This window comes from Labeo rohita, chromosome 7 (assembly GCF_022985175.1).
Source record: "Labeo rohita strain BAU-BD-2019 chromosome 7, IGBB_LRoh.1.0, whole genome shotgun sequence".
In the NCBI taxonomy this organism is placed as follows: Eukaryota; Metazoa; Chordata; class Actinopteri; order Cypriniformes; family Cyprinidae; genus Labeo; species Labeo rohita.
The window spans coordinates 50,114,076-50,182,418 of NC_066875.1; the positions used below are offsets into that span (position 1 = coordinate 50,114,076).

Consider the following 68,343-nt stretch of genomic DNA (forward strand, 5'->3'; position numbering starts at 1 on the left):
GTGTTGTAAGTTCGATGTGGAGTTTTTTTTTTTTTTTGTGTTTTTTTTTTTTTTTTTTTTTTGTTGTTGTACATGAAAAGTTTTCTCCCTAATTGACAACGGACATGTTCTTGCCCTTGACAGAAATAAACTCAAAATAACGATTGTATTTCCAGGTACAGAATGCATGCTTTTCTATCTCCACGCTGAGTTTGTTTTCATTGGTAGTATCCACCTTGCAGGCACTTACCAGTCAAAATAAATTCTCATGTAGAAGAAGTCTTGTGCGCTGCACCCTTTTTACAATCTAGATGATAAAACATTGTATTCTGTAAGTAATATGTAAAGCAGCAGTAACATATAGAGACCTCGACTTGTAACTATAATCTAATTACTATTTTGAAAATTGTAAGGTGTTAAATTACTCTGTTTCTAAAAAAAAAAAAAAAAGAATAAAGTTACAGTAACTGCCCAACACTGGTTGGATTAACTTAATTTACTTTAAGTAAACTGAATAAGCATCCAATGTTATTTTTGGCCTACTTAATTGAAACATGTTCTTTCAAAAGGAAAATTTTGAGTTGAACCAGAACACAACTGTTTCAAGTCAGTTTTTTTTTGAGTGTATTTAGGGATAAAAATGAACTGAGTGGTAAAGACTGTTGAAGACAATGATGCAAATCTATTGGTGGTTGGGGAAACATAAAAAAATATTGTTATCCCATATGAAAAAGTGCCCAAAATCATGAATAACCAGCATATTATTTACCTTACAGAGACTGACGTTATCAACAGACAGGATTATGGAACGTAAGTTATTATTGTGGTACAATGTCACTTAAATGTACACACATTAATGAAAACTCTCAGTATAATTTTGCATATTAATTAATTAATTAATTAATTCATGAATGTCGGCAGAGACAAAGATCATCCTTATTGGGAAAACAGGAGATGGCAAAAGCAGTACAGGGAATAATACAATTCTCGGGGAACAAGCATTTACCCCTAAAGCTTCAGCTAACACTGTTACAACTAAATCTGTAGTAAAGGATGGGATGGTCGATGGAAGAAAGATCAGAGTGATTGACACACCTGGATTCTTTGACACAGATCGTAATGATACGGAGATAAAATCTGAAATCGTGAAAGCTCTGATTGAATGTTCTCCAGGCATTGATGCCTTTGTTCTGGTCCTAAAGGTCGGAAGATACACAAGACATGAAAACGAGGTGTTTCATCAATTTCTCAACACAGTGAAAGAAGACGCTTTAAAACACACAGTGATCTTGTTCACATTTGGTGAGCAACTAGAAGGCCAAACCATTAAAGAATTTGTGAAGGCCAACTCACAACTACAGGAGCTAGTTGATAAATGTGGAGGTCGCTGTCATGTCATTGACAACAAATACTGGAATAACTGTGTGCAGGTTAAAAATCTGATGGAGACCATCGACAAGATGGTGAAAGACAATGGCTGTTACAGCAATGAGCTGCTTCAGATGGTGGAGAAAGAGATTAGAGAGGAGATGAAGATAAATAAGGACAACTTGCCTCAAGAACAGAAACAAGAAAAAGCAAAAAAAAACTGTTCATAAAAAAATAATGGAGCAAGTTGCAGGAGCAGCAACAGGAGTGCTGATTGGTGCTCTTCTGGGCGTAGGTGTTGCATTAGCTTCAGTTGTGACTGTATTACAACAATTGTGTCCTTTAAAGGAACTGATGAAAGCCAAGGTAGCAGTGGAAACCGGAGTAGTGGCTGGAGGTGCCGGAGCAGCAGCAGGAGCAGCGGCTGGAGGTGCCGGAGCAGCAGTGGGAGCAGCGGCTGGAGGTGCTGGAGCAGCAGGAGCAGCGGCTGGAGGTGCCGGAGCAGCAGTGGGAGCAGCAGGAGCAGTGGAAACCAGAGCAGTGGCTGGAGGTGCCGGAGCAGCAGCGGGTGTAGGTGTTAGTGCAAGTACGATCGTTGCATGTGTTCTCGGAGCTGCAGCTCTTGCAGGAGCTGTTGGAGGAGGAATCACTGGATGGAAAGCGGCAGCAGATGCTGATTCAGTGAGTGATGCCATTAGGAAGGCAGCAACCACTAACTATGAGAATGCAAAAACTGTAGTTGAGAAAACACAAGAACTTTTTGCACTTGCTTCGATTCAAAAAAAAAAATAAATACATTTTGACGAGAGTAGTTCCCTTTCGAGGAACTCGAACTGCGTCCTCTAGAGGTCACTAATGGGGAACGTCTCCTACGTGACCCGTGTCTGAAGCTATATACAAAAACTACAAGGTACTGGCCGGCGACATCCTATGACGTCACTGCCGGCACGACTCCATAGTACAAAAGGGTGCCGGTCGAACACAACGTCCTCTTCTTCGTCTTCAGCGACTGTTCTGTTTGAAGCCTGCAAAGTCTATGGGTAAGCGATTTATATTGTTTGCCTTGGCCACTACTAGCAAGACGTTTGTCTTTTCTTCCTCAAGTTAACAGAGATACTAATATGTGTGAAATTGTCTCTAATATATGTGTGAAAGTGTATATAAATATTGCTGTGTAGCAGAGGATTTTAAAAATGTTGTAAAATAATGTGCCTTAAAATGATACTCTGTATACAGTGAGCCAATTGTTTTTTCTATATTTCATATGTGCCTCAGGGCAACCATACATTTGTGTTGTGTTTTGATTTATTTTTATATATTCTTTATTCATTTGTAATCATTAGTCATTTAATCATTTTATTATTCCATTTAATCATATAATCATTTATAATAATCATTATAGTCATTTATATATTCATTTTATTGATTCATTAATTGATTAGTCATTTATATTATATTATAGTTGTTTTTTATATATTTTTTCCATTGTTGTTTAGTCTTATAACTGTGTGGTTTCAGGGGCTGTTTGTCTTCATGAATAAGAGATACAAGGTCTGAGCATTGAGACATATGCAACTGAGACTATTTAATAAACTCTGCTTCTGTTTACCATCATACTTCGTCTCCTGCTTCTGCACTTTACTTTCATTGGCTTTTTCCTCAGCCAACTTCTTGGCTGATAGAAGACTCTTAATAGTGTTCTGGGTATTTTGGGTACCAGACAAGACCCCCTGTTAACAGGGTTTGGGTATTAGACTACTCTGCTGATGAGTTGTTCTGATACTGGACAAACTGATATTTTCTGACAGGATCTGGCGTCCGGGGCTGGATCTTAATTGTCTAGGCATGAAGACAGTGATCCAACACCATGCATCATTTTCATGAAAATGTGTTATCAGTTCAAAATCTGAAAAGAAATTCTACCATTTTTGTGATTGCCACTAACATTTCAGAATGACAGAATTAATTGTCTTTACATTTTATTTGACAAATATTTTCCAATACTACAAAAAAGATATATAGGATATTATTTTATTTGTTAGATATTATATTATTTGGCTTTTATTTATTTTGTTAATGTATATGTATGTGATAGTATAAAGTAGTATAAACCTGGTAGTACAAAGGCTTGTTGATTAAGTTTTAACTGTCTGAGGAAGAGCCTGCATGATGCTTGAAAAGTCACATGTATCATGAGCTTTGGTGTGCCATTTTTTCTGTTCTGTTTTCTTTACTTTGCATGTTTAATCTTGTGTTTTGTGCTGCATCGTAAGTATAGGTAAAGAAATGACTCATTTCAAGGTCTTCAGTGTCACAGAATGATGTTGTGAAGGAGGAATTTTCAATTATTTTCACTTAAATACAACCATTCTTGATTTTATGCTGATCAGACAAAATGTGACTAAATGAGAATGTTGTAATAAACTGCTATATTTTCTTACTTCACTTCGTCTTCTGCTTCGTGCTTTTGCCCTGACAAGATTTTCGCTGTTTGTACATAAGAATTAAGAGTCAAAATCAATTTTCTGAGAGAGAGGTCAAACAAGACATATTGCAATGTGACATGTTATGAGACTTTTTAAGTACTTATTGGTCAATCATATAACAGCCCTGATGTCACTATACTGCTTTCACAGCTTTATGACTTTCAAAGTCACCATTTGCAGATAGAAGAAACAGAAAAGCATACAAAATCAGTATTTAATGGCCAACATGCAGATTAGTGGAAAGGCAGTCAGTTTATTATATGATGATGATGATGATGATGATGAAAATATGCATACTAACACATCTCCTTCACTGACTTTATTTAATTATTTACACATTTTCAGTTTATGTTGGTGACTGTATGTTGGGTGTGTTTATAGTTTAGAAAATTATTAACTTGATACTAAAAGTTCCTGTCCAATAGGCCTATATAAGAAGAAAATGAAACTACTGTAGATCTTGGTTTGGCCATCCATCAGCATCTCCACTTTCTGTTTTTGATTCTTTTGGCGGAATAAAGAAAAGAAGGTAAAACTTTTACTTTGCATTTACAGATTTTAGGGCACTTACAGTTTTATCAGGGCAGATTACATTGTCCAGACATTTAGACATTTACATATTTACACAGAGCTAGTAACTGATTACATGTAATCTGGATTATGTAATCAGATTCCATCAGATTAAGTACTTGTAATAAGAGTAAATTACATTTTTAAAATACTTATACCCTTATGAAAAAAGTTTATTCAAGTGTGCTATTATAATACTTCTTTTAAACTAAAAAACAGGTACTTTCAGTCTACTTTTTAAGTACTTCTCAGAAATGTGCTTATCAAATGTACTTATCAAAAATATACTTAAAATGACATTTAAGTATACTTGACTTATACTTAGAAAAAGTCTAAAGATATTTAAGATACTTGTGCTTTGAGAATTCATGTTTTCATTATTATACAGTAGGGGGTGCTATTACACATTTTCTGTACATAATTTCCGAAGTGAAGAAAATAGTCTACTGCTTATATACACTCAGAAAGACCAGATTTGTGAACATTCATACATAAACTAGTCATTAGTCAAGTGGCTTTTGACCAATGGATTTACAAAAATCATTTCAGGTTTAAGAAGTGTTTCAACATTGCATCAACTATTGATGAACACATTCATTTTTTATTTGAAATACCACTCAGTAGTTTATTTAACCATGTGTTATTATGTATTATTGAAAGGCTTTTGTGTTTTGTGTGATTTAATTACTTGTTAGCCCTAACTCACAAACCCCCTGCAGTTCCTTTACGAGCCCCAGTTTGTGAAACCTTGATGTAATATAATGTTTAATGCACTTTACGTTGTTAATTACAACGAAAGGAATATATTTTTTCACTCTTTGTATTTTTACATCATTATGGAACAAGATTATTATTTTTAAAGCAATGAGAAACGAGTTAGGTCAAAAGTAATCTAAAAGTAATTATATTACTTAAAATGGATTAATTACCTAATGGATTACATTACTAACTAAAATTTTTTGTCATGTAATTTGAAATCTTTAACAGTTTACTATTTGTAAGTAATCTACCCAGCTCTGTGTATACACTGGATTTAGAAAACCCTCTCAGACTACTGAAAAGAGCAAGGTTTATCTGTAAAAAGATTGATGACATTTTATGACATCTGAATAGCTGCCAAATGTAGCTCTGCTTTATTTTGTGCTGCATGTGTGTGCATACATACATTTAAATATACTCAGACATTATAATAAATTGGTGTTTGGTAAAATGTCATACATTTTATCTATGAATGTTTCTAGAAATAAAGAGGAGATTTAAGAATAACCTTCATATTTACCTTACAGACACTGACGTCATCAACAGACAAGGATCATGGGTTGTAAGCCATTTCTCTTTTCTTTCAATAACTATTCAAAAAGGCTTATATTGCACAGCCCACATTTTGTTTGTGTCTTGGTTTCCCATAGCCTGTGCATCTATGCCAAAGAGAAGAATTGTGCTTTTGGGAAGGAAAGGATATGGCAAAAGCAGCGCTGGGAACACAATTCTTGGAGAAAAAGTATTCACCCCTAGAGCTTCGGATAATTCAGTAAAAGCTCAATGTGCAAGAAGAGAGAAGAGGCGATATGGACGCAAGATCACAGTTATTGAAACACCTGGATTCTTTGACACAGATAATGATGATAAGGAGATGAAATCGGAGATAATCAAAGCTCTGGTTGAATGCGCTCCAGAAGTTGATGCCTTTGTGATTGTTCTGAAGGTCGGAGAGTACACAAGCCAAGAAATGAAGGTGCTACAGCGACATCTGAACAAAATAAACAAGGATGTGTTTGACCATACAGTGATCTTATTCACTTTTGGTAAGCAACTAAAAGGCAAGACCATTAAAGAATTTCTTAAGGCCAATTCACAGCTACAGGAGCTGGTTGATAAATGTGGAGGTCGCTGTCACGTTATTGACAACAAATCCTGGAAAAAACGTAAATGGGGGAACAAGAGCAACAGTGCTCAGGTGAAAAATCTGCTGGAGACCATTGACAAGATGAGAAATAAGAATGGCTGCTTCACCAATGAGCTTTTTCGAAAGATAGAAGAACAAATTCAAGAGCAGATTGGAAAAATGGATGGGGAAAATTTGCCTCAAGATGAGAAACGAAAAAAAGCTAAGAAAAATGTTCAGAACAAAATGCTGGAGCAAGCTGCAAAAGCGACAGCAGAAACACTGACTGGTGCTCTTCTGGGCGCAGGTGTAAGTTTAATTATGACTTACTTGCAAACAATCTTCCCTATAAGAGCATTGCTAAATGTAGCAGCAGCTGTAGGTAGACCAAGAGAAGCAGAGGCAGGAGAATCAGCGGCAGCTGAAACGGGAGAAAAAGCAATAGCAGCAGCAGTTAAAGCAGCAGGAGAAGCAGGTGCAGGTGTTGCTGCAGGTGTTCTTGGATTTGCAGGAGAAATGTGTGATGCGATGAACAATGTAAGAGCTGTGGCTGGGAACATACAACAATTTGTTGCTAATGTTTTTAATAATAACACAACACAACCAGAAGAAAATAAAAGGTAATTGTAAATATATTCAGTGACATGTTTAGAACAATCAGCTGTGTTAATGATTAGACACATTAGCAGCTGTTTTTTGGGGCAAAAAGTACTATTCTGAATAATTTAAATGTGTTTAATCTTGTGTTAAATCATGAAACATTTGTTTAATTCTTTATTCTAAGCTTGCTATTATTTTTTGTGATCACAAGTAGAAAGTTTTACATACAGTTTTGCTTGACATTATATGAGCTGTTTTCTCATTTGTTTAAAGAATTTCTAAATAATTTTTTGTAATGCACACTTGAATATGTGTTAATACATATGCAGTTATATAGTTGAATACAGTTTCTTGAAAAGGATTTCTACATTTAGCATGTAGATATGAGCTAGAAACAAAGTAGTGCAGATTCTAAACAATGTATATGATAAATAAGAATAAAATGCCTTTAAAACAATTATTTGTATATTATGGAAGTTTGCACCAATGACAACAGCATTTTATAAACAAACTCACACACTTGTTTATTTTTTTAGGACTTGGAATGTCAATTTCAACAATTTTAAACTTTAAACAGCTGCAATTTAAATGATTAAATGTGAGAACAGCATGTTTTAAAATCAATCACCAAATAGCCCACATTTATGCCAACTTGCCAAGTGATAGTTTTGATCTACTGATGATGAATGATAAATATTTTTAAATTTTGCCCTCTCACGCAACTCCTAATCACACGGATTCGTATCAAAATGGATGAAAATACAGAGCGAAGGTAAATGTACCCGTTTCGCCAAACAAAAAAACAAGTCCACAGTTATGAAATAGAAACTGATTCTATTGCAAATAAACTGAGAGAAAGAGAGAAAAAAAAATAAACAGGCTTGTTCAATCACAACAAACAGCATTATTTTGCACTTTTCAGTGTAGCTAGAGTCTACAGTTATTTATTATTATTATTTTTTTTTAGAAATGTACAAAAGCTTGAGCGAAAGGGTAACACTTATGGAAGAGGTTGAAAGTTGTGATATTTTTAGCAGATCAGATGGAGGCTGACAGCTCATTCCACCCTTGAACCAATTGCTGTCATTGTTTTACAACTTTCGTTATTGTGATTACAGGTTGTGCTTATCCGAACTCCTCCCTGAAGAATGATTGTAAAAGTTTTGTCCCAGTAGGCCCATGTATATAAAAAGAAAGTGAAAGTTAGTGTGGCTGCCCATCAATGACCTCTGCATTTTGATAAGCAAAGTACTTTGATTGCTGGAATGTGCAAAATGACTGCATCTCTCTCTCATAGTTCTCCTCTACTTATGACAGCTTCAAATTTGTCCTTCTTTGTGATCCTCATAACTGGTGATACAAACTAAATTGTAATTTTCAGGTCATCTAGAACACTTTATCTTGTTCAGGTGTTTGTGATTAGGACTGGAGATTAACAGCACTGCAGAATGTGCAACAGCCATACAACGGCTATGATTTGGGGTTTGCCACAAGAAACTTAAGTGAAGATGACTTTTCTTTCATTGAAAATTATAATGAAGTATGTTTGTGAATGATTTATGGTTTGGGTTTTTGTCTGATGTGATTGGGGCCAGTAATGCAGGTTTGACAACATAGAACCCATGAGATTGAACGTGTTTAAGAGCTCCTCATATACAGTACAGGCTCCTGTTGCTGATATATGGAAAAACTCACCCTGCTTTAGTCACACTCTTAATTCTGTCTCTTGCTTTATTTCAACTAAACCAAAAGTCATATCCACAAGTTGATTTGAGTAGTGTGTCAATGTTCATTTCATCTATCACTAAAAGTTTATATTTGGTCATAATTCTTCTTCATATTTATACTATGTAGGCTAATTTATTTTTTATGATATCCTTCTCACAAATGGCATTTTTTTTTTTTTTTTTTTTTTTTTTTTTAATCTGAAAATAATCAACAGCCAACAGAACTGGTACATCACCACAGGTAGTTTACTTTTTACACAGATTGGTAAACATACAATTTCTGGCAATACTATATGCCAGTTCTCATGTCAATAAAGTTTTCCCAGTTAAATTTTCATATATCATTTAAACTATGCGATAGTATATAACAAAGCCAAAAGAAATTACTGTATTATTTTCTGAAAAACAATTGCTTTGTACTTATACAAATTATAACACAAAGACAAACTATTCATGATCATGCTGTTTGTACATTAAAGGAAGTATACTGCAACAAACACACTGTATTAAAACACACAAAACATAGTTATTACCACTCATATAAGTTTATTTTTTAGTCATTGAAAGGTACTGTATGTGAGATTCACAGTAAGTGAGCAAAACTACAATAACTTTATAATTAATTGTTATTTACACAGAACCTGTTTCATACATGCAAAGACTTAAGGTATGTGAATTGAATTATGTACAGAGAAACCTGTATATATGGAATCATGGAATGAATAGTTGGTAAAGGTTAAATACTTTTTTTTGTGTTGTAAATTGGAAGCAAAACAAAACAAATCAATTCACGTTAGTGAAAGTTTGTTCATACTGACACTGGTGACAATGAAATTAAAATCTACTCATGTTTTCAACTTGTGTTCCACACAATCCAAATTATTCAGGGTTTGTTGTCAGAGACCCAATTTAAGTTCATTTTATGTTTGCAGGACAAAATAATGTACATATTTATCTAAAATCTTTTTAGCTTTTAACTTTGAAGCACTTTCTCCTATATATCTTTTATCAAATATATGAAATACAATATCAAACAGAGTGATTTCTCTAATGATTTAAGACTTTAATAAAATATTTTTCTTCTGTAATTTTGTGCAGTTCTGGTTTAATGCTTTTTATAACATCTTGGTATAATCTGACTGTAGACTGTTTGGCATGACAAAGTTGAGTTGTAGTATTTAGTAGGGAGATGATCGGACATGTTATGTGAACTCTCTGTCCAGCAGATGGCACCAATACAATGTGAACTAGTACAAGGAAGCAAAACATCATGTTTACTCTATTATGCAGGTTTCATGAAATTAAAATGTTAGGCATTTAGACAGATGGATATGTTTTTCCCCAGTCATCTTAATGGAAAAAGTGTCTAAATGTATCTGGAATCACCATAAGTTAATATGATTGCTGTACTAGATTGATCATTAAGCATGTCAGATCATGGGTTCTGAAGCTCTTGGAATATTACAGTCCCTCTGAGTTTATTAAACGGTCATGAAACCCCCCGTGTTTCACCACAGTTTTAAAAAAAATGCTTCAAAAGTGGGCGTGGTGCGCTGCGGTGCGGAGGGGGAAGAGGGTAGAGAGTCAACCTCGGGTTCAGACAGTTTCATTTCGCTCCTATCGAGATAAAAACACAAATAAATGCACAGCCATTTGCACTCTGTATCGAAAACATATGAACGCGCTGTTGCACCTCTTTTTAAGGCTTATTTTGCCGCGTTTATAATCCTTTTGATGGGTTGCGTCAAGGAGATGTTAAAACCGCTGTTACACTCACTTCATGAATGAATCGCGTTTGTGCTAAACTCTTACAAAGAAGACAAAAACAAACACTCTCCTTCGATCCATGAACGTTTCTCTCAGTTAATATACGCAATCTCACAGTCTGAAACATCTGTCATAGCAAATCAACACACGCTGTCGTGAATAATTAGGCGAAGCATCTTCTCATAGGATAAGAACACGCAGCCTCATGAATGATTATGAGACAGCACAATGTAGATTTTAAACCCGGAAGATGAAAATAGCGCAAAAAAGACAATTAAAATCAACGGATGCAAACGTTGTCATTTATGATGTGCAACACAGACACCTCTGCTAAAATCTCAGAAAAAGTAGTCTCGGGTTTCATGTACCTTTAAGGTGTTGGTTCCCTGTTCTGACATGCTGAATGACGTCTGTCCAGCAGATGGCACTTTTGCAAAGATGTGTGTAATACCTTGAGAAAATATATGTTGATGGATTGAGCTAATGAAGGTGAAAGTTTCCTTGCATCTGGGTTTTTTTTTAGACGTTTGATGCGTCTTAACGTGTGTGTCAGTTTACTACACTTTATTACTGGTATAGTTATTAGTCATTCTGTCACTGATAATTTATGAGAAATTATTAGTCAGTCACTGAGTAAGTGAACTAGAAACTAGTAAGTGAAGTAGAATCAAGCCATAGTAAACGGCTTTGTGTGTGTGTGCTATATGCAGCTTTTTCTTCCCATAATAATAGGCATTTGTAAATTGTATGGGTGCTACTTCCAGTCTCATCCATGTCCAGCTGTTTGATATACTGCAAATTGGTGTGTCTTACCATCTTATATTGAGTTTGAGTTTGAGTTTATTTGACACATAAAAAAAGTAACAATAACCTGTTACATCTTTCTTGTCAAGGATAACACAAAAAAATTTAATTAACTTATTTCCATTGTGGTCCTTGATTTAAAATAATAATAATAATAATAAAAATCATAATCAATAATCCATACACATCCATAAAATTACAAACCATACATTTTATACAATTCTACAATTTAAGACATCTTATCCAAAAACAGTCTCTTAACCCTTATTCTGAAACCCTCACAATCTGTTAATACCTTAATGTCCAGAGGCAGCATATTCCATTCTTTTGTGCCTGAATATTTAAATGACCTTTGCCCATATAGTGTCCTAAATTTACATAAATTAATATCTTTAATACTCTGTCTGGTAAAATGACCATGCCTTTCATTAACCTGAGAAAAATAAGATTTAAAATATACCGGAACCCTATCAGAAATAGTTTTATGTACCATTCTCAGTTTCCGAAATACTAGTCTTCTTTCAATAGGTAACCAAACAAGCTGCCGAAAGTGAGTACTATCTACATGACTAAAACAATGTAAACCTAAAACTAATCTCATCAGTTTATTCTGGGTTTTTTGTAACATTTTCATCCATGTACTGGATAAATCGGTCATTCACAAACAACATGCATAATCAAAATGGCACTGAACTAAACCCGTAGCAAGTACCATTAAACTTTCTCTATCCAAAAAAGCAGCATATTAATGTATTATTAATTTTTATTATTAAAAGCAGCATATTAATGTATTATCTTAATTATGAGCACAATAGTTTGAAGTGCAAAAAGTTTTACCATTTACCGCATGTTGTAATTAGGGGCCAATCACCGAAAGTGTGAACGCACTGCTTGTATCGGTTAGATTTCTAATTCTTCTTTTTCTTCCATTTCTTCCACTAATGAGTCTATGGCAACCCATAGAACCACTTGCTGGAAAGTTATGAAATTTGACAAACAGATAGAGAACAGACTCAACATTAACCACAGCAAGTCTGGAGTCTCTAACTCAAACTTTTCCAATTTTTTTACTTATATTTATGCTAATAACTTTTGAACAGTAAGGTCTAGATGTTTTTTTTTCCCCTCTGAATCTCATGTCGAGTCAAATTAACACCAATTTTTTTTTTTTTTTTGCTATTTTGTGTTTGTAATGCCTACTTTTTCAAACTTGTTCTAGATGGTTTATCTGATTTTCACCAAAATTAGCTCAGATCATCTTCAGACCATGCTGGCAAAAAGTTATGGAATTCAAGTTGATTTGTCAAACCATTCTCAAATAATGTGTGAACCAATTCTACAAAGATTGCACAAAAATGGATGTGAGGCTACATCTCTGCAACGTTTTGGTGAGGCTACCTGCGCATTTGAAAATGGCTATTTTTGCTTCTAGCTTCTATTTGAAAAAAACAAACAAAAAAACAAAACTGGTCTCTTTAGATTTGGAGGAGCATGCCTAGTTTAACCACACTCGTTAGACATTTTTTCCTATGTCAGCCATTTTGTGTGTCGACATTTCGAATTTTATCATAAAATGCTATATTATATGAACACATTGGCATATCGTTACAAAACTTGGTGTGTGTGTTCAGGACCAAAATTGTCCAAAATTGGCCAAACTTCCTGTCCTTCATTTTGATTAATGTTGAAAACCTACTTTTTTGAACTCCTCCTAGACCGTTGGCCTAATTTTCACCAAATTTGACCCAGATCATCTTTAGACCATGCTGGCAAAAAGTTATGGATTTTGTGTCGATATACAACATGGTTGTTGTTTAATGCATCAACAGATTTACTGGAAAGATGGCAAACTGCATCTGATGCCATATCTCTGCAAAGCTTTGACATATTTACACCAAACTTTGTATGTGCTATTGTCACCTCACACTAACCACGTCACATCAATTTGGTGATGGTGCCACCTATTGGTTAAAAATAATAAACCATCCATTGACCAATAATGCAAATAACTTTTGATTGCATTAGCTTTTTGTAATGAATATATTCCTTGGGTCATGCAGACAACATAGATACCAATTATGCCATAGTCAGCTGAACTTCCTGTCCGATATTTTGATTTATGTTGAAAACCTACTTTTTTGAACACCTCCTTGACCATCGGTCTGATTTTCACCAAAATTGTGTCAGATCATCTTCAGACTGTGCTGACAAATAATTATGGATTTCAGGTTACACAAAAAAAGTTTTTGAATAGCATTGCAACAAGTATGAGGCATGATGCCAGACTACGTCTGAGGCTTTGATATATTGACACCCAACTTTGTGTGTGTCATTGTCACCTCACACAGAACACACCACATTGATTTGATTTAACCTGTTGGTCAAAACGATAAGACATTAAATCATATTACTAGTGGTTGTATTTATGGTTTTTCACCCATTTTTGACTAAAACCATCTTAAAATGGCTTTAATTGCTCATTGCTGCAGTTGCTCTGAAGCTTTCTGCCTTGCTTGAATAGTGCTTGGCCCCTTAATTGCTGCTTGCAACTATATTTATTCTTGTTATTTTCCTAAAGCAGATAATAAATTGGAAGTCTCACCCATAGGCTTACTTGCACATTGAGGAAATACATAGAGTGCAGGAGATTTATCAAAATTATGAGAATCTTACATTAAATTGCTTTAGGAATCATCCTTCATTTAATTGCAGGATGGAGTTATCATAATGCATTAAGTACTTGTACGTATTATTAGGTTTTTTTTTTTTTTCAGTAATCTGTAAGTAATTTTCAACAACACTTTTTCCAAATGACAGAATGGCAGAATTCCAGTAAGTACAAGGATACACTGGATAAATTTCCTTGGAAAGTGAATAATGAAATACCATTTCCCCAAGCAGCTACACGCAACCCGCGCTGAGTCAGAAACGTTTCACATTGATCCTGTTTAATGTAAAAGATTTTTTTAAATACCGGATCCATTAAAACTGCACTCAGACTAACTCATATTCCACCACAACTCACAACATAACCCCGCCAAGACCCTCATAAAGCAGAAGTGCACCGATGTAAACAAAACCTGACAGACAGTAACCTGGTCATGATGTTACAGCTGACTGGAAGGAATTAAAAATGTCATAAAATACTTGCATACACAAGGGCAACCGTGGCCTAATGGTTAGGGAGTCGGGCTTATAACCGAAAGGTTGCGGGTTTGGTTTGAGGGATTGAAGGTGGTGGGAGTGAATAACCAGTGCTCTCTCCACCCCCAATACCATGACTGAGGTGAGTCCCTTGAGCAAGGCACCAATCCCCCAACTTCTCCCCGGGCGCCGCAGCGATAGCGATATGGCTGCCCACTGCTCCGGGTGGGTGTGTGTGCATGTGTGTGTTTGATCATTTCTCACTACTGTGTGTATGCACTTGGATGGGTTAAATGCAGAGCACAAATTCCGAGTATGGGTCACCATACTTGGCCACACGTCACGTCCTTTCCTTGCCAGAAAAGGAAGACCAACTTTCTAGTGAAATCTCATTGAGATTATGTATGAAAAAAGGGACATTTCTAGTACCAATCCATCTTTTAAACACAGTAGTCTGTGCAATACTTTCTGTGAAACTATTATAAAAATAGTCCCAAACCATTGTATCTGTTCATAAACCAACCATGACTGACATCAACTCACTGATTGTCCAGTCCCTAGTGTTTGAAGGAATTGGTTCGGTTGAGTGAATGATTCAAAGACTTCAAAATTCTTGTGGCCAGTTGTCAAGTGTGAACGAAAACAACATAGCAGAAAAGGTATTTGGAATGCGTAAACAAAGCAGTTCAAGCAGTGTAAACACCTCTCAGCCAATCGACTTCCTGTGAAAGTAGTTTTATAGATATAAATATATAAATATACACAACAGAATTCAGTGGCATGATATTGTGTACTTAAATACACATGTGAATTTGTGTGTGCTAACACACGTTTGTACAAGCACCTGTATGAAAGCAGGATGCTGATTCAGAAATTACTACCAGGAGCGGTGGCTTGACCAAACTGCTCCAAGGCGTGTGCGCGTACCATGTCTTTAAGGGAGGTGTGTCACTGACGGCTGTATATTTCGAAATCCATTAGGACAGATGATCAAATGATAAGATACGACGAAGTTAAAGACAGAAAAGGGAAACTCCACCTCTAAAGCAGTCTGAGAGAGAGAGGAAGAGAGAGAGAGCAAGACTGATAACACGCCGAGACATGAGGCTGCACAGAATGTAGAAAGAGCCACAGAAATATGTGGAACATAGAAAGGAACGAAAGACGACCGCAGTGAGCACCAGGGAACTGAATTACCCGTGAAGGAACTAAAAAAGAAAGAAAGAGAAGGAAACGTATAAACTTTGCTTTCACTTGTAGGGTAAGGTAAGAATCATTTCTTACTTTCTGATCTTAACTGAGACTTCAGTCAGTAGATCACAGTTAATTATTATCACTGTGTGATTACTGTGAAAGGGAAATGAAGACATGCTTGTAACATGAATAAGCTACCATATCTGTGTTGTTTATGTATACAATACAAAGTTTACATTTATGCATTTAACAGATGATTTATCAAAATCATTGAATGAATACAATTTACAAGTTTGTGCTCTCTGGGAATTGAAGCTATGAGTATGATGTTGCACCATCTACCATATGACTTATAGAAATGATTCATAGTAGCAGATGACTCATAGCTGTAGTGAACTTTATTAAAGTGCAACTTCATAAGGTGTTGTTTAAGAAATGTTTTATAGAAGAATGTAAGTGAGGTAATGCTGGTTGACTTTCATATGGAAACAAACACAGGGATAAAAAACTAGGATGTGCAATTTTTCCCAGCTTCCCAAGCTATTAGTGCATCTTGGACCAGCAAAAGCAAGCCAGTGACCATCTTTTAAAAGTAATTTTTTTTTTTTTTTTATTGGAATCTATGGTTCCATTTATCACCTATAGAACTATAGAAGTTTTGCTCCGTTGCACAAAACTTTATTTTAAGTGAAAAGGGTTATTCAGATTTTAAAATCTTCCTCACACTCAGAAATAATGGTTCTTTTAGAAAAGGTTGACTGAAAGGAAACTTCTTTCAAGAAGCCACAAACGGTTCTTTCTATGACACCACTGTGAAAACCCCTTTTGTAATATTTATTTTTAAGAGTGCACATGTTTTCTCAACTCTGATCCTACCTACATACATTAGCTTCAACTCTAATCAAACCCACATGAACAAGCCAATCAAGATTTTCAGGATTACTAGAAAATTACAGGCAGGTGAGCTTGTTTAGGTTTGGAGCTAAACTCAGTGAACCCAAAGGACCAGAGTTAAGAAACCTTGACCTATCGAACCAGTGAGCAGCTCAACTGCAGTTTAAGGCTTGATTATGTTTCCAATGTAAATACATTTACACTCCCCATATGCTGCAATAAAAACCCTATAAGCATGTTTAATGATGTCATTAAAAAGCAATGCTGCGTTTTAAACAAACAGTAATAATTAAGTGCAATGACATGTCAATATTAAAAAGCAATGCGGCACTTTAAACAAACAGTAATAATTAAGTGTAATGAATAATAATAATAATAACAGCATAATACAAGTAAAGTGGGTAAAAAGTCTTAGACTTAGTCTAGTCCGGAATTTTTTAGGGTGATTTCCTGAATGAAGAATAGAGATATTTCAAGACTAAATTGAGGTTTAAATTAAACCAGGACGCAGGTTTAACTTCAGATTAACTTTGTGTTTCCTGTCTTTATACATCAAAATTATTGGCACCCTGGTAAATATGAACAAAGAAGCCTGTGAAAATAAATCTGCACTGTTAACCATTGTGATACTTGTATTCATGTAAAAAAAAACAAAAAAAAAAAAAAAAAAAAAAAAAAACTTTTCATAAAAGTAAAATGGAAGGGAAATCACTTTTTTTAAGATTTATTTTTGCCTTTTATTTTGATAGGACAGTATAGCACTGACAGGAAGCGAAGTGGGAGAAAGAGAGGGAGGTGGGATCGGGAAAGGTCCATGAGCCAGGACTTGGACTCGGGACACCCAGAGCGCAACGGCGCTACATTAGACGGGAAATCTTATTTTAAAATAAATGTTTTTTCTCTAATTCTGTCACAACGTGTGAGATGAAAGGTGCAACACGGAGATGAAATGCAATGAGAAGTCTTTAATATAATCCACACGTAAATCCACACAGGTAAGTCCACAAAAGGAAGGCTGGAACACACGTATTCATTGATATCAAACTGAATACAACTTATAAAGGTGAACTAATGATAGAAAGGTGCAGGTGATTAACTCATAATGACAATAACACGGACAGGAACAGGAACACCATATATGGCCACATGAGGGAAAAAACAATACAAATAGTCCAGGGGTGTGACAAATACACATCGACAAAATTAATGGCACCCTTTTATTCAATACTTTTTGTGACCTCCATTTGCCAATTTAACAGCTCCGAGTCTCTTCTATAATGCCTGATAACTTCGAAGACCGCATGTTAGGAGATCAGAGTTCATTCCTTCATACAGATTCACTTCAGAGCTCCATGTTGGTGCTTCTTCTCTTCAGTTCACCCCACTCATTTTCTACAGGGTTCAGCCCTGTTTAAAAAAAAAACAGTATATGTTCGTTATGTTTTGAAGCATGGTTTAAGATGGTCTTTAGCCAGTCATGTGCTGGCTCTAATCAACTAGCTCCTGCTTAGGACCGGCTTAGGAAATGCACACACTCTGAAAACTAAAGGTGCTTCACGATGCCATCCAGTCCAGGAGTTAATAATCTGTACTTGATCTGTGTTTCAGAAAGCCTTTTTTAAAACCATGATTAACTATTCTAGATTAAGCCTGCTCTTGGCTTAATTTAAACCCTGTCCGGGAAACTGCCCCAATAACAATTAATTATGCATAATTGCATGCCAGTAACCCTAAACCAAACCCTAACCATATATTAACTACATAGTTAATTAGTATTCCTCAGTACTTATATGTATAATTACACTGTAACAAGGACATCTTAGTACTTGCAATCCAGATATGCAGTCTAATGTGAATTTTATGATAAAATATGCATGTATGCATAATATTACCAAATAATAATAATAATAATAATAATAATAAAATAATAAAATAAAATAAAAAAGGTACTGTTTTGGACATGTGACATAACCTACAAATACCATAGTACATGAATATGGTAATCATGATATGACTATCACTGCAGCATGCTACAGTTATATTTGTTTACCACTATGCCACATTATGCAACCCATGCTATATTTGGGCTGTAGTTGTCACTGCCGTTTATTTAGTAAGATCACTATCAGCAATCCAGGAACAGTGTGTCTGGGCATCCACTCATGTCAGTGCACATCACCTCACATATATTTTCCTTTTTTTTTTTTCTGTGCACGTCATTACAATATTGTCATCTGTGTCAAGCGTGTTAAGACTCGCTGCCTCAGTTTCAGGCCAGTGCTGTATGATACAATATCTGCTAAATGAACTGTGTGGAGATTAGATGTGGTCAGAAGGAAACAAGGAATACACTGGATTTATTCCTGTAAAAGCCGTAATAGAACACGATTTTACACAAAGCCACAAAAGCGCATGTTTGTTTGTGTATAATGTGCTGGGAAATGATTCATAATCAGGTGTGTGCAGCTGCACACATGTGTAGTCAAGTGTTCATTACTCTATTGTGTTCTCACAGAAGGTGTGTTTGTCTTTGTTAGTGGGTGTGAATGGATTCGTCTCAGACTATGTCGAGTCTCCTAGACGTACGCTAGACAAACACTGCACACAGTCCAAAGACTGGCCACATTGAAACGGGAATGTTGGAAATTCAATCCAAGCGTGCTGAACTTTACTTTAGCAAATCTCGTTATCAGCCCACCTTTCTTTCGTCTGATCCCGGTTTTGTACGAGTTGGGTTTTGGTGGAATAAGGAAAGAATTGTGAAAGATTTCTGGAGAATATTTACACCAGCAGTGTTCATGTCTGGTCTCGCTATCAGGAAGCAGGTTTTATGTGGAAAAACTTGTTCGAGAAATCTTGGCTTTTGTCCCATTTTCTCACAAAATTGTATGTATTTATGTAAATAAATGATTTGGTACCTGTGGTTTTGCAATATTGATGTTTTCTCTGAAAAGTGTTGTAACAAACAGTGTTACAATTTATCTGTAAAAATAAAAACAAAAATCTAATATACACTTACACTAATAAAAAAAACAGTTTACATTTTGTATACTAATTTATTTGTTAGTCACATTTGCTTTCTACATTTCCATTCAAATTTAGACAAATATAGTGTGTCACAACTGTCTTTTCCCATTTGTGACCCTGGACCACAAAAACAGTCATAAGGGTCCATTTTTTCAAGGGTCAATCAGCCGAAAGCTTAATAAATAAACTTTCAATAAGCACTAATGTGGGGTTTGTTAGGACAGGAAAATATTTGGCTGAAATACAATTCTTTGACAATCTGGAATCTGAGGGTGCAAAAATAAATCTAAATATTCAGAAAATCACCTTCAAAGTTGTCCAAATAAAGATCTTAGCAATGCATATTACTAATTCCAAAAAATTTATGGAGGACATATATATATATATATATATATATATATATATAATGTACAACTTATTTTGTTATATCTCGTATGATAATGATTCATTTCATTCCAGTAGCTCATTTCTGATTTGTTAAACCGGCAGCATTAGGATCTCCTGAATTGAGACAACAGGCCTACCTAACATTTAAGAAACAGCGCATTCAAAAGTTAAAAACATCTCACTCACCCTCACGTTGTTCCAAACCCATATGACTTCATGTCTTCATGTGGATCACAATGTAAATCCATTATCTTGATCAAAACTGCTGGTTCCCACACAACAAAAGCAGCTTTCAAGTTCCAGCAAAATCAAAAAACTACCATAAACGAGTGGTTTTCAATTGTGGTCAGACAGGTGTAGTTCAGGTAATGGAGCTCTTGGCTAATTAGCTGAATCTGAATCAGGTGTTTCAAATAATGAAGACCAACATAAGATCCTCAGAATTAAAACCCACTACCATAAACCATCATAAAAGTGCAAAAACAGTAGTACATATGAGTTGTGCACTATATTCTGAGTCTTGAGTCTTTTAAAAGTCATGTATGTGACTCCGGACCACAAAACCAGTCATAAAGCTGAAAGCTACATACAAAATAAAAAAAGATTTCCATTGTTGTATGGTTTGTCAGGATAGAACAATATTTGGCAGAGATACAACTATTTAAAAAAAAAAAACTGGAATTTGAGGGTGCAAAAAAAATTAAATATTAAGAATACTGCCTTTAAAGTTGTCCAAATGAAGTTCTTAGAAATGGATATTACTAATCATCAATTAAGTTTTAATATATTTAAGGTAGGAAATGTATAAAATATCTTAATGGAACATGACCTTTACTTACTATCCTAATGATTTTTGTCAAAAAAAAAAAAAAAAAATCAATACTTTTGACCCATTCAGTGTATTTTCGTCTATTACTATAAACATACACATGCTACTTAAGACTGGTTTTGTGGTCCAGGGTCACAAATTATTTTCAAGATTGAAACTATTGAAACTCAAGGTACTGTATTATTGGATCCTGCATGTGTCAAGTTTGAATAAGCAAAAACATGAGATTTGAAGGCCACAGCAGATAAACTTCTGTGTAGATGAATATTTTTTAACAAATCCCCTTTTGTGTAGCACGTTAGAAAATATTACAGGTTTAGAGCAACATGAGAGTGAGTAACTGATGACACCTTTCATTTTTGGGTGAAGTGTCACTTTGATGATTGAACTCTTTATACTCTTATCCTCGATGATCCTCCCTGACCTTTTATTGTTGTGTCTGACCACAAAAACAATTGCAACAATAATGGCTAGGCTAGACAGCTCATCACTGAATGATGATTAAATGCAAACAGCCTTGTGACAAACTACTCGGGTAAAGATCAAGAGGAAATAAAGTCTGCTTATACAAGCATTATTTCTTAAAAAAAAAAAAAAAAAAAAAACCTCTTTGGAAATACAGGCCATCAGCCCATACGCTTGTGCTCTACTTTTATGTTTGAAGTGGGTACTGATACAGCAATTGATGGAAATGCCTGATGTGGTCTGGTGAAGAGATAAACAGTTGGTTGTGTGAATGACATCCATAGATAAGTTTCACAGCTTTAAACACCTGGATCTGTTTCTCATGATCTTTAAGACCTTTAGACCTTTAGATGTGTCAGTTCAGTTTTGTAGACAAAACTTTGAAATAAACCCTATATATATCACATAAAGTCAAATAAATGTTTATTAATGGAAGATTTGAAGTGCATATTGAAAAAAACTTATTTAAAAAAACTTAATTAAAATTATGATGTGCTTTTTGCACAGGTCATCATATCATTCCCATAACTCCTTTTTTGTGTTATTGCATAACTCTGATGACTTTACTGTTACTAATAATGTTACGCAAAAAATGTGAAAATATTTCTTAGAACATTTTTTGTTCTTCTTTCTTTCTTTCTTTCTTTCTTTTCTTTTTAGTCTTTTTGAGAGCTTTATTTAGGTGCACACATGATTTAATGATCAGTAAGCCCTCTGAAACTATATCTCACAGGATATATGCTTGCCTTTGAACAATTCACAAAAACATTCCCACATATTATGTGAAACTATACAGTAACACACAGCTGAAATAATACCACTTCACCAAACCAAATGGATAACAGTGTGTTTTTGAAAGCTATATAGTCATTTTTTTATTGTGTAACATCCTTTTTAAATGTTGATTGATAACATGCAGGTTTACCTTCTAGTAAAACCTCAGTCAGCATAAATGATCACAAATCATTTCCTGCATGAACTTCCTGCAGTGATAAACATGCAAGGTTTGTGGTCAGAAGTGGGTGTTGGGTTTCACTCTATTTTGATGGTCCCTTGAACACATTCTGTTAACTATAAATAACATTGCACCTATGTATCTACTAACTCTACTCACTAGAGTGGAGTATTACTAGACTGGTAGGGTTAGGGTTAGAATAAAGTTGACGTACTTGCAAAGTTACTTATAGTCAGTAGAATGTCTGTTGGGAGACCATCACAATAAAGAGTTAGCAGATATAAAGCAGACCGTCTAATGAGAGTTAGTTGACATGTGGGTGCAGTGTTACTTATTGTCAACAGAATGTTCAAAAGGGACCGTCAAAATACAAACACTGCCACCTGCCATGTATAAAGTCTGAGTTGGCTGAGTTTTCATTGTAAATTCTTCTGATTCATTCTGCATTTTCTAGACTTTCACATTCTGTGTTCTTTCTCTTTGTGGTATTTTCTCTTTTCTTTCCTGTCCCCGAGGGCCTCTAATGGACGCAGTGTTCTGGCCATCTGTGTTCTTTCTGTGCTCTGTGCTCGGTGTACTGATTTGGTGCCTCTTGAACGGATGGTTTGCGGTCATATTGAATTGAGGGGATCTGGCACAAGGAGATAACGATCATGTTTCACAAACTCGTGTAACCACTTCGGCGAAACGTCGTGTTTGCAATGCATCAGGGAGCCTGTGAGGATCTGCCGTGTGCTAATGCATTCTCTAATGTACAGTAAGTGGCTCTGCGGACGTGATTTTTTCCGCTGGCCTTTTTGCTGGCCGCCACTGAGACGTGCTGAGGCTACGACTCTCTGACCTGTGCTGCTGTCTAAAGACCACGAACATAATTTACGGTGGCTCACACTCTCTTTATGAGTGCCTAAGGCTGAAAATATGTACATAATGCAAACAAATGTGTTTTCTCTTGATATACATTCACTGAAGTTCGGCTGCTATTTTGGTTTGTCAGAAGTGCACCTTTTATGCAAAATCCACTTTTACATTGTGTTTGGACATAAATGCGTGTTGGCAGTGTGAACACAACTACCCTACAATGATAAAAATCCACCCACTCCATATTTTTTACTCCCCGTGAAACCTAGGCATGTCTCACTAGGCATGTCATTTTGATTCTATAAGCCAGTGGTTCCCAAACATTTTCTGCCGGGGCCCCCTTTTGCAGAATAAAAAAATTCAAGCCCCACCCCCGCATTTACACATAAACATAAACACAACTTCAGAAGGATTTATTTGAAACGTAATAATTAAAATTCAGTGTGTGACAACTTACTGAAAAAAACTAAACAAGAAACTAGTCACTTTTAGAGTAGAAAGCATGAGGCTTTACTATGTACTTTTTTTTGTACTATGTAACAGCATTCATTGTTTTTTAAACAGATTTTCTCATATTTTCTTCTCTTTGTTGTAGTTGCGATCTTTGAATTAGATTCATCATCTACTTTATGTTTACCTGGCACTGACGTCTTTTCAAAAACTTGTCCATGCTTAGAGCAGAACTACTATGCGTCATTCATTCATAATTTTACTCGGCTAATGGCAATTCTCATTTCTGATATCAATTGCACCATCTAGTGGTCTGTTATTTTACGACAAAAACCGCTACAACTGACAACAGACCGCTGCAGCGGGTACTGCGAGTCGTCTTGAGGTAATAAAATATGATGAAATTCATATTTTGTGTTTAATTATTTACATATGTGGCAAGTAGCCGTATAATAAGCAAGATAATTTCACAGTGGGATCTTGTATCACCCTGAAAATGTTTCTTTTTACATAAAAATCTAGGGATGTACCGAAAATTCTTGGCTGAAACTGAAACTGCTTTGTAATAATTATTTATTATTTTATTAATTAATATAGTCATTTTGTTAAACTTTTTAATTTAACTCAATAATATTAATGATACTGAATAAAAAATATATATATTTTATTCAGTTCTATGAAACACAATCAGATATAACTTTTTTTTTTTTTTTTTTTTTTTGACTAATTATCAAAATAATGTATAGTCCTACAAAGCTATTATTATTAGAGCACGTGAGCAGAGCATACCGTCACGAGATGGTAGCGTCATTTTACCAGCGTTGTCCAATGCAGCAGTACTATAGCATGTTACAGCACAGTATGCATTGCTATTGCGAACAGGAACAAGTATACACAGAAATTTTCTGTCGGCGCGTTATTTGAGCGGTCTTTGTATTTCCGCTGAGCATAAGCGGCACACGAGTGGAGCATTCATATGGGCCGTGAGCAACTCAACGGAGCGCACATTCAAAGAGCGGAATATTAAGCGGGAGCGTCACACATTAAGTGGTGTGCGCTAAATACTGCCGGACTGAGCGGCAGATATTTTCGGCCGTTTATCTTTTAATAAGATTTCTACAAAAATCGGCTGTACACTAGCCTTGCCGCGCCCCCCTTATCATAACTCCGCCCCCCATCTTGGATGTAAGACTGAGAGTCTTCATTTTCTCCCAACATTTGAGCCACTAAAGACGCAGTATGTTTATTTTTGAACCTAATGTGCCTCAAAATCTACCTAAAAACATTGACATCTGTGCAAATCATTTCACTCCAGACTGCTTTGTGAATGTCAAGTCATTATAGTGCTTAGCTAACGTTTTATTTGTGCATGTTTGTTATCTTAGTTTTTTAGAACCACACTGAAAAGATTAGTTTGTGAGCTCTGTACTCTCTTAAAAATAAAGGCTCCAAAGGGGTGTTTTTGCAGTGATGCCATAGAAGAACCATTCTGCTTCCCCAAAGAACCTTTCAGTGAACAGTTCTTAAAAGAACCATTTTGAAGAACATTTCTTCCTTTTTCCACTAAAAATAACCTTTTTTTTTTTTTTGCATTTGAAAGGTTCAATGGACATTCAAGGTTCTTCATGGAATCATAAATGCCAATTAAGAACCTTTATTTTTAAGAGTGTAACATCACACTGTTTTGTCCCACTTTTGGTGTGTTTGGCTTGCCATACGTACGGCTGAACAACAGTTCTCTCTGTCTTAGTCATGTTGCTTCTACCGACTGTTTATTGCTGTAGGTATGCAAAGCAGAGATATATAGGTTGTGCCCTGAAGATAGGCCAGGAATATGCAGCTTATTTGCATTTAAAGTGAAACACACCAAAACAGCTCTCTTTTAGACACGCCCCAAAATTACATTTTCCTGATGTTATGATAAATTATCTGTTCGGTATTCAGAGCTGAAACTTCACAGACACATTCTGGGTACAACGAAGACCAATATTACATCTTGTTAAAAAAAAAAAAATAGCTATTTAAAATATAGGTATTTAAAATTAATGTTTTAGTATATACGTTTTATGCTCAAAGTCAATGATTACTTTTATTATTATTCATTTATGTCATGCACATTAATTACAGTTTCTTTTGCCTTTTCCTGTTCATGTTTTGATTAATATCAAAGTTTGTAATTTTGTGATTTGATCTTTGAAAAGAAGGGAATGGACAAATACTGCTGTATTACCAGTACTGCTGAAAATGTCATTGCTCATCTGTGCATTTGTCTACTGAGTTATTAAACCCCAGTTGAACAGATGCCATTATCAAATTAAGCATGTTTATTTGAAAATATCAGTTGATCAGTAAAATGATGCCCTGTCAAATCACTGTGCAATGAGAAAAACAACTCTATGTACTATTGAAATTAGTGTATTCCAGTAACTTCCTAGATATATATTAACAGAACTAACTGGAAACAAAAGTGTTACACAATCAAAAGCTGTGTTGCTCAATTTTGTCAGTCATTTCAGGAAACTGCAGTCACCATCATTAAGTGATATTTTTTTGTCAATTATATACTTTAAATATTGCATATTCACAGTTATTAAATCTGTATATTTGCAGTCACCTTCATTAAGTGATATTTTTGTCAATTATATAGTTTTATTATTGCATATTCACAGTTATTAAATCCATATTTACAGTCACTTTCATTAAGTGACATTTTTGTCAGTTATATACTTTTAATATTGCATATTCACAGTTATTAAATCCATATCTATATAAAGATACACATATAATGTTGCTGTTTACATTTCAGTACTACTTTTATTCAGCAAGGATGAATTATATTGGTCAAAAGTGACAGTAAAAAAAAACATTTTTAATATCACAATTTCTATTTCAATTAAATGCTGTTCTTTCGAGCTTTCCGTTCATCAAAAAATCCTGAAAATAATACATATCATGGTTTCCACAAAAAGTGAAGCAGTACAACTGTTCTCAACATCGATAATCATCAGAAATGTTTCTGGAGCAGCAAAATAGTATGATTTCATGTGATCGCGTGACACTGCAGACTGTGAAAACATTTTTTTTAAAACAAGCTAACTGAAGTAACTGAAGAAATGTTGTTCTTTTCCTCCTCAGATTGCCAAGATGAACCTCAATGGGATTCTGTCCTTCTCTTCTCTCCTACATGTCAGTTCGTCCTTCATCCCAAACACCCTTTCCAGCCCATCTCTGAACATGTCAACACAGCATACCACGAACATCATGACCAACCGCAACGGAGCAATTGCTGGCGTGGCAATCCTCGGCCTCGTGTTCCTCCTCGGTGTTCCCGGGAACTTCTTCATCGTTTGGAGCATCTTGGCCCGAGCACGGCGTCGCTCCATCACCACTCTGTTGATTCTAAACCTTGCCTTCGCTGACGGCTTCCTCATGCTGCTGACTCCGTTCTTCATGGTGTATTTGGCTCAGCGCAGTTGGATTTTCGGCCTGATGCTGTGCAAAGTCCTGTTCTATCTCTGCTGCGCCAACATGTACGCTTCCGTATTTCTGATCATGCTGATGAGTCTACACAGGCTGGTGGCGATAGTGTGGCCGAAGCGTGTCGGCGCACTGACGGAGCGCAGAATGCTCAGGCGGTTGCTTGCGGGACTCTGGTTGCTTGCTCTGGGACTCTCCACACCTGTTTTGGTTTTCAGGACCATCATAAGCAGCAATGATAATCAGAGTCTTGTGTGCGACTGCCAACACCCAAAACCACAATATGTAAGGCTTTATTTCAGATCAAAACATTACACGCACATCCAAGAAGAAAAAAAAAAACACAGAGTTGAATAAAGCTCTTCAAGAGACAGAAAAATACACACAACACATAAAGTTCACCCAAAAATTACATCACTCTCAGGCCATTCAAGAAGTAGATGTGTTTTTTCATAGGATTTGGAGAAATTTAGCCTTCCATTATTTGCTCACCAATGGATCCTCTGCAGTGAATGGGTGCTGTCAAAATGAGAGTCCAAACAGCTGATAAAAACTGTAATCCAATCCCCTCCAGTCCAGCAAATAACATCTTGAGAAGCAAACAAGAAACAAATCCATCATTGAAACATTTTAACTGTCGCTTCTGGCCAAAATATGGTCCTTAATTCATAATAATAAATCCTCCAGTGAAAAGTTGTTTTCTCAAAAATGCACCCACATATTTGTTTTGGACTGTTTGGCTTGTAAACATCACTTGATTTTTGCATATTTCTCTGCTGATTCAGATGAGATGACATTTTCACTGGAGGAGATGTTATGGATTCATATTTTAGCCAGAAGCAATTTTAAAGTAAAAAAAACATCATGCATCTTAATAGTTACAATCTTATATTAAAGTGAGTTGTGAGTTGATTTGCATAACATGCATAACAGTTTGAATGTGCAAAATATGGTTTAGGTTTAACATAAGAGTTAATTAAGCTTTAAGCAACATTTGCTCATTGAAAGTAAGCATCTGTTCTAAGAAAAGCATCTTCGGCTGCTTCTGTCCTGGGTATGTCGGTTTTGTACATCTAGACTCTGAAATGGAAATTCTGCTTGTCAGGTTGCAAGAAAATTATTGGTGAACGGCAGTGCTAGTGAGGTCTGGGCTGTAATTCTGAGTTGTTCCAACTAACAGATCATTTGCATATTTATTTGGGAATTTGAAACTTCCTCTCTGTAAAGAGCTTCTCTATATGATGACACTTCATGAAGTTCCTGCCACAAATAGTGTTTTTTGCCAAAAAAAAAAAAAAAAAAACAAAAAAAACCTTTTTGTAATGTGTCCAACAAGCCTTGTGGCAGACATATTTTCTATAACAAGATCAAGAACAAAATTCAAATATCTACAACAGTGTTCACGGCTTTGTTACTTCATGCCATTGTTGTTCATTTGTAGGAGGTGATGCAGTATGGCATGGAAACGTTGCTGGCCTTTTTGTTGCCATACGGCGTGATCATAGGCAGTTACATGTGCATCCTACGCAGGATCCGCAAGACGCGCTTTCGCAGACGCATCCGCAGCGAGAAACTCATCCTGGTGATCATCATCACCTTCGGACTGTTCTGGCTGCCGTACCACATCATAAATACGGTGCAGGTGCGTGTCTGTCCATTAAACACTGCATTTCTCAAATGTGAAAGCACCCTAATCATGTGTTCCTCACACAGGTGGCTGCTGCTTTACATCCAAATTCTGAAACGCAAACATGGTGAGCAACTTTAAGTAATGTTTGAGTGAACTTAACTTATTTAATAAATCTGACAAGTAACGTTATGCGTAAACAATTCTGCTGTAAAACACCTCCAACAAGACAACAGTGCAATAATCCAAAGCAAACTTGTACGTTTTTAAATGCTCTTAGCATCTCAAATATTTATAGACAAGTAAGCGTTAACACCAACCAACTATTCTGCCTCCAACAGGCTAAAAAAAATCAGGGCGAATCTACGAGCGCTCACCTCCACCGTAGCTTTCGTCAGCAGCTGCATAAACCCAGTCCTCTACACCTTCGCCGGGAAGTCGTACATCCGGCGGGAGGGTCTGGCCTTCATGGCGCGGCTTTTCGAGGGAACGGCGCTGGAAACGACGCGGAGGATCAGGCGCAGCAACCAGAACAGCCGCGATCGAGAGAAGGAGACGGATGAGGGAGATAGTCTCAAAGACAAAGACTCCGATTCCACCACTACCGCTAACTTGAATTCGGCTATTAAAGTTGTGGCGCAGAAAAACGGCAAGTGAGTGTGTGGCTGCGGCTTTGTGACGAGAAACTTAACCTACAGTGAGAGCGTTGTTCCGGTGTCGCAGGGTAGGTAAATCAGGACAGATTTTGCTTTTGTAAAAGATGGCGGTCAATCCAAGTTTATATTATAAAATAAAAAAAACTATGTGCCAGTGGCGTATCCAAAAACAAAGAGCCCAGTGCCTAACCCACATTGAGTAATGGGCTAAACAAGAAACAGGTTCTAACTCTTAAAAACATGGCAAAGAAAGTCCACAAAACCGGCCTGGAAAACTTGAAGAACTGTATTAATTCCATCTCATTCAAGAACCGCTTCATGTGTTTGTCCAGTAGAGGGCGTCAGACAGCTGAGAGACAGATGAACCTTTCAGAACGTCAGAAAAACCACCTGCATGGATGGGTCCAATAATACAAGTAATGAGATTGTGTAGGGAACCCAATGTCCAATTCCTGTTTTCTTTCCAAATAAATTTCCATGACTTTTATATATCATTTCATTGTAAGTTCATGATAAATGTTTAAATTCAAACACGGTTTACTATGTAAATACTTTACAACTGCATTATTAGAAAATGTATAGATTTCCATGACATTCTCATTTCCTGATAGCTCCTGATTGTCCAGTGAAGCCGAAGAAAGTAAAAGACGGTGAATCAGGGTTTATTTGAGACTTTTTTTTTTTCTTTTTTTTTTCTACAACATCAGTCATTTCAGTGTGATGATTTATACCAGTGCATGTCTGCATGTGTGCTCGCGTTGTGGAATTTTAGTGAGCTTGAGAGATAAAATTATACACTGAAGCACTTCAATCCGCATCCGCTGTAAATGTGTAAATATCAGTCATGTGGCTGTAATATATTTCATGTAGCCTTCAGTGTGCGTGTGAACTGATCAATGGTGTAATTATGTTCAGATTGCAACATAAAGAGTAATGGTGATTAACAATATTAAGAAATGTAATGTGAAAATGAGGAAATTAAACAATGACTCCCAATAAATGAATTCTTTCATGTCGCAGTTGTGTAGAAAATTACCAATTTCTGTTGAGTATTATCAGTTGTGACCCTGGACCACAAAACTAGACTTGAGTAGCACTGGTATATATAGCAGTAGTCAAAAATATAAATTCTATGTGTCAAAATGATCATTTTTTCTTTTATGCCAAAAATCATAGGATTGTAAGTAAAGATCATGACGACATTTTGTTCATTTCCTACCGCAAATATATCAAAACCTATTTTTTGATTAGTAATATGGATTGAACTTCATTTGGACAACCTTAAAGGTGATTTTCTCAATTTATTTATTTACTTATTTATTTTGCACCCTCAGATTCCAGATTTTCAAAAACTTGCATGTCGGCCAAATATTATCCTAACAACCCATACTGGGAAGCTTATTTATTCAGATTTCAAGATTTCATATATCAGTATAAGATATCAATATACATTTTTCAGATGTCAATAGAAGTAAAAATAAATAAATAAATAAATAAAATAATAATAATAATAATATACATACATATATATATATATATATATATATATATATATATGTGTATATATATATTAATATATGCTTCTTTTCTCTGTTTAAACTTATGTAAATGGTCATATGCTGACCTTAAAAGTTGACTGGGTTGACATTTTGTCCACTTTACATGTGGACATTGTTAAGGCCTTTCTTTTTTTCGTCCTTTCTTTCTTTCTTTCTTTCTTTCTTAAATAAAGGCAACTAAAGAAAGTAGAAGTGTGAAGTGATTAATCACATGACGCAACATGTCACTGTGGAGCAGCATGAGTTTTGCGCAAGCAGCGTCGTAGGTCTCTGAGGCCACTGGAATACAGATATGTGAAGTTGGAGCCATTTGTGCTTGCAGCGCACAACTGCTTAAAAGCCAGGTTTGTTTCATTCAGATTAAAAGAATTTCTTCAGCGCTGAAAGATAAGACAAAAATGACCCAGCGCTGCGCAGAATCACTATGGCTGATGTTGCGTGCCTTGTTACGACAGTCTAAGAACTGGAAACGGTCACTTCCCTGTTATGAAAACAGCATGGGTCATTTGGAAATCTAAGTATTACACACACACACTCACAGAAAGATACATACGCACTGCAATTATTAGTATGATTAATAATTCACTTCGTTGTGCAAATCAACTCAGATAAAAGATAAAGTGGGTTCGAGCAAGAGGGAGATAAGAAGGACAAAATGCAACTAAAAGAAAATATATCTAAACAATACATGAACCAAGTCATACAAATGTCTTTTTTTGTGCATATTATGTGTTCTTTGCTCTTTCCTGTCTGGGGCAACTCGTTGTTTCTCAAGTGCAATATGTGAAGAGGAAGCTATGACGTTAGATAGCGCAACTATTTAAAAGATGGCAATGATAAGGACACTTCAGAGACATTGTTTAGGACTGATACTACAGTACACTGCCACGCTAATGTGCTCGGCTGTGGAAAGGTTTCCAACTAATTGAGGTAAGGCTGTTTGAAGTGTATTCATAATCGGGTTTGTGTGTGTGTGTGTGTGTATTTCTTGCTACATTGTGGGGACCAAATGTGCCCACAAGGATAGTAAAACCTGATTTTTTTTTACATGACCGCCCTGCTGTCAAAATAAATAAATAAATAAAGGATTAAAAATAGTAAATGATGTTTATCTGAAAATGTAACAATGCAAGTAGGTTTTCTGTAAGGGGTAGGTTTAGGGTTAGGGTTGGGTTAGGGGATAGACAATCTTTTGGTCAGTATAAATACTGTAGAAGTCTACGGGAAGTCCCCACAATTCACAAAAACAAACGTGTGTGTGTGTATAAAGTCTTCTGAATAATTGAACTTGATTACTGTTTTTCTAAACATCTTATCTATAATAATCAATTTTCACAAGCTAGTGATTTAAATGTTCTTTAGGTACTTTACAACACCGCTAAGGGAGCGAAGCATCTTATCAGTCATAAATGTGTAAAAACATGGTCAACACCTTTATCAGCAGGAAGCGCTTCATAAAATATAGATGACTACCATCATACATCAAACACAGGTCATGACCCAAATCTATAACAGTAACTTTAACCAAAATCAAAGTCAGAATTCAAAAAAAAAAAAAAAAAAAGAAAAAGACAAGAACTGCAACCATAAGCATATTTTAATTGTGCAACGATGGCAGTGTCAAAGTTTGTGGTGTGCTTGAAAAACAACACATCTTGGTGTTTCCTCAGCATCTCGTGCCACGGGTGTTATATTAAGATGCCGTGTTAAATTAGAGAAGTTACGCTTTGAAAACAGTCTCCAGACTTCTGCAGGGTGTCGTTGTGTTGCATCTAGATTTTCAAGGACAAGCAAGAACAAGGTCATCTCTGCCACCTCGATGAGTTTTATGGCACGTAAATATAAAAATCCCAGTCATAGTGTGTAATTTGATGCTTTTGTGGATTTACTTAAACCAAAAGAGGAAATGCTCTTTGTGTTGTGCAATATCACTACTTGCCAACACAGCAGAAAAAATACTAGATACACATTAATGCATTTTCTTTCTGTATTGGATTGTGTAACAACATACACTGTAAAATCTAATTAGTTGGGCTTACTTAAAAAAAGCATGCAAACCGATTGCCTTAAAAAAACTAAGTAAAGTGAAATAGGAATAGTATATTGTACTGACAAATGCTTAGTTAGTATAGTTTACTTACACGAGAGTTCTAGTAACTAAAAAAGAACTGTAGGGGGTACCTTTACTTTAGACTTAATATAGCTACTCACTGACTCCTAGAGTGCATTGCGGCATGAATAAATTGTGCAATTGCTTTGTTTTATTGTTGTTGTTTTTATTTGCTAATTTTATTTACTGTTTTGTGTCAGTAGTAGCACAACAAAAAAAGAAAAGAAAATAATAAAATAGTTATTGTCACAATTAATAAAAATAAAATTGAGTTGTTACCATTGTTGTGATTCATGTGCTGAATGTTAAAGTCTCACTTTGACTAGAGCACATTACCATAAATATCAAAGGATTGTCTTACTCTAATTAAGTTTCTCAAGGTGTTTATGATGAGCATTGAAATTGTTAAAGATCATTTATAAATATATTTAAAAAAATTAGCTAATTAATTAAGTTATTAATTAACAAAAATGAGTGGATTACCTTCTGAAAGTAATCTACTTATTATTTTTTCTTCCCTTGAAATCAAAAATTATGATTTCATGCTACATCAAGAGAAAAAAAAAAAAAATAACAAGATAAACAAAGTTCCAAGTGCCCAACCAAAGGGAACATTAATCACTATAATGGTAAGTGAAAAACAAAGACAAAAAAAACCCCACATTTTACGAAAATCAACATCAATTTATGAAGTCAGCTTATATGATGTTCTACACAATATTTCAGTTGTATTGAAACAACATTCAAGATGACTTTGGGAAATGAGTGAATATAACTAGTGAAAAATAATTGCAGATTAAAAATTGCCCCACCTCAAAAACTTTTCTTTTCTTCTTCTTCTGTTTTTATTTTGCAAATTAGCAACATATTAGTGCACTGCTGCCTCTCACTGGTTTATTAATGTCATTGGTTCCTTTGTGGCTACTTGAATATTTTAAGTAAACATCACTCAAAGTAGTAAGTAAATTGTTTTACTTGCCTTGAAAGTAGATGTAACTTGCTAAAACCTAGTAAGTATAGCATCTAAGTAAAGATAACTAATTATATCTAAGTAAGGTAAACTATTGGATTTTACAGTGTATACTATTTTTCACCTTAAATTCCTCCCAAAGGTGATCTTGTTTTCGCCTCTTTGTTTTCTTTCTCTCCACAGCAAATACGAGAAGCAACATCGTTAACTTTGAACCAAATGGCCACTCCTGTTCCTACGAATACCTCAGTCCTATCCGGACCGTCTCAGTCTTCCCCACCATCCATGCCCCTGTCTCAACAGATCGGGATTGCTATCTTAGTCATCGCCTTCGTGTTTGGTTTTCCCGGGAACCTGTTCGTGGTGTGGTCGGTTCTGTGTCGAGTGCGTCGCCGCTCCGTCACATGTCTGCTGATCCTGAACCTGGCCGTGGCGGATGCGCTGGTTCTCCTGAGCGCTCCGCTGTTCCTCCGGTACCTGGCGGGAGGGAGAGGTTGGGAGTTTGGATCCGCCATGTGTAAGACGGTCCATTACCTGTGCTGCGTCAACATGTACGCCTCCATCTACCTGATCTGCCTGATGAGCATGGACCGCTGGCTGGCTGTCACAAAGCCGTTTGTGTCGCAGAGGTTGAGGACTAAGAAAAGGCTCCTGTCCATCATGTTTGGAATCTGGGTGATGGCTTTTCTTATGGCTTTGCCCATGCCATTCTATCGGTACGTCTAAGTATTTATTTATTTATTGATTTGAAGACATTTAAAATACAAATCACACTTTTTTCAAGCAGTTACATCAGTCAAGCACAATATTTAGAACAGCAGATTAATAATATAGCGACCTCGACCATGGATCCGATTGCCCCAATGTATAATTCAACATAGGATCAGGCGCGAATTAACGCACAGGCTTACCTAGGCTGCAGCCTATGGGCCTCGGATTCCAAAGTAAAACGCCCCCGCGCATTCAAAAGCGTTGTGTTTTGAGAGCGACTCCCTGATGCGCGCAAATTAGGCTACATACAATATCTAGACTGTTATAAGTATGCAGGCTATAATAGGTTGTGTAGTTGTCTACAGCTCTGTATCATGCTTGAAAATTTGGTCTCTATGCACTTAAAATATTGAAAGAGTAGCCTAATTTGATTATGGCTGCACTTATTGTTTGCACTTATTGTTTGCACTTAATAAGACTAAGAAAGAACTGTGTTAAATAACGTGTAAAAATCTCACCTCGTCTCGTTCTCGTGAACCCAATCTCGTGTCTCATCTCCTCTCGTGAGTTAAGTGTCGGCGTTAAGGATAATCAAATAACAAAAGACAAGGAGGAAAAAATCACTCTGCTCTTGACAGAATAGCATTTGTAGCTTTATATGACTGTAAGTAGTTACAATTGTGCCCCGCCACATCACATTCACCTCTATGCAACCAATAAATTACTCCTAGAGCACAAAATTGTTTGCAAGAGCATATTTTTCTTAATTTGATCTAGTCACTTGATTCTGCTTTTAAAATGCACCAGATGTATGCATTTAAATTTAAAATGAACTAAATTTTGTTATGGCAGGCATACCCTCTAAACCCCCTGGAGCAGAGATCTTGAACTCAATTCCTGGAGGACCGCAGCTCTGCAGAGTTTAGCTCCAACCAGCTCCAACTCACACCTGCTTGGAGTTTTTAGTAATCCCGAAGACTTTGCTGGATCAGGTGTGTTTGATTTATGGTTTGGTTGGAGTGAAGATGTGCAGAGCTGTGGCCCTCCAGAAACTGAGTTTCAGACAACTGCCCTAGAAATAAGTTTAGCCAACTTGAAATATTAAGTTGTACTAAGTAACAACTTAGATATTTTTGTTTGTTAAACTTAAAATTTAATTTAAGTTGAATCAACTCAAATATCTAAGTTGTCACTCAAATATCAAATATACTAAGTTGTCACTTAGTATACCTTAGTATACCTTAACATTTCAAGTTGGAAACCTTTTTTTGAGTTGACTGAACTTAAAATTTTAAGGCAGCCGAGTAACAAATTATTTTAAGTTAACTCAACAAATTGTTTTATGGGAATGTAGAGGAATCACTGTATTATTAATATTACTTTAACCTTTGTAATGCCATTTATTTTATTTTATATTTTATATTTTATTTTATATTTTATATTTTATATTTTATTTTATTTTATGTACGTCATATTTGTGAAGAAAAAAATATATAAACATTTATCAAAAAAATTTAAATAATAAGACATAATCAGGAAGAATGTGTTACCAGTAAAATGAAGTCAGCATCAACAATTAATCTTTGCACAGAAGAGCACAAATGTGGGATATTTACAGACTTTTTAAAAAGACTCATAGGTGGCATTAATACATTTCATAAAAACAATGATAGGAAAGAAAAATGAAACTGAAACCACCAGTAGGTGGCAATAAGTCACTGTCTTTGTCACGAAATCATTCATTCAGTCGATTGACTGTTTTTATGAATGGGCCACTGAATCACTGATTCACTAGATTTGTCCAATAACAGATTAATTCATAAACAAAACAGTGCTGTGCTTGGAGATGCGCAGTGGCTCAGCTGTGACTATTCTGAACTATTTTTGTTGACGAAATGGAGCAAAATCAGACAATAGTGTTTCTAAAAAGTCACTTAATATTAACTTTTGCATACAATCAAAAATGTATAAAAGCATTGTATAAATTAAATTTCACATTTGCAAACTCCATTTATAATCATTAAAAAGCTGTCGCTGTCTTAGTTCACCAATATCTAACAAACTTCCATTTTAATTAATAAAGATCTCTACACTTCACACTAAATCTATTATCACATCAGCTCTACAGTTTGTTTGTTATAATGAATGACAAAAACTGCTGTCTGCGTTCACGATCTGTGCCGTGTTGTAAACTCTTGTAAACTCCGCCCACCAACCATAAATGCATGCCATTGTTTGATGATGATGGTGACAGAGAAAAACGAGTACTAGACTTTGCCTTGTAGATGCAGGGTAAATAATGGTAAATTTTGTAAAAATTGTCAATTCGAATTGTTAACTCGTCTTAATATTGTCTTGGAAAAACCTTGTCATTCTTCTCAGTTCAGTACATCAAGTCAGGGAAAGTCAGACAAATGTTAATATCCTCTATATTACTCAAGTCAGATGAGGAGGCATTCACCAAACACAGCTTACATTTCAAAAAACACACTTGAAATTGGTTATAAGTGATTGGATATTGTTAATCAGTTAACCAATTAAAATTTACAATGCTTACATTATGTTTTGTAGGACAGTTAGCACTTAGGCAACACAGTTTCAGGGCAAAGTAGTGTACATTTTTGGTGAACTGGTGGCTAATTTGTATGAATTTGTATGGTTATACATTTTCTTACATCTGTGAATCTGTGAATCTGTCTATTCTTATTATGTCTCCCCCTCAATGGGCACTGGATGTTAATGTAATGTCATTAAGACGCTGGAGTCCAGTGTTGCTCAGATGTAAAATTTTGGTAGGAAATAAAACTGGGTTAATGTCAAAATCCGATGTTACCTTGACTTCAAGATTCATTATTGGGCAGTCATTTTGGTTGGATGAAAAGATAAGTTGACATCAAAATCTAACGTTAGCTTGATGTCAAAACCAGATGTTAGTTTGACAAGGTTCAGCATTGGACAAAAATAAATTTTGGTTGAAAATAAAAATCAGATTGACATCAAAACCAAACATCTGCTTGACGTCCAAACCTCCAAAATTGGCTTGATGTTGTCTTTTGATCAACCTCCAACTCTGAACAGATGAATTTCATGTTGTGTGGATGCTGACATTGACATTTAGCAGATGTTGGTTACAGTACCTCACAACTAAATGTTAGTATTGGACATGAATGTGACGTTGGCGTGAGGCATTTAGATGTTCAATTTTATTTAGCTACTTACCTCTTCGATTTGAAACCAACAAAATATCAACGTGTTATAAACCGACACTTTAACAAATTGTATGGAGGTTAATCTAATGACATTTAGTAGACTTTGGGGTTTGGTTACTTAATACCTTTACCTAAAACCAACAAATTACGTTCTGTTAGATCAATCATTTGCTTTAGAAAAACAAATAAAACAAATTGTGGCTATAATGAAATGGCATTTTGTAAACTCGAGTTAGAATTACAGTAAGTGATGAACGGAGCAAAATTCTAGTACCACCGCAACTCTGTATCAACAACCAGAACAGAAACTATTGGCTGTACAAATAATTGCAAACCATCTACTTTATGTCCTTTTTTATCTGACTATCAATCTGTCATCTTATGTTTTTCAAATCTTTGCACCAACAGTTCCGTGTGGCCAATCCGTCCAGGTGTGCCCATCTACCTGTGTAAGCCTTACCACTGGGACAGCAATGCTCATAAAACCTTTCAGTACCTGTCTGAGACTATTCTGGGTTTCCTGCTGCCTTACACCTTCGTCCTGTTCTGCTACATCTCAGTGATTCATCGACTGCGTAGTGCCATGTTCCAGCGCAAAGGAAGAGGAAACTTCCTCATCCTCCTTATCATCGCTGCATTTACAGTCTTCTGGCTGCCGTATCACATCATCAACATCCTACAGGTGAGCTGTATGATGCCGTTAATATCTTATTGCTATAGCCTATGTCACAGGTAAACATCACATGATTACACACCAATGGAAAAATGTTCAAACTAGGATTCTGTTACACTCTGCATCTGAAGCACCACATTTATAAAATGATCACGAAACAACACTTTAAATTTCCACATTAAGGAAGTGTAACAAATTATTGATTAATTGTTGTTCAGTGTTTTAAAATCCTTTAAAACAACTGGATTTCATCAACATTATGGCTCAACTTGAAAGTTTCATTTCATCTGTTGACAGTGTTGGAAATTAACAGAATTACGTAATTTAATTACAAAATAAATGTAATTGTAATCAATTACAGTTACTGAGGAAAAAAAAACATGTAATTAAATCACAGTTACTTATGAAAATATTAAGAATTACAAAAAGGGTTAGATCTGAATTTTGTTTATACACCCACGTACATATTTAATTGATTTCTTCATAAGTTGAATGAACATAAATATGAGACAAAATTGTTTCAGGAGTTCAGGACACAGAATAGGACACATGCTTACTCAAAATCTTTTGCTTTATTTTTTCAGATTTGTTCTTTTTTTTTTTAAAGCCATTGTTGGATGCCAGTGTTTCCTGGCATAACTATGCAAATATTTGATTTCAAAAACATTATCATAGTGATTAAACTATTTCTTGTTATGGTTTAAAATCTTTATTTAACATCAGAATGATCTCAAAGTAAGTGTGATTTTGTGATAACTGAGCTTTAAAATTAAATGATTATAATCTTAATACAAGTGATGAAGGATTTTGAAAGTCTTACAGAGTTGAATCAGTCAGTGTTGAGTATACTGTACGTTAACCCATGGCTTGCATGTTTTAAAAATAATTAACCGTTAAAAGCATTAGAAATTTATCAAAGTAATCAGATGTAATCAGTTACATTACTTTAAGAAAGTAATTGAAAAGTTACACTACTTATTACTTTTTAAACAGGGTAGCTTGTAATCTGTAACCTATTACATTTCCAACCTTTCCAACACTGCCTGTTGACCACAAACACGCTTGACTTAATGATTGTCTTGAAAGGTCACTTAGAGCGAGGCAACTCTTACGTAAATTAACCATGGTTTTACTACAAACAAAACCAAAAACCATGGTTACTATAGTTAACCCATGGTAACCACAAATTAACCATGGTCTTGCTACACTAACCATAGTTCGACCATGGCATTTGTAGTAAAACTATGGTTCTACAAATGGTTTTTCAACACATTTATTACATGGCTACTACACTACACTATAATAAAACCATGGTTTATTTTTTTATAAGGAAAATCATTTAGGGATATGTTATTTAAATATCCATTCTGATTGGTCAGTTTACTAATGAGAAGTTTTTACTCACTATGTGAAATAAATAACGACTTTTTACAATAAAAAAGTATTTGAGTTATGCAAATTAATGGATGAATTGTTAAAAACAGCAGTTAGATTGATCACTTTTATCATTTTTGTTCTTCTTTTTTTTTTTGTTGGTCTGTGCTCACAGGTGATTGGGGTGATGCAGGGCTCCTCCTCTTCTATTTTAGAAGCAGCAATAGTGGCCCGTCCCAACGTGACGGCGTTCGCCTTCTTGAGCAGCAGCGTGAACCCCGTCCTGTACGTGTTTGCTGGCAGCTCTCACATCCGTCAGGCTGGTTTGGGCTTCATGGCCAAACTCTTTGAAGGAACCAACTCGGAGTCTGCCTCCACCCGCAGCAGTCGGGGCTCTAATGCAGAGAGCTCCGTTTTCACCAAGCTGTCTGTCAAGTTGAGTCGTAAAGGGGACGATAGGAGAGAAGAGACCCCTGGTGGTGAAAATGAGACAATGGCAGACATGCACAACAGAGATGAGATGAAGACTCTGACCACCCTGCATTAAAGTGCTCATATCATGCATTTATTCCGTTGAGGTTCATTTATAATTTTAGTAAATGTTGTTGGACTCGCATTATCGTAGTAACATCATCTTCTGCTGCTGCTGTTATTTTATTTTATTTTTTTTGCTGTGTGAAAATGCTAATTTTGTTGCGTTTCATACTTCTACTGTTTACTGTATTTGTTTGTTTGTTTACACAATATGAATATGTTTGCATGTAAACAACATTATTCATTTGCTTACATCCACACCAAATTTAGGTGTTCAGCTTGTAAATATATTCTATTTACATCTCTGACGTGAAACGCAAATATAAACTGTGAGTGTCATTGTTAGTCATATCCCATTACATATCATTCTTATCACTTTGACTCCTAAAAGTCCAAAAATATACAAAAAAAAAAATAAAATGAAAAACTAGTTTTTTACAAAGCTGTATGAAATATTTTATTAAAAGTATAAACAATTTAGTTTTTGTTTATTATGGGAAGCAACTTGTACACATTTGCAATAAATACTGATAATGAATGTTTAATTGTGCTTGTTCATCAACTTCCGCCTTTTTAAATAAGTTTTAAATAAGATTTAATCCACTTTTGTTGAATTTTATAATTTAATGATCATTCTGATGTTGGGAAATATTTAAGAGATGAGGTTGCTGGTTGTACATGTGTTTATTTGAGCTGCCGTTGTTGACACATTCTTTTATATTTAGTACAAATATATTATAGATATTTTATATCCTATACCTTAATTCCTTTAAGAATAAACAATATTTCATTTAACTGAAGCACATAAAGCTGGTGCTAAATGACTCACATTCAACCAGTCATTTCTAATCTAAAGACATGATTAATATGTAATATACAAAATATATGAAAAAGAAAAGTAGCCACAGCATGTTGAAAAAATCTGTTAAAACTTGCATTAGCAGTGTTTCTGGCCTTTCAGGCTCTTCAAATGGAGCAAACAAACTCGCAGGAATCACACTTATGCATCAACAAAAATGCATCCACCTGCAGACCTTCAAAAGAACAATTTACAGCTCAGTAACTGTTTACTGAAAAATACGTTTGAACTATATTAACAAACATCTGAGCAAAAGATTTCTGCCTTTTAACCCCCAGGTATGGCTGTCTGCTGAAATTACTATATGTAAAATTATTACTGAAGGTGATTAATGAAAATAAAGTTAGAGGACGTGAACACACAAGAATGTATCTCACATGAAAGGTCTCACTCTAAATTTCTTCTGCAGATGAAGTTGAGTTTGTCAGTTTCAGGACGGCTGATCCAGCGCTGATCTCCTCCAGACTGAACTGCTCCAGATCTCACTGTGTGTTCACAGTCCTCCTCTGATGTGCCGTTCCCTGGTGCCCAGTTCTGATAGCACACGGTCTCTCCGCTCACCCAGTACCAGATGCCCACAGTGCAGGAGTGACGTAAACCCAACCACACCGCCGCAGTAGACGCCCATCTAACCACATTCGTCACACGACGCTGCATCTCTTCTGAATGATCCGAGACCAGATCCACATGATTCTGTCTGCAGTATCTCAGAGCTTCAGACCACGTCCGATTCTCTTTGATCAGAATCAGTTCAGGATCTACAAACAAAACAAACCACAAGCAGAAACTATAGAAAGACTGATCAAAAACAAAATGCAGAACAAACACTGTGGATGAATTTTTCATGTCAGACATAAACTTTTAAAAGATCTGGAGGTGATGGATTAATTGTGTGTTTTGTGAGGATCTACTCACCTTCGTAACACACAAAAGGAAACTGGTGGTTGTTGCAATGCATGTCTAACCATTGTCCCTGTGCCCCTGTGTTCAGTTCAACAGCTGTACAGTTTTCATCACCTTCAACATTGTTAGGTTCATGAGTGCTCCAGTATCTGAATGAGGAGTCACTCTGATCTGACCACTGCCATGAGTCTCTGACTCTGAACAGACCGATCCAGACATGTGATCCAGATAACTGTCTATCAGTAATAAACTGTTTAACCCATTGATTCTCATTCTGGTTTCTCACACTGACCAGATCAATGTGATTCTGTCTGCAGTAACTCTGAGCGTCTCTCCAATTCATCGTCTGATTGACAAAGACAAGTCCTGTGCTCTCTTTGAAGATAAAACATGAATTAACATTTATGAACATTTGGATGATTTTAAAGCTTTCTGTTTTTCCATTATGTTTTCTTATGTCTCTATGGGATACTTGATTCAGCAGCATGAGAGAACCGTGAAACAGAGGAAGATGTTACAATGCAGCTAAATATGCTAGTTATCTAGTCCATAGAAACATATATTTTGATTGTAGACTAGTAATTTATACATTAATATATAGTGATCATCTTGATGTGTGACTTTTGTATGTTTCAATGGGCTATCATTAGTACACGGACTAGATTTGAATTAATCTAAAACAAAATAATTTACTGGTTTGTGTTGAGATTTTGAGTGCTGAAAATATCAAGCTGCATCACCTCTAGTCACTGCTGTTTGTTTATGAATGCTATCGGATCTACTGATAGTATATGAAGAGTTCAGATGCAAAACCAGCTAAAAGCCATCTCAGTCAAAAATGTACGGTGACCGGGAGGGAACACTTTCGTTTCACTTAAGTTTGTCGTGGCCACGAGATGCTATGATGAGGGAACGACATCCATTTCTCGTGGCCACGTCTTATTATGTTGAGGAAACGACATGCGCTTCTCGTGGCCACGAGTTTAATGCGTAAACAAACCTGCGTGACCATAGTAACCCGGGATTATCAGAGATAGATTTATTACTATTTTACTTTGAATTAAGGAATTATTATATTAATTATTATAGAAATTAATACATTATTAAATGATTATATTAACAACAAGGTATGCTGTCTATGTGAATGCTGTCTGTGCGCGATGCATTAGAAAGAAATTTATCATTAATAAATATTACCCAAAGTACAGCAAGAGGCGCCTCAAGTCGGACAAAATTTCTAACCGGCATGCACTTCTTCAAGTCAGAATTTGATCGAGCTGCGCAGCGCTGCGTTAAGTCGAACACACCTATAGTATACGTGCATCAAATACTTTTACTTCAAACTCCCTAAACTCCAGCCTCAGCCCAATCAGAAGTACCATTACTTACATAGAAACCTATACAAAGTAGCCAGAAAGAAATGCTCAGATGGATTTGCATCTGAACTCTTCATATATATATATATAAGTACATATAAGTATAGACCAGGGGTGCCCAATCGACGTTCCTGCAGAGTTTAGTTCCAACCCTAATCAAACACACCTGTCTGTAACTATCAAGTGCTCCTTGATCCTAATTAGCTGGTTCAGTTGTGTTTGGTCAGGGTTGGAGCTGATTATATATATACATATATATATATATACATATATATATATATATATATATATATATATATATATATATATATATATATATATATATATATATATATATATATATATAATTAGTAATAGTGTTTAATATTGCACTAAAAATTGGTATATATGCATGTATAAATTAATGGTGGTCGAAGTTTTAAATAGCTGCACTCACTGTTGTTGCAGATGAAATGTCGGTTATCACTACATGGCAAATCATGCCATTGTCCATCTAACATCATAGTACAATCATCTCTGCCTTCTGGTTGTCCAGTAGCCCAGTTCAGATAGAGCGCAGGTTCACCTGAAGGCCACTGCCATTTATCATGACCCGTCTTCTGCAGCCCAATCCAGACATACCGAACATTTCTATCATTCACACTCTTCTTCAGCTCGTTCATGTCGTTCATGTTGTCAACGGTGGCCAGATCTGTGTATTTCTCTCTGCAGTATCTCTGAGCTTCAGTCCAGTTCTTCCTCTGATTTATAAAGTGATACTGACGCTGAACACATTCAGATATGGAGCAAAGGGCTGTGAAAGAGAGGCTTTGCTTTAATGATTTCATAACAGGATCAAACCTAATGAAACTAGAAACTATGAATAAAACCACAAACACGCTCACCAATGAGAAGAAGAATGAAATATAGAGTTTGGTCCATATCTTAGGAAGAAAAAATATTGAAAAACAATAAATATTCTTATTTATGTTGAAGTGAAGTATGATGAAAGAAAATAAATAAATAAATAAATAAATAAATAAATAAATAAATAAATAAATAACCATCTTAGCAACATAGCAGGATTTTCAGTTAATGGCTGAAGAATGAACATTTAAGTTGTTCTTACTTTAGAACACTTACTTTTTTTGTGTGTTTCTGTCCTGAGTCTAATGTTTCTGTCTACAGCTTCAAACAATGTGATTATTATATCTGCTTCCCTCCGTCACATCATTTGTTTATTACTCTAAAAACCCCTATTTCATATTTGCTTCCTCTATATTTACATAATTTTCCCCTAATTTGCATACTGGTGTGTGTCAGTCAGTATCAGTCAAAATGAATATTGACTGTAATCAAAAAAGTATATACATATGACAACTCATAATTTAGATTTTAAATTGCACAACTAAAAACATGTTTTAAATGTTACTGGTGGGCTGCATAACTTGTGTTACATCCCTCTTGAGCTTGACATGCAGGGGAGCGCGGGGCACAACCTAACACGTTCTGAATTTCTCAGTTTGTGTAAATCCATGTGGGGTTCAGGGTATATTTTTTTTACTGTAAAAAATGTCCGTTAAAATAACAGTGAAATGCTGTAAAATCACAACATTAAAATACTGTAAATTGAATTACAGTGAAACATTGTATACTTTACAGTGTAATTTAGTAACATGTTAAACTAAATGTAACTGTAAATTCAACATCAAAATGATGTTTTTTAAACATACTTTCTCTGTGTAAAAGACATATTGATGTTATTTTGACAAACAAACACTGTTTTTGCAATACAATGCAATACAGTATAAATGGCAATGAAACTGTGTTAAAATTACAATTAAATTCTGTAGACTTAAATAAAAACATGCATGGTTTCCAAAATGCTGTAAGAAAGACTGTCACTTCAATGTTGCCTATTTATTTAGCCTGTTATTATTTAATGAAAGGTGAGCAGTATTTGGATTGTTTTAGCAATGATTTTAGGGGGAATGTTCAAACAAAACACCCTGGGTAAATGAACACTGAAGAACGTTGGAGGACCAGTGCAAAGTGTCTCTGGTAAGTAGCCTAAAATCGTTGAAAATCTCTATTTTTTTCTGCTTCTGCTTCAGTTCAGACATCCTCATTGGATTCTTTGGTTCCTATAGACGTTGCCAAGGTGAGATAACATACGTTCTATTCCACGGAGAAGCCTATCGCTGCAGCCTGTAGGATTTGGATATCCATATCCAAGTCGGCCATATTCATTACGTCACGTTCGATGAGATATCTAAGTAAAACAAACTGCAAAACGACAGAAGACAACTACCAAAAGACGAACTTTATGCTGGTAAGTGACCACACATAGTGTCTTATGTTCATAACGACTTTGCTTTGTTGACATTGGGGAACAGTAATGCACGTGATACGGTGATATTTGCCTCTTGGATAATGTATCGTTGTCGTGTCAATTTAACGTTAACGTTAGCTGGAGCAAGCTTGTTCATGCAATATTATTGCGAAATTAACTATACACATTTTCAGTTTGCTAAATTATGCAAGATTAGTAAGACCTAAGCTGCTGTTATAGCTAAATATGAGTTCGGCATGAAAAACACTAACGTTAACGTTAGTTTCCAGTGTTGGCCAAAATAACTAAATTCAGTTAAGCTTCTATAGTGTTGTATCTGCATTTAGTAAGCTTCAGTCATTGCAAGAGTTTTTTTGTACTTTGTACTTAAGTCCGCGAGCCTAGTTTGTTTCAGCCATATTTGCTGCGCGCGCGCCCTCACTCTGCAAGAACTCTCTCTCTTCTCGTCGTCGTGGTGTTTACAACGCTTTATACAATTTTGATAGAAAATTAAGTGCTACCTGCTTATATAGCGTGGTAAGTCTGCACTGCCTTTTAGAGACAACGTTTTTCAAATATGTGTTTGTCAGTTGGGTGAGGTAATGTTAGCTATTCTTTCGGGTGTTATGTGAGAGTTTAGCACTAGCTAAAATGGTTGTCTGCCGTTTTTGCAACCGACATTTTGCAAGTTTGAAAGGTTATGTACTGCACTGTAGAATCCACAGAAATGAACCCCGTTGTGTTTTTAAATGTGAATCCGCCGGTTGCAAGCAGACATTTTGTACATATTCAGCGTTTAAGGGTCATTTCTATCGCAAACTAAATGCGCCCACGCCCTCTGTTCTTTCTGATTGTCGTACATCAGCCATTATTGCGAATTTTGCTTGTGCTGTTCCACTGTGTGCGCGCCAATTTCAGGCCGTTAAAGAACTTCTATCCCACTTAAAAGAACATCTTGTGGAGGGGAGACCTGTGGCATGTCCGGTAACAGGCTGCAAAAGTTCGTTTACTTTAAAGTCATCCTTTACTGCTCACATGTCCAGGAAACATAGGGACTGTTCAGCTAGTACCATCAGTGAAATATATAAGGTTACACCACAGTCCTCTGATGCTACATTTCATGATGCCTCCCAGAATCTAGCCCCAAATGATGCGCCAAATAATGACTTGCCTCAGAATTTGAACGAGACTTTTCTTAGAAATATGTGCATGTTCTATCTTAATTTGCAAGGCCAGCTCCTCCTTCCAGCTTCAACCATACAAATAATTGTTGAAGAAATGCAAATTTGCATGAAATGGGACAGGAATACACATTAAGTAAACTGCATACACTTTTGAGAGAGGAACTGAGTCTGACAGATGATGCCATTGATAAAATTGAAGCCTGTTTGAGGGATTCAGATCTCTTCTCCAACTCTCACCAGGGCCCACTGAGGTCAATATATTCAAGAGCACACACATTCAAAAGCATGTTCCGGTACATAGAACCTACAAAGGTTGCATTAGGAAGTGATGAAAGTTTGACACAGAGGTTTGCTTATTATATTCCAGTGAAGCAGACATTGGCCAACTTATTAGAATCTGAGTTATGGAAAAATGCAATATCACAGTCTTGTGACTCAGATACAGATGTGCTTTGTGATATAAATATGGAAAAATCTGCAAGTCAAACAAGTTCTTCACAGAAAATCCAGGGTGTCTTAAGCTGATTCTGTACCAGGATGCATTTGAAATCGTAAATCCTCTTGGCTCAGCAAAGAAAAAACACAAACTTGTTGCAGTCTACTTTTCTGTTGCTAACTTACCTGTTCATGTGAGGTCCAACACTGATCACATGTCCCTTGTCTTACTATGTGGTGAGAATGATTTAAAACACTTTGGACCTGGTAAGATCTTTTCAGAGTTGTTACAGGATTTAAAAGATTTAGAAGGAAATGGGATCACTGTTGGTGGTGAAACAGTCAAAGGGGCTTTGTATTGTGTTGCTGGTGACAATTTGGGATCACACAGTATTGGAGGGTTTACAGAAAACTTCAGTCAATCTCAGTACTTTTGCAGATACTGTGAAATTACTCGACGTGAGTTTCATGATGACCCACATGTTTGTGGTCCACAGCGCAACCCAGACAATTACGAGGCAGCTCTTGGACACCTACAAGCAGAAGGCATCAGAGACGTCAAAGGAATTAAGGTAAATTCTGTTTTCAATAACTTGGAATCCTTTCATGTATGTCAGCCGGGTCTTCCACCTTGCTTGGGCCATGACTTATTTGAGGGTATCGTATCCTATGATGTTGCACTCTTCTTGAAGTATTTCATAAAAACAAAGAAATGGTTTACATACTCAATTTTGAATCGGCGAATCAAACAATCCAAATATAAAGGATCTGATGCCCTCACTAAGCCATGCAGTGTCAACCCCGTTGCATGCAAACTCTCTGGTCGGGCTGTGCAAAATCGGAATTTTTTGAGGTTGTTGCCTGTGCTGATTGGTGATAAGGTGCAAGATCCAGATGATGATGTGTGGCAGTTAACGCTACAGCTTAAAGATGTTGTGGATTTGGTCTGTTATCAGAAGATTTCCGTGCCACAGGTAGCTTATCTTGAAATCACAATCCAAGACTATTTGGATTCAAGAAAGGGCTTGTTTCCTGAGAATCACCTAAAGCCAAAACATGATTACTTGCGGCATTATCCCGCACTAATTCTAAAATTTGGCCCACTTATCAGACTATGGACAATGCGGTTTGAAAGCAAGCATGCCTATTTCAAAAGGTGCGCAAGGCATTTGAAAAACTTTAAAAACATCTGTCTTACTTTATCTGAAAGACATCAAATGTTTCAGGCGTATCTATCGGCTGGACTAGGATGCAGTCAGTTGTTACATGTGAAAAACAGTTGTACTTTTGTCCCCAGCCTTTACAGTGATGCAAGTAGGCATGCTGTTACTGATTTTGGCTTTTCTGAAAATGACACATGTGTCTCCACAGACATCCAGTATAAGGGCACATCATATAAGAAGGGAGATTAGACAAATTTACATTTCTTGAAATGATAGCGGGGCAGATTGTAACGCAGTATTACAACGTTCCCCATCAGCGCAACTGGAATATGAAAGTGGTTTGTGTCTTCTGCTGGTTTGCCAGCATTAATAAATGATCTAAACTCATGAAAAACAGATTGGATATTAAAATAAAACAAAGCAGATTTGTCTCATTTAAAATAAATAAATAAATAAATTTAAAAAAATAAAATTTGAGATAAAAAAATTTACTTCAGCCATAAATGTACTTACACTATGGTAAAATACATTTTCAGCAATATCTTCAAAAGGCTTTTGAATTTTGGCACACTTTTGTCTCTGTATAGTGTTGCTATGGCAACTAGTAAATACCATAAATTTAGTCAAGATAGCATGTGTGGAAATATTTAAACCACGTGTGTTACAACTAACCCCCGCGTTAGTTTGTGCCTCACGCTCCCCTATGTTTGCGTTTCTCTGTTTTGGACCAATTTTTATATGTTGCTAAAACAAACAACTCAGTAATGAGCTGATTGATGAGGGTTGAGTTAATTAGTGAAGACAGGTGATACTGGTTACTGAGAGCCAGTGGTGGTTCTGTGGTGCCTTGGGCGAATCACCCCTTCTCCCAGAAAAAAAAATAAATAAATAAATAAAAATAAAAAATAAAAAAATAAAATAAATACCTTCAGCTGTACACTCAAAAAAATAATCTGTTGAACGAACATGATTTAATCGTAGCACCCACTATGCATCTAAACAAATCAAGTAAACTTGGACTGAATTGAATGTTATTTCAACGCAATATACATTTGTAGATTTAACATGATTTTAATATGTCAGTGTAACTTCTTTTAAACTAACTGAATCAAAATGTTTGTATTGTGTTAGTCTAATCAAATTTATTCTTATTCACTCAATGCCAGTAAAGCACTTCAATTCAACCACATTCTGCCTTGTTACATCAACTAGTTGTCTTGTTCATGAATGGTTTTAGTAGTTTAATGAATATCTATCTTGTTGTTTCAATTAGATTTGTTTTAGATGACAGCACTTAGAAACAAGACATTACCCAAAGCTCAGTAATTACATAAAAAGCACAGAAAACATGCAAACAATTTTAATTTTTTACTTTATTATTCAGCTTTAACATCAAGTTTAAACTGCTTTCTTCAATTTAAGTCTCCTATCCATTTAAGTTTTTGTAACACAGTGTAGAAGAAACATTTAGCCAACAAAATCTTGGCTCTTGAGAAAACTGATCCCCAAGCTTGTAGGACCTTAATGCCCTTTTGGACTTAAAACTTCTAAAAATTAAGCCATTTTAACAATTTTAACATTACCCTTTTCATGAATTTGTAAGGTAAACCTGGACCTGACACACAAAAAAGTAACATTTGAAAACAAACAAGAATGAACATGAATTTATAACAAAAAACAAACATTGATATTGTTTTTGAGGAACTGTGCCTTGGATGACAACCTCTGTCCATTTAGAAAGATCTTCCGCAAGAATTCAAAAGTGCATTTGAGCTCTGGTGGTTAGCTCAGGTTCAAACAGTGCATCAGTCCAAATAACAGAGCACAAGCCTGTGCAATGCTACTTAAGTCACTTAGGACTTCCACACCTTCAATACGGACACCATTGTCCAATGTCATCGTCAGGCAGCGCTCCCTCCTTTAGTATGTCATACACTCCCATCACAGTTTGCTCCCTGGAACTTTATGAGTCAATGTCTTAATCCTGTGGGACAAAATACATGAAAGATCACAAACAAAAATTAGCTCAAATATTTATTACAAGAATTGCACACATATATACTCACTGGCCACTTTATTAGGTACACCTGTAAAGTAAACTTCAATCCACTACAGGAGCTCTGCTGTGAATTTGACATTTATAGGGTTATAGTTTCAAATTTTTAAGTTGAAATTGTCACAAAGGTGATAATTCTACTATATGTTAATTATTGAAGTCACAGTGGGTGCTGGAGTGTTATTGCACTGCATTATATTATAAGATTGTTATAATTTATTTGGCTACCACATTTAGAGTTGGATAAAACATTAGAACCATCTTAGAATATAATGCACTGCAATAAAACAAAACCATGCAAGTACAGTTTTCTGATGCCGTTTATGTACTTATATATACATTTTTTTGTAGCATGCCTCATCTGCATTTCAGATCAATTTTAATTTTTAGTAGGGGTTTACACATAGTTTTGTAAATTAGGCCCCATGACAGCTCAACCAATATAAATAAAAAATTCATTGGTTTAGTGCATCAACCAGTTCACATAAGAAATACGTCATGGTGTGTCATCAGTTTCCTATAAATGAACAGTTTGTCCAGCTCAGTTACTTGACAGAGTAAAGTGTTCTCTCTTGTCACATTTTTGATGTAGCAAATAGGGAAAACACAGCCCAGTACAGAATATATGGGCTTTTAAAAAATTTTTTCCTCATCAACTCACCAAATATGCCTTTACTAGTTTTTCAGGGTCTTCATTTCATGTAGGTCCACAGAGACTTGATGACACAGGTTCTTCTGGTATGTATAGTGTCATCCTGTAGGGTGGGGACAAGATTAACTCAAACTTCGGTGGCGGCACATCTTAAGAGTACTGAATGTGTTGCTGTCTGTAGAATGTAAGGGGTGAAATCTATACACATGGGTTTTAAGTCCCGCCCATGTTTTAAACATGCATGGACAATTTAAATATACACAAACATAATGATTGTAGCTTCCAAAGCAATGGTTTAGTTTACAATGCTTAAGTCATTTATACCTATAACTCTTCTTTGCAACACACTTCCTGCACTGCCACATACACGTCACTGAAAGAGAAAGAAAAGGAAAGTTCAGTAATCAAAGATAGTTAGTTATATACTATATGTGAGCATTAAGAAAAACTACTTACCATGTAATTAAGGTGAGGTTCACACCAGAAGAGCATGGGCACAGCTTTCTATTGTGACACATTTTTTGTACATAAAAAGGAACATTTTCACTGTGGGGAAAAAAAAAAAAAGTAAACAAAAGATGCAAACTAATTTACCCTAATGTGTATTTTAAAAACTGGGCCGAAGAAAATTAGCACTACTGGGTGCTGTTACTAAATATCAAGAGTTTTACTTATATTTCTAACTATATTCCCTGAATAAAAACATGCATACAATAATTATTAATTGTACTGTATTCAATAAGCTGGCTAGCATGTTTATTCAAACTCTGTGTTTGAATAAACAGAAATGTCTAGTTATAGAAATTTTAAAGTAATAATACTAATATAATACTAATAATAATACTGATATACACACAGGAAGGGCCAAGCCAACATTAGTTAATTTAGCGAATGATGACAACAGTCCATCCGTTGGCATACTAAGCAAAATCTCAAAAAAAAAAAAAAATCTTTTTTTCCCTCACTCTAAAAACATTAACTAGACTGAAAAGAGCGATGAGAAGTGCACCCTGATTCAACATTAAGTTTTGGTGTTTCGGATATAACCGATAGACTAAGCTAAGTAAATGTACCTGGTGTATATCGTAAAAATGGCACACTATGCAAGCTACATTAGTAGGTTTACGGTGTGTTCGAGTATTCACTTTTTCTCGCGTTTTCCCTTCCCATCGTTGGGGTACTTAAGGTTTAACGTAGGTTGTTATGTTATGTGTAGGCTTAGTTACCATTGTATTGTGACAGAAATGCACCAACTGTAGTGGATCTATTAACGTTAAGTTGTAACTCGTATCGACAAAGACATGGAATTTAACCCAACACGTGCTTCTAGCCTGAGAGAATAAACCTGTTTAGAAACATCGCCACAGTGTCTAATAACTTATTTTAATCTATAATGCTACGTTACTAATTACAAACAGGTACATATTAATCAAGTACTTACCCTCAATATCAAGAATGCAGAACGATTAGACGCAGCAGTTCAAACCGCCGGCGCTCTCACAGCTCCACTTCTTCATCCGCCTGTACCCGCGTGTTTCCGCCGCAGTGCTGAGCATGCGCAGTGACTCACCAGAGAGAGTCGTCGATAAGAAGCGCCTCAAGTCTCATTGAATCAACAAGTGCTTATCTAATTCATTTGATTATTTCTTAATTTAGTTTCAAATAACAAGAATGAATCACTTAACAGAAGTAAACTTGTTATATTCTTGTTAATCAGACATATTTGTATTTTGCAAATCAAGCAAGTGGCTAGGTGACTTTTTTGAGTGTACAGTAAAAAAAAAAATAAAAAAAAAATACCACTTTAATAAAGCAAGTGATGTCACGTTTGTTTGGAAAAAAACAACAACAAAAAAAACAACAAACAAAAAAAAAAAACCTGTTACAAAAGTACATTTTACTGTCTGGTTATGTAAACTAGTTGCACAGAAGGATTGTTGTTGCCCCTATGTGTAATAACAGCAAGCAACATAGCATAACATTAGTGTTATCTTTTGTATTTTTTTGTCCCCCTGTTCTTTTTTTCCTCTGCTCACTCTGCTTCATATTTTTTTTTACCTTTGCTGCATCCAAAACTGCATACTTTCCTACTATATAGCAGGTAAAAAGCAGTAGGCGAATGCAAGGTCCCACCCACTGGGCCAAAAAGCGAGGTCCGTCAGCTAGGGTGAAGGTGTTCTGCGTGTATGTCTTTTCTGGCGCTTCTGTAAAAAGTAACTTGATTTATTAAAACTTTGTTCTCTATTTTTAACTCTGACTTCTTCCTTGTTTAAATCTGACTCCAATTTTAAGTGTTTACAAATTGTGATAGTAATTTTAGGTGCTGATCGTAATGTCAGATATGTCATAATTTAGACGTCTGATTATTTCGGACTCACTATACTTTCAACTATCCGTTCATTAATGATCTGGTATCACTTAGAAATTCACTCAGCCGTTTAGCGAACCCACGACACAAACTCGCCAGCTCTGGACTTACTCAGAGGATGAGGGATGATTATAATATATCTTAAGTGGACCGCACTCTGTGTATCCCTGCCATAAAATATATTTTTCCTACAATCATGAGAACTACAACGTGTTAAGCCAGTGGCAGTCAGAAATCGGAAGCCCATAATGGTGTTCCCCATGGTTCATCCATTGGTACTTCGGTGTGATCTGCCCTGGACTCAGAATTGCGGAAAATACCAGGCTGCAATTTAATCTACTAGAAATAATGATTTCTGAAGAGTCTAAAATGAATCAAGAAATAACATTTTATTTTGCCAGGCATAGAGAAACATCAATGAAAAAATAGTAAATTCAATCAATCAATGGAGGAAATACATCAATTAAAAAAGAATGGATTGACCCTTAGTTGCACAACTGATCAGCATAAAACATAGAATAAGAAATAGTTTCAAAGAGTCAGCATACCTGGCAAATAGAGACACACAGCAATCGTGCGGGAAGTTCTGCTTACAGATGCTTCCCTGACTGTTTCGCTAATCATCTTTAAATACCCAAATCATAACAAAACAATCATAAATTTAGTATAATAAAGACTTCACAGGACTTTTGCTAGGACAGGAGGTGACCTGGAAGCCATATCTAACCTGGAGGGAAAAAGTAACATCTGGCAAAGACCTTATCAGAGGCACAACCCACACCAGTTCACACCAGAGTTCTCCTCAGATTTGAGATCTTTATTTTTGGTCTGTTCCACTGACATGGGACTGAGATCACATTTCCAACCGCAATGAGACCATAAAAATGATACCACGCATGAAAAGGTTATGATCATGGATTTTGAAGAAAGAATAAATGCATTATGCAAGTGTCTCCCAACACTTCTAAGCCACCTTTTAATGACCTGGAACCATATGCCCAGGGGGCAAGGAGGGGGCTTAAGGATGGGTGAAGGGACAGATGAACAAATGGTCTTTCTTCCAGATCTTCCTGTCAGATTAGAAAGTTTATAGTTTTGTTGCATGGCATGTGTTGTGAGAACTTCTTGAGTTTTAGCTTCACGAGGAGATCAAGGCACCCTTACACTCTCGCGAACGCACTTCGAAAACTGACATGGAAGAGAAGAAATAGTTGAATAAAGTCGTTATTTTTGTTTTCTTTGCACACAAAAAGTATTCTCGTAGCCTCATAACATTACGGTTGAACAACTGTCGTCACATTTTAACAATGTCTGCACGAGGTAGTAGGTAGTACAATTTACTACCTTTCTGGGCCTTGAATGTGTCAGTTGCGTTGCTGTCTATTTACAGATAGATGAATTAAACTTGTCGATCATATCTTTTAAGTTGTTGCGCTTGTTATAACATCGTAAGTCACATGACAACGTCAACATGGAAGATGATGTCTGGATTGCTTTCGTGCTTCACACATTCAGGCTATAGAGTACGTACTCTTTTAGAGCTTGTTTAGTAAGTACTTATTGAAATTTATGTGTATGTGGTTTAGAATGCAACTTTAATTTTATTTATTTATTTATTTTTTTTTTAGAATTAATTCCTTTGTGAAAATTCTCATTTAGTTTTGTTTCCTGCTGTTTACTGTATGTTTTTAGTTCATTTGTTTAGAAAACATGAATATATTTGCATGTAAACACATCCTCATTCATTTACTTATGTCCACACCATGTTTAGACATTCAGGATGGACTATATTTACATCTCTGACGTGAAACAGAAGGATAAACAGTGAGTGTTATTGTTCTAGTCCAGTGGTTCTCAGCCTTTTTTACTCCAAGGCCCCCTCCTCTCCAAGTCAATACTATATATATATATTTATATATATATGTGTGTGTGTGTGTGTGTGTGCGTGGTGTGTGTGTCCCTTATTTTTCTATGAAAAACCACAATTGTCCCTTATGTTGCTCATCATAAGCATCATGCAGTGGTCGGGTGTTTTGAGCCGTCGTTCAGTCTGTATTTCACACAGTGTGATGAGAAACAGCTTGAGCTGCTCCAAAACACAGAATAAGTAGAAGAGAGGTAGTGCAGTTATTTTTTATTTGTATTTTTAATTTAACATATTAATCATAAAATTAGTGAATATACTTGAAATGTGCAAAACACATAATGTTGGTTCTCATTGATTCACATTTAACAGTCATTTCTAATCTAAAGACGTGATTAACACATGAAATGTAATATATCAAAAAGAGAAGTAGCCACACCAACAAACAGAGATCCTTAAAACACAAACACAGTATAAATGTATATCTAATGATGACTACATATGAAGCCCTTTGACCCCTCACAAAATTAATTTAACAGATGAACATCTCACAATTGGAGGACCCTGCACGTCGAAAAATTATGCAAAAGGGGTCCGCTAAAGTGACACTAAAGGGGTCCTGACCAAGCGTCAATATGTGACGAGTTGGGAGTGAGAATGTGTTGAAATTGCACAAAGTCACACGGTCAAAAATGGGGTACCTACTCTCAGATAAATGAGGCCTACGATTAATCAGATGCAAATAGAAACACAAAACCAGTCCTAAATAAAAGAAAACAAGACAAAAAGAATTAATCCAATATTTGGTATTAATATAGTATAATGAGAGATTTATAAGCAATTGTTTGGAGCGTTTATAAGCAAGTGTGACAGGAATCCAAACACAACCAGAGGGTTAAATATAATGCAAAGAAGAGTAATATTATGATAATTAGGAGTATGGAGGACAGGAAACTTTCATTTTCTGACTTCTCTGCCTGGTGCTGCCCTTAAGGAGGTTAAATACTTAGGGCATAAGTACTGTATTGTATAAGTGATGACTTGTCTGATGATAGGGACATTTATAGACAGTGTCGTATGATGTACGGTCAAGTTAATATGCTGATGCGCAAATGTAGTGCTCAGAATTTGTTAAGACTACCCTTTTTAGAGCATTTGTACCCCTATGTATACTGCCCATTTGTGGTGGTGTTACAGACAGAGTAGCATGCAGAAACTCTGTGTAGCATATAATGATGATTGAGACTGTTGCTTAAGGTTCCACGATGGAGCAGTGCAAGCCACATGTTTGTCCGTGCTGGTGTGTGAACTTGCTCTGCTGTGTTGCGTAATTTGATGTACAAGTGTATGTGTAGGTTATCAGACTCTGCAGACAGTATAATTTCAATACTGATAAACCCGGCACTAATTCAGTCAGATTTTTCTCCAGTATGTGGAACCACTGGTGTTTTAGTCTGTATGTAAATATGTGATGATGTGGATTCTGTCTGTCTTTGAATTATTAGTTGTTTATTGTGTCTACTGTATTGTCTGTCTTTTTGGGCCATTGAAATTTAACTAATAAAATTCATTGATTACTTAATCTATGAATCATATAGAATGTTAATTTGTTGCTGATGCAGTAATCATGAGTTATATATTAACTTTTGATTATCTGTGCATTAGTAAAGCATGAATTTGTGCTCCTGTATTGTAAAGTGTTACCGAAGAATGAAATATAGAGTTTGGCCCATGTCCGAGGAAGAAAAATATTGAAAAACAAAACACTCTTATTAGTAGCAACAGGACTCTCAGTTTATGGTTGAAGAATGAACATTTGAGTTTTTCTTACTTTGGGGGTTGTGTTTCTGTCATGTATCTGATGTTTCTGTCTGCAACTTAACACTATGTTATTGTTATCTCTGCTTTCGTCCATCAGTTAGCATGTCACATCATTTGTTTATAACCATATTTCATATTTTACTTCCTCTATATGTGTGTTTGTGTCCATCTTGTTCCCCTAATTTACATACTGACGTCTCTGTCAGTCAGTATCAGTTAAAATAAATAGGGATGGTAATTAAAAAAGTATATATACATATGACAATTCATATTTTTGATTTTAAATTGCCCAAGTGAATAGTTGCTTTAATGTTACTGGTGGGCTGAATAACTTATGTTACATCCCTGTTGAGATTGACATGTATGTTTGCATTTCTCTGTTTTGAGCTACTTTTTATCTGCTGCTAAAACACACAACTCACTAATGACCTGATTGACGAGAGTTGAATTCATTAGTGAAGACAGGTAATACTGGTTACTGGGAGCCAAAGGTGGTTTTAGCCTATATGGTGCCCTGGACGAACCAACTCTCTGCCACTTCTAAACAAAACAAAACAAAAAAAAAACAAAAAAAAAAGTTTACTGTCTGGGTATGTAAACTAGTTTGACAGAAGGATTGTTGTTGTGTGTAATAACAGCAAGCAACATAGCATAACTGTCAGGATCATCTGTCAGAAATCACTCGAGGGCCACACCAGACTGTTCCTGGTCCTCGCAAGCCTCACCATCTACCCAGATGACACGCTCTGTGCGTTCTACGTTGCCAGTTTGAACATCACGTGTAGAGCACCGTCGTCGCGAGAAACGAATCTCCGTTCCCGACCTGGTTCCCAGAGAAACTCTCCAGTTCCACTCCCGACCCAGTGCCCAGACCAGCCCACCATCACCCCGCGGTGCGGAGCATCAGCTTGAGCCCACCACGACCGTTAAGCCATTGGGGTTCGAGCCCCGAAAGATTTTTCTCTAGCCCCGAATGTTTTTGTATCGCCCTATGATTTCCGAGGAATTCACTGAATTTGTCAAAGTTTGAATGAATGAATCAAAAGCCGGTCATTACACTTCAATCAAATCGCGATGTGGACTATCTGTAAATATTGGGTCGCAAAATACCATTTAAATATAAATCCTGCATGTTCTGCGTGTCTCTTTATGAATGAATGGTGCAGACGCAGGCACGGTTTCCTTTACTACACACAAGCGTGCGTGACGCTCGCTGTGATTTCATAATTTCAGCGTCTGCCATAGAAAATGCATGAACAACATCTCCAGAAGTGCTCTGAGAGTACTTTGTGAGCACTTCACCGTTTCATTTGAGTAAACCAGGGTCATATACTCACAGAAATTTAAAGGTGTTCACGGAAACCCGTCTAAATAAAAGTTCGGTTTAGTTTATAGACATTGTACCAGAAATACATCACTATCATTCAGTAGAATATCCGTACCTATAGTACTACTACTACTATACTGTTGAAAAATGAAAAAAACTTTGTTACACAATATTTCTGACATCTTTTAAATTTGAATAGTACATCCCCTTTATTTGCCAAAAATAAAATTACATTTTCACTAATTAAAAGATAAATTAATATTTTATGTCTTTATTTCATAACCAGAAAAAAAATTAAATGCACAACACAGAATTTCATAAGGCTGTTGTAGAAATAAATAAAAGTTGTTTTATGCATTTAAATAAACATGCTAAAACAAATTTAACAAAGGTGCATTTTAAACATATGTATAAACATAAGGTGAGAAAAAACAAAACATTTCATAGGGCCCTAAACATAACTTAATTGTTGATAAATTGACTTTAAATTGTATAAGTTTCATTCTTTTAATTAATTAGACATCTTTTTTGATTAATAAAATTAAATTTAACCATTAAAAAGGAGTCCAAAAAAATAAAATGGAATTTGGTAAATGTTTGCTATTTGCAGTGATTACGATTTACTATTTTTTCATAGTGTAACGTTTTTTTGTGCTAAGGTGAAGTATCTGTGAACTGAGATCGAAAGCACAATATGACTTTGCTCACACGATGAGTTCATGATCCGATGTTTTCAGAGTATCAGAAGAGGGATGAGTCAGGCCATAAACCTTTTTTCTTTGTTCAGTTTGCACACTGAACATGAGTTAACTTGGAGCTCTTATTTTTGAACTCTCAAAGTGCACCAGATTAATGACTTTAACTTTAAAATATATCAGATTTTCTCCTGGGGGGGGGCCCTCCGACCTCCCTAGAAGGATCCAGGTTCACCCACCTGTGTCTAACAAAATGTTAGAGTATGATATGTACGTCATACATACATCATACGTAAGTATGATGTGACCTCCTATCCACCACTACTAGCCCCTGATGTTTTCAAATCCTAGAAACGCCCCTGGACAAGAATATCTCCGATTGAGTGATTGACGTGTTGTTTAACCTCATTAAACTAGTAATGGGAGTAAGTAAAGAGCAAACAAAAAAAGACAATAACCCCAAAAGGTTAGGAATACGCAGGTGTTTTTCAGGGTATTGGAGAATTCGTGGGAGAATGCACATTCCGGGTCAACCCACATGCAACGCCAGTGGTCAGCCCTCTACACAGAGTCCCCATCACGCTACGAGCCCGGCTAAAAGAGGAGCTTGATAGAATGGAAGACAATAACATCATTGTCAAGGTAACTGAACCCACTGAATGTGTTAACGCCCTAGTGGTGGTCGAAAAAGCCAAAAACTACGAGTGTGTCTGCACCGCAACAAGGCTGTCCAGCAGCCCCACTATTCACTCCCCACACTTGAAGAGGTCACCACAAAGCTCACGGGAGCCCGATACTTCAGCGTCCTGGACGCCAGGTCAGGTTACTGGGCTATTAAACTAAGCACAGAATCATCAGTGCTAACCACATTTAATACACCATTTGGCAGGTATAGGTATAGGGGCAGGTACCAACCTCAGAGCCATGCTTCAGCGCACAAATGCAGTGTCGGCGTCCAAGAGGTCAGCTATTTCGGCCACAGGCTCTCATGTGAAGGTATTAGTCCAGACCCACAAAAGGTAAAAGCCATACAAGAGATGCAGCCACCACAGTTCAAGCCTGAATTAGAGACCATACTCGGCATGGTCAACTACCTGGTCAGGCAATACTTAAAAAGCCTCTTGCCTCAGCCTCTCCTCGTCTCCAGAGGATGATACTCCAACTCCAAAAATACGACATTCACATCCTCCACAAGCCTGGGAAACAGATACCAGTGGCCGACACTCTGTCTCGTAAATCTATTAAATATCACGACGACAGCTTAAGCGAAGGCACAGGTACACACCCTGATAGTTAACATCCAAGTCAGTGACAACAAACTGAAGGAAATAATAGCAGCAACAGCACAGGACACTCAGCTTACGACACTGAACCAGGTCACAAAGACCGGCTGGCCTGACACATACAAACAATGCCCACCACTCCTTGGAGAATATTGGAACCACCAATGTGACATTTCCGAAATTGACGGCATAATGTTCAAAGGAGAGAAAATCATAGTCCCCCAGAACTTATGAAAGGACATGCTTGACAGCATCCATACGGGACATATGGGCATGGAGAAATGCATACACAGAGCACGAGACCTTTTATTCTGGCCGCGAATGGGACAGCGGATTGAAACAATGGTGGGACAATGCAGCATTTGTCAAGAACGATGCAATGCCAACACCAAAGAACCCCTGCTGTCGCACACCATTCCTGAAAGACCATGGCAGGTGGTAGGAACTGACCTGTTCACATGGAACAAACAGAACTACATCATCATAGTGGACTATTATAGTCGATACTTCTAGATGGAAAGGCTCAACAGCTGCACTGCATCAGCTGTCATCACCAAACTCAAGGCAGTGTTTGTGCGCCATGGCATATCCGAGTACATCATCAGCGACAACGTCCCTTGTTACAGTGCAGAGGAGTTTCACAGATTTGCAGTGGAATGGGATTTCAAACACACTGCACCACGAGCCCAAGATACCCTCAAAGCAACGGCCTAGCAGAGAAAACTGTTAAAACTGCAAAGCACATCCTAGGAAAAGCGAGAGCTGATGACAAAGACTACTGTCTTGGACTATTAGAATACCAGAAAACACCTGTGGACAACCTAAAATCTCCAGCCCAACTCTTGATGAGCCGCAGGCTGCGATCAAATCCCATGACTGCTGCACGACTCCAGCCTCATGTCACCCCTCAGCACGTATTCCGGAATCAGAGAGGAGCATGTCAGTACCGACAGCAGCTGTACTACAACAGGCCTGTCAAAGCTCTACCTCCCTTAGCTGCAGGGACACACATCCGTTTCCACCATGAGGATGGCTCATGGCAGCCAGCCAAGATAATACAACCTGTCAACACGCACAGGAGTTACCATATTCAAACTGAGGAAGGACAGATGCTCCGGAGCAATAGGTGACACCTCCGTGAAACGAGCGAGAGCCCAGGTACACCAGAGAACCACCAACCTGCACTACCTCACAGTGCTACCCCAGACCTGCAGACCGAACCCGCTCAACAACCATTTAGCCAGTCAGAACAAGAAAAATCTGGCTATACCACGAGATTCGGCTGTGCAGTCAAGCCTAGACAAATACTTGACCTATAATCACAAGACTGATTAGTCACACAGAAGCCTGAAGGAGCCAAGGGAAATGTTTTTTTACTCTTGTTATTATAACAGATGTATCTGATTCATTCACTAAAAGACTTTCTTCTCTACCAAGAGGCATTACAATTTAAGCCTAATTTGATGTTGATGAGTCATGCTTTAAATTTGTTCAACACTGAGTTATAAAGATGTGTTCCAGTAAAATGTACACACATAGATGTTTTTTTAGGAGGGAGATGTAACATCCTGATGTTATCAATGCCTCAGTTACACCGAGCATATCATGCTAGGTGACGTCATCAGTATTGCGAGACTACGTTGTGGTTGTGATTCTCGTGTGAGTTAAGATGTCCGAGTAAACAATGGTTAAAGTGAGCCGGTCTCTTCCCTTCATATATGTAAAGTGAATAACTTGCCAAAGGGCAACATAACAGGTGGTGCACTATTTCTCGCGAGATCCAGACATGTGTGTACTTAAGTTGCTTTTGAATATGCCTATTTGCCTGCTATATAGTAGGAGGAAACACTACGTGAACAGAGTAATGTGTCTGAAACTTCAGTTTTCACAAAAGAGTAGACGATAAATCCCTGGATGTCCTACTGCTTCAGCCCAGCTTCTGAAGTGCTCATCCGATGGATACTTTTCTATCCCAGGAGACCATGAGAGAGATGCCATGATCGAACAGGGCAGAGAACAACGACGAGGTTGTTTTCAAGTGAGAGTATTATAAATAAAAAAACAGTTCTTTGTGTCACATTTGCTGAGCTACTGTAGAGCAAACTGTTGAAATGTTGAAGGTCTAAAGATGCTAATAGTATAGCATATTTGTGATTGTGCTGTAAAAACATCTTTCGTAAGAACACATACATCTCCAAAGTTGATTTCAACCATATACATTTACGTTATACATAACAATGATGATTACTAAATGTCTATTTAACATCTGACAGGAAAATGTTCGATAAGAATTGCAGATGAGCACATCTAATAGACATGAAAAAGTGATGTATGTGTGCTATTATGTACAATTTACTGTTGTCAACACCAGTGTTGGGCAAGTTACTTCCAAAATGTAATACATTATATATTACTAGTTACTGTCTTTTAAAAGTAATTAGTTACATTACAATATTACTTTATCTGAATTGTAATGTGTTACACTACTTTTAAATTACTTTTGAGTTACTTTCACCAAAATATCCACAGAAGTATGACTAGACATTATAAAATACCAAAATGTAGTTTATTGCTGCTCATTCTCAGCCCCCAATGAGGGTATAATGACAAAAATTAAATAAATAAATAAATAAATAAAATAAAATAAAAAAAATGACTACATGCACTAGAAACAGTTGAAAGTTAAATTTTCAAATGAAAATGGCAACAGGATCGTTTTATAAAGTATGCGTTAATGTGCTTCATTTTAGCTGGAGGAAACAGCTGTGGTGTGATGAGGGGTGAACACAGCGAAAACGTAGGCTACAGTAGATGCGTCATATTCTGAGTTTGCATTTCACTGTTTTTATACTGAATCTGTTTTTCTGAGTGAGATTAATTAATGCATGTTCACATTTAGTCTAGAATACAGTAACATCATGTTTACTCCCAATTTCCCGACAGGAGACTTGACAATCAATAAATGGGGGAAAAAGTAACTGGCGTTACTTATTTGAAAAAGTACCTCAGATATTTTCTTAGAAATTCAAAAATAATGCGTTGAATACTTGAAAAAAGTAATATTATTACGTAACTTGCGTTACTTGTAATGCGTTACCCCCAACACTGGTCAACACTGCTTACATCTGATGAATGTAATGCACATAAATCTACTTAAAGTAACTAAACGAACGGATTGTGGGTAATTGAAGGTCATGAAAAAATGAAGGATGTGAAATGAAGGCTGTCTTCCAAGGATCCTTCCAGCTGAGATGGCCTTAAGCACAGGTGTCAAACTCAGTTCTGGGAGGGCAGCAGCGCTGCAGAGTTTAGCTCCAATCCTGCTAGTTTTCAAATAAGCCTCAAAGGAGAAGTCCACTTCCAGAACAAAGATTTACAGATAATGTGCTCACCCCCTTGTCATCCAGGATGTTCATGTTTTTCTTTCTTCAGTCGTAAAGAAATTGTTTTTTGAGGAAAACATTTCAGCATTTTTCTCCATATAATGGACTGATATGGTGCCCCGATTTTGAACTTCCAAAATGCAGTTTAAATGCAGCTTCAAACGATCACAAATGCGGTTGTAAATGATCCCAACCGAGGAAGAAGGGTCTTATCTAACAAAACGATCAGTTATTTTCAATAAAAATTTGAATATTTTTAATCTCAAATGCTTGTCTTGTCTTGCTCTCCCTGAACTCTGTGTATTCTGGGTCAGGACAGTTAGGGTATGTCGAAAAACTCCAATTGTATTTTCTCCCTCAACTTCAAAAATTATTTAAAAATCAACCTACATCGCGGCAGAAGTACAGACCCAGTCTGTGCAAAGTGAACATCAGAAGATCAAACACCCTTAACAAAAAAGGTACAACAGTGATAAGACAATTTTGAAGCTGAGGGAGAACATGAGATGGGAATTTTTCAGCATATCCTAACTGTCATGAAACGGGGAAAAACAGTTCAGGGAGGGCCTTTACAACCACATGTAGGATTGTTTGAAGCCACATTTAAGCACCCTGCATGTTTTCCATTTCTCCTTAATCAGACACACCTGATTCAGATCATCAGTTCCTTAATAGAGACTCCAAGACCTGAAATGGGTCTGTGAGACAAAGGAGAAATGCAAAATGTGCAGTGTTTGGGAACCAGTGATTTAAGTGACTGACAGTGCTCTTATTACAGGGAACCCCAATCCCCCCTAGAGCAACCTGGAGAAAAGAGCCTTGCTCAAAGCCACACTTGTGGTGACAGCTGTGGAGATTAAACCAGCAACCTGCTGTTTACCACTTCAGTGGTTTAGCCCATTACCATTCAAATATAATAGCTATAACACAAATTTAATTGGAAAGATAAAAATAAATTAGTGCTTGTTAAGTAAGCACTTATTGAAATTACGTACCTACTTAGTGTCTTGATTATAGTCTTGTCTGTTCTGTTTTCCTTGTGTTTTTCCCCTGTGTTTCTAGTTCTTTTGGTTTGTTCCGTTTTCTCTCCCTTTTGGTTTAGCATATTTGGTTTAGTCATGCCCTTATTTGTACTTCCCCTCGTTATCTCGTTTGTAACCACTCCCCTGTTTCCTTGTATTTAATGTTCCTTGTGCCTCACTCCCCTGGTCGGTGATTATATTGTCTTCAGTGTTCTTCCGTTCGTCGTGGTTGCTGGTTCCCTGTGTTTCCCTGAGTTTGTGTTCATGTTGGATTATTTAATAAAGCCGCATTTGTTGGATCTCCGCTCTCCTCCTGCGTTATTCCCCGCACACGACGACACACCCGTGATAGAATCACCGACCTAAAAATTCAAAGGATGACCTGGGCTGAGGACCTCCTCCTAAACCTGCAACAAGGTGAGCGTTCGCTGGAAGAATATGTGGAGGAGTTTTTGAGCGTTTACCATCTGGTGAGATGGAGCGACAAGATGGTTAATGCATGTTTCCAGATGGGACTCAAAGATGATAGTTTGTTTCAACTGATAAGTCCTAATGATTGCTACCGTCCTGTAGCAGATTTTATAAATTTTGTTCTTGATTTATGTGGTTCCTCGTTCCAAGTCATGGTGGAGGATGGTAATCCTCCTCCCATCTGGAAACATGCCGTCACCCCATCTCACCAACAGCCAGAGCCCTCCGCATATCACTCCAGCGACCTCACACCCTCCTTGTCTCCTGCGATTCCCCAAGTCTGCCTAAGCTCCACCAGAATCCTCAACCCAGTTCCACCGGCGGCCGCCCCACATTCAAGCCCAATGCGGCCGGCCTCCTCCCTGCGCTCTAGTCTGCCGGCTGTTGCCCAGCGCTCAAGCCCGCCGGCTTCCTCTCCGTGCTCAAGCCTACCAGCCACCAAGCCAGCGTCTGCTCACAAGATGGCCGCCACGCCAGTGTTTGCTCACAAGATGGCCGCCTTGCCAGAGCCTGCACGCAAGATGGCCGCCACGCCAGGGTCTGCACGCAAGATGGCCGCCACGCCAGGGTCTGCACGCAAGATGGCCGCCACGCCAGGGTCTGCACGCAAGATGGCCGCCACGCCAGGGTCTGCACGCAAGATGGCCGCCACGCCAGAGTCTGCACGCAAGATGGCCGCCACGCCAGAGTCTCCAGCCAAGATGGCTGCCAAGCCTGAATCCCCGGCCAAGATGGCCTCCGTTCCTGAGTTCCCGGCCAAGATGGCCATCAAGCCTGAGCCCCCGGCCAAGATGGCCGCCAAACCTGAGCCCCCGGCCAAGATGGCCGCAGTTCCTGAGTCCTCGGCCAAGATGGCCACCAAGCCTGAATCCCCAGCCAAGATGGCTGCCAAGCCAGAACCCCTTGACAAGATGGCGGTCTCGCCAGAGCGCCCTCAAGTGCCCGCGCCGCCAGAGCGCCCTCAAGTAACCGCGCCACCAGAACGCCCTCAAGCGACCGCTGGCACAGAGCCTGCTCATCCAGTGTCTCCGCTGGAGATGCCCAGCCCTCCAGAGTCTCCGCTGGGGTTGTCCAGCCGTCCAGAGCCCGCTCGCCCCGAACGCCGTCCGGGGCTCGCTCCACAAGAGCTTCCTTCAGAGCCCACGTCTCCTTCGGCACTTCCTGAGCCAAGTCAAGACACAGCTTCACTTCCTGAACCAAGTCAAGACACAGCTTCACTTTCTGAGTCCAGTCAAGCGGCTGAGTCAAGTCAAGCCACGGCTGTAGTTCCAGAGTCAAGTCAAACCACGGCTGTAGTTCCTGAGTCAAGTCAAGCAGCGCCAGTGCGCACCCCAGAGCCCGAGCTCCCTCCAGCGCACCCTCCAGAGGATGAGCTCACGTCTGGGGTCAAGGCCGCTCCAGAACCCTCTATCGCCGGAGAAGCCGCGCCTATGCCTCCTGAGGTGTCAGCCCAGGCTGTAGAACCTCATAGGGAGGCGGCGTTAACTGTTGAACTCTCTGCTTCTCCCCTTCCTCTGTCCACCTCCTCTATCCCTGCTCTCCCCAGGTCCCGATCCTTGACGTGGTTGCCCGCACAGCCCTGGAGGGCTCCAGCGCACCCTCCAGAGCCGGAGCTCCGTCCAGCTCACCCTCCAGAGCCGGAGCTCTGTCCAGCTCGCCCTCCAGAGCCGGAGCTCTGTCCAGCTAGCCCTCCTAAGTCAGCTCCTCCTCCAGCGCGCCCTCCAAAGTCTGCTCCTCCTCCAGCACGCCCTGCAGAGTCGGCTCATCCTCCAGCGCGCCTTCCAGAGTCGGCTCCTCCTCCAGCGCGCCCTCCTGAGCCGGCGCTTCATCCAGCGCTCACCAGGGCTGGCAGAACCCTAAATTCCCCCAAGAAAATTTTGGGGGGGGGCTACTCCCCTGTTCAGCCATGGCCCAATGGACTGTGTGCTAGGCCATGGCTCCCTGAACTCCCCGATCCGCCATGGCCTCCCGAGCTCACTGAACTGCCATGGCCTTCTGGACTGTCTGCCCGGCCATGGCCTCCTGAGCCCCCAGACCCGCCATGACCTCCTGAACTGTGTGATCCGCCCTGGAGGCCGTCCCTGTATCCTGTGTCTCCTGTGTCCCTGCCTACCGGCCTCCAGGGCGCCCACCCTCCCTCCCCTTTAGTTTGTATATGGCGCAAGACGCGCCTTTTCGGAGGGGGGCGTTAATGTCAGGATTATAGTCTTGTCTGTTCTGTTTTCTCCCCCTTTTGGTTTAGCATATTTGGTTTAGTCTTGCCCTTATTTGTACTTCCCCTCGTTATCTCGTTTGTAACCACTCCCCTGTTTCCTTGTATATAATGTTCCTTGTGCCTCACTCCCCTGGTCGGTGATTATATTGTCTTCAGTGTTCTTCCGTTCGTCGTAGTTGCTGGTTCCCTGTGTTTCCCTGAGTTTGTGTTCATGTTGGATTATTTAATAAAGCCGCATTTGTTGGATCTCCGCTCTCCTCCTGCATTATTCCCCGCACACGACGTCACACCCGTGACACTTAGTGAGTATGCAGTTTCAGGCACAGCCTCTGTTAATTATTTTTATTTATTTATTTATTTTTTTTTAGAATAAATTTCTTTGTGAAAATTCTCATTTAGTTTCATTTCATATTCCTGCTGTTTACTGTATGTTTTTAGTTAGTTTGGTTAGAACACATGAATATGTTTGCATGTAAACACATCCTCATTCATTTGCTTATGTCCACACCACATTTAGACATTCAGGCTGTAGTTTATTTACTTTGACTCCTGATAAAATCAAAGGAACAGTATAATATAAATGTATGTCTAATGATGAGTACATGATGCCATTTGAGTTAGCAATTCTGAAGTTAGTACAATAATACAATACATGTTTGAAGAGTT

The 68,343-nt window shown here is 37.2% G+C and overlaps 4 protein-coding genes, 1 long non-coding RNA gene and 1 pseudogene across 7 annotated transcripts; 4 read left to right on the forward strand and 2 right to left on the reverse strand.

Moving 5' to 3' along the window:
• Positions 1-890: 890 nt before the first annotated feature.
• LOC127167576 (GTPase IMAP family member 7-like) lies at positions 891-2,139 on the forward strand (annotated as a pseudogene).
• Positions 2,140-4,271: 2,132 nt separating this feature from the next.
• On the forward strand, positions 4,272-7,295 carry LOC127168666 (GTPase IMAP family member 7-like). The gene is made up of 3 exons (XM_051115687.1): positions 4,272-4,362; positions 5,690-5,724; positions 5,813-7,295. The coding sequence occupies exons 2-3, from the start codon at positions 5,718-5,720 to the stop codon at positions 6,910-6,912; spliced, it is 1,107 nt and encodes a 368-aa protein (XP_050971644.1). The 5' UTR covers positions 4,272-4,362; positions 5,690-5,717; the 3' UTR covers positions 6,913-7,295.
• Positions 7,296-15,363: 8,068 nt separating this feature from the next.
• Positions 15,364-30,171, forward strand: ltb4r2a (leukotriene B4 receptor 2a). 3 transcript variants are annotated; one of them, XM_051113662.1, is made up of 5 exons: positions 15,364-15,596; positions 26,501-27,151; positions 28,308-28,508; positions 28,580-28,620; positions 28,835-30,171. In XM_051113662.1, exons 2-5 carry the CDS (start codon positions 26,534-26,536, stop codon positions 29,148-29,150), a joined length of 1,176 nt encoding a protein of 391 aa, XP_050969619.1. In that variant the 5' UTR covers positions 15,364-15,596; positions 26,501-26,533; the 3' UTR covers positions 29,151-30,171. The 3 variants fall into 3 exon arrangements, with proteins under 3 accessions (XP_050969619.1, XP_050969618.1, XP_050969617.1); XM_051113661.1 differs by having other exon boundaries at positions 15,364-15,591; positions 26,525-27,151; XM_051113660.1 differs by having other exon boundaries at positions 26,525-27,151; positions 28,835-30,169.
• Positions 30,172-31,517: 1,346 nt separating this feature from the next.
• On the forward strand, positions 31,518-40,424 carry ltb4r (leukotriene B4 receptor). Its single transcript, XM_051115772.1, has 4 exons — positions 31,518-31,638; positions 33,972-34,504; positions 38,117-38,390; positions 39,931-40,424. The coding sequence occupies exons 2-4, from the start codon at positions 34,008-34,010 to the stop codon at positions 40,300-40,302; spliced, it is 1,143 nt and encodes a 380-aa protein (XP_050971729.1). The 5' UTR covers positions 31,518-31,638; positions 33,972-34,007; the 3' UTR covers positions 40,303-40,424.
• Positions 40,425-40,946: 522 nt separating this feature from the next.
• On the reverse strand, positions 40,947-44,574 carry LOC127168728 (macrophage mannose receptor 1). Its single transcript, XM_051115773.1, has 5 exons — positions 44,550-44,574; positions 44,312-44,350; positions 43,864-44,220; positions 42,064-42,426; positions 40,947-41,906 (listed from the first exon to the last, which is right to left on the reverse strand). The coding sequence occupies exons 2-5, from the start codon at positions 44,346-44,348 to the stop codon at positions 41,536-41,538; spliced, it is 1,128 nt and encodes a 375-aa protein (XP_050971730.1). The 5' UTR covers positions 44,349-44,350; positions 44,550-44,574; the 3' UTR covers positions 40,947-41,535.
• A 5,325-nt stretch (positions 44,575-49,899) lies between these two features.
• Positions 49,900-52,171, reverse strand: LOC127168649 (uncharacterized). The gene is made up of 4 exons (XR_007828126.1): positions 51,685-52,171; positions 51,553-51,601; positions 51,238-51,331; positions 49,900-50,504 (listed from the first exon to the last, which is right to left on the reverse strand). It is a non-coding gene; the product is annotated as an uncharacterized LOC127168649 (long non-coding RNA).
• Positions 52,172-68,343: the final 16,172 nt, after the last annotated feature.

Excerpts from the sequence above, each read along its gene's own strand:
- ltb4r2a (XM_051113662.1), top strand. The coding sequence starts at position 26,534 with ATGAACCTCAATGGGATTCTGTCCTTCTCTTCTCTCCTACATGTCAGT. Across the intron at positions 28,509-28,579 it reads ACATCATAAATACGGTGCAG|GTGGCTGCTGCTTTACATCC; the intron begins GTGCGTGTCTGT and ends TTCCTCACACAG. Across the intron at positions 28,621-28,834 it reads AATTCTGAAACGCAAACATG|GCTAAAAAAAATCAGGGCGA; the intron begins GTGAGCAACTTT and ends TGCCTCCAACAG.
- ltb4r (XM_051115772.1), top strand. The coding sequence starts at position 34,008 with ATGGCCACTCCTGTTCCTACGAATACCTCAGTCCTATCCGGACCGTCT. Across the intron at positions 34,505-38,116 it reads TTGCCCATGCCATTCTATCG|TTCCGTGTGGCCAATCCGTC; the intron begins GTACGTCTAAGT and ends TTGCACCAACAG. Across the intron at positions 38,391-39,930 it reads ACATCATCAACATCCTACAG|GTGATTGGGGTGATGCAGGG; the intron begins GTGAGCTGTATG and ends CTGTGCTCACAG.
- LOC127168728 (XM_051115773.1), bottom strand. The coding sequence starts at position 44,348 with ATGGACCAAACTCTATATTTCATTCTTCTTCTCATTG. Across the intron at positions 44,221-44,311 it reads TTTCATTCTTCTTCTCATTG|CCCTTTGCTCCATATCTGAA; the intron begins GTGAGCGTGTTT and ends TCTCTTTCACAG. Across the intron at positions 42,427-43,863 it reads ACATTTCATCTGCAACAACA|AGAGCACAGGACTTGTCTTT; the intron begins GTGAGTGCAGCT and ends TTATCTTCAAAG.